General features: G+C 38.3%; 3 protein-coding genes across 3 annotated transcripts in view; 1 reads left to right on the top strand and 2 right to left on the bottom strand.

The window, feature by feature from the left end:
- Positions 1–3,745, bottom strand: part of LOC140230126 (uncharacterized) — an 8,546-nt gene extending 4,801 nt beyond the window's left edge. Inside the window, exons 1-2 of the mRNA XM_072310322.1 lie at positions 3,681–3,745; positions 16–86 (exon numbers count right to left, since the gene is read on the bottom strand). Of these exons, the coding sequence (XP_072166423.1) occupies positions 16–86; positions 3,681–3,745 (136 nt within the window). The remainder of the gene's footprint in view (positions 1–15; positions 87–3,680) is intronic.
- A 28,951-nt stretch (positions 3,746–32,696) lies between these two features.
- On the top strand, positions 32,697–36,104 carry LOC140230125 (uncharacterized). Its single transcript, XM_072310321.1, is given in 3 exon segments — positions 32,697–34,248; positions 34,251–34,614; positions 36,041–36,104. Coding segments are annotated over 3 exon segments (1,980 nt in total).
- Positions 36,105–49,380: 13,276 nt separating this feature from the next.
- On the bottom strand, positions 49,381–70,189 carry LOC140230123 (fasciclin-2-like). Its single transcript, XM_072310320.1, has 17 exons — positions 70,174–70,189; positions 68,661–68,804; positions 67,482–67,640; positions 66,417–66,560; positions 65,665–65,802; positions 65,030–65,306; positions 64,639–64,837; positions 63,879–64,035; positions 62,868–63,061; positions 62,111–62,204; positions 54,508–54,675; positions 53,397–53,549; positions 52,606–52,728; positions 51,507–51,637; positions 50,663–50,870; positions 50,110–50,323; positions 49,381–49,432 (listed from the first exon to the last, which is right to left on the bottom strand). The coding sequence occupies exons 1-17, from the start codon at positions 70,187–70,189 to the stop codon at positions 49,381–49,383; spliced, it is 2,571 nt and encodes an 856-aa protein (XP_072166421.1).
- Positions 70,190–72,089: the final 1,900 nt, after the last annotated feature.

The following is a 72,089-nucleotide window of genomic DNA, read 5'->3' as shown; positions in this document are numbered from 1 at the left end:
AGCACTGATTCCTACCTTGGACGTGTGGAAGGAAAATACCGCAGGTAGCCAGGAGTAGGAACGTTGCAGTTGCCGCCATTCTGAGTCTGACAGAAAGAAAATAATGGGAAAAAAAATGTTGGTGGGAACATGCTTTTTTTTTTGTAAATCAGGGGAGTACGACATTTTTCTTATAGGAATTCACGCATCAAAGCATTTGTTCAAAATATCATTATCAATTGCTGACATTATCATATGCCGGTTGAATAGTTTCATATGCGTAATTCACACCTGATCAGTCAACAGATTGCAGTGTTTCTTGAAGTAGAGCGATATTTTCAGGCTTGAATTTGCCACGTGAAAGACCTGCCCTCGTGTTGTACTTTGGCTCTTCGGTGTAATTCTAAAGTTACAAAATATCAGGAAATGTTCTTATGTATCGCTTGCCCTGATTTGGTGAAAGGCTTCATGTTAGCAGAATGATTATCAATAAGAGTAACAGAATTAATATTAATTCTTGTGGGTTTAAGAATAACAGGTAGAAATTAAGCCTGTAACTGTTATGTTATCAAGGAAGTTAACGGAGGCTGCATTATTGCTCAAACAATAAATACGCCTTTATTGAAATCACCCGCGATAATGCAATAAATACCTAACAAGCAAAACAACCTAAAACGAACCTAAACACACACATACACAATATGCACAAACACAGACACAAACGGCGTAAAGGATACTAAGTTTTAATCTATACATGTACTCAAAATATGTCAACTCATAGTGACAATCATGTCTATGATCTTTTTTGAAAAATGAAATAAAATTGAATTGAATTGATTGAATTGAATTGAATTGTATTGTATTGTATTGTATTGTATTGTATTGTATGGACTTTAATTGAACAGCGACATTATCGTTATAAGGTGTCGCCGGGAAAGGGTAAGCGGGATAGAAAGTCTTAAGTCCTTGCCCTATCAAAGACTGGCAGGAGAACAAAAAAATAAAAAAATACCTATTTTCGGATAGTTTCCTTACCAGTTTGGATGCCGTAGCCCAAATGCGAACGAAAAGTTGGACGTGAAGACTGAGATGTGATCAAAAGAGTTCTGCAAAGTAGAAATACCTCGGAAACAGTCATCAACAGCACTGAATACTATCTCACAGTGCTTTGTGCTCTTATAGCGATTGTGAAGCTGTGCTCCGAGTATAATATTCATTGTGTGAGGAGAGAATAAGGCGCAGAGGAAAAAAAAAAATCAACCAAAGAATTAGAAGAGTGACATGGCTGTGAGAACATACTATGTTCTCACAGCAATGTTCCAGACCCCTCCCTCCTTCCATTTCCATATCTATATTTGCCATTCGTCCAAAATATACATCTTGGGATTCCCCAACAAAGCTCTACGCAGTTGCATATGTGACCGTGCACCTCAAAATGAACATAAAGTCGCACACACTGATTTTGCGTAAGGACTGAAAATAAGTGAAATGGGTCAACCTAGCCGAATTTGACTTTTTCTTATTTTCTGAAAGAGCGGGTCTTCTTTTCCATTATGCTAAAATGTGGTATCATAAAACGGGCAGGAAAGTGTGTTTTTAGAGCAGTTTATCTCGAACATTTTTGGTAGAATAGTGTGATTAGGTGTGTCTTTAGAATCCCTTTTTCATTTCTGAAAAACCTTGTCCACACTCTTCACTTTCAACTCTAATAACTTTTGAAAGGATAGTGCTACTGCTTTGAAAGTTGGCATTAATTATGGACAAAATGTGTTAATGAGGCATGCTTAATTTCAGTTTAATTTGATAATCTCTTCATTGTTGTTACTCTGGTAGTTTACTTCCTGTTTTTTGTCCCATTCATCGCACAGCCAGCACGGTTTGGTAAAGATTAAGCGCTTTAATAGACACTGCATACTTCAGAGCCTCTTTTCTCAGTTCACACTTTTCCTGAGTTTATGCTTTCTTTCCAATATTTAGATAGGTTAGGAGAGTCCATTGGATTTGAGTTATACATCATTTTAAAGCTTGAAGTCTGTTCTTTCAGAACATGGTCTTAACTAAAAATTCATGTCTGGCGACTTTTTGTTAGTTTTGAGGTGGAGGGTCACATATTATACTCTGATGCTTTTTACGTATTAAAACTTCTTTTTTTTTTCTTCTATTTTCTCTATTTTCTTCCTGGAAGAAGAATCGTGGGTTTTTATTATTATTTTACGGTTTGTTATGGTATGTTTGATTTTTTTTTCCTTTTACTCCCGTCCCTCTCTATGTCTTTCTTGTATTTCTTTACCTTCTTTTTCATTATTATTTATCGGAGAGTCGGTTAAAAAAAATAACTATTGACTGTAATATTTTTTTTTTTTGACTGGGATTCCCGAGCAAATCCGACTCAATGTCAAAATATTGTGAGTGGGATTCCCAGCCAGATGACAGAGAGCACGTTTTGCACCACATTGAGCGAACTATACATTCTCCTCATGCATAAAACTATTGTTCAGCTAATGTCAGGAAAACGTTGATGCAGGACGTGTTGGATCATGTTAAGCCAACGTCACGTCCAACGATGTACTCAACCTGTATCGGCCCGACGCTGGGAAGTGACTAAGGAGTTTTAAACACTAATCGTTGATCAATCAATTATCTAATATAATTCCTGTTTACAGTGCACTCCCTTTTCTCGCTACAAAAATGTACAAAATCACTGGTCTCAAAATTATACATACCACTAATGATACAACAAGACCTAAAATAACATTTCAGTTTTTAGGAGATAAGAAAATATCTAGCAAGTACATGTACAATTCATATCGAATAATCAGTGACAAACACATTCTCCTCTTTTGTTGAACCCTTTCTGCATCATAGCTGTTAAGTTATTAAGCGTGTACACCTTATCAGCCATTTGACACGTGCCAAATTTTGAAATGGAAAGCTAACCAGAGTGCCAAAATAAGTGACTGACGTTGAATATTATGACAAATGGCCTTTGAATTCAGAAGTTGAGATCATATACTCATGCTGTCTCGTTCGGGAGCAGCGAAATTTCGATATAACGACAGAAAATTGCCGGTCTTGACGACTTCATTATTACCAAAATCGACGGAATACTCGTCCAGAATAGATCCAGCAAAAATATCTCACATAGTTTCAGAAAGCATACAACAAACATCCAAGCTTGGTCCAACAAATGTGTAGTGACTAAATACCACCTCCAACATTAATCCAGCCAGTTTCCGACATCATTTATGTTGCAAGAGTCCTTTTCATCACCCCGACTCAACATTGATTCAACGTTGGTAAGTGATGTTGGATGAATGGTAAAAAAAACAACAACAACAATAACAAGACGTACACAATGTTCATGATATCGTTTTCAATACGGCGTCTAGTCGAAATTGTTTTGCCCAAAGGTGTCAGCCAACCTTCCCTATTATGCTCGTCTGTAGGCCTATACAGTGCCTATTGTGTCCGTACTGTTCAAGTTTTCAAATTTTAGAATGAAAAGGTGGACTTATACCGCAAAATAGATAATCATAAATCCCAGTATAGGTGTCTGTTCAAAGCTGAATGAAAAAGACGCACACACACGGCCCTAACGTAAAGGCATTGTCACACCTTTCAGGGCAAGCCTTGCATGTGATTTACGGAGAGCAATTTTTGCTAACCGAAGATACCCATAGATGGTCTGCACATGACAATACCTAGCACATATCTCGCCCGTAGTCGGTCGGAGGTGCGCACGCAAACTCTTTTTATCCGCAGCCATGTTAACGCCCTGACACACCTTTCCGGGCAAGCTACGCAAGCTAGTTGCGTGTGGGGATTTTCCAGCATACAGGACAATTTCTGAGGGCGAAGAAGGATTTGACGAGTTTTGAATATATCTTACTTGCTGGACGCGTGCTACTTAAGTTCTACTTGCGGATATTCAGTGTGACCGGCGTGTCAGGCGCGTGGAGGGGGGGGGGGGGGGGCTGACGTAACTCAGTGAAGGGATTCCTCTGAAGGATTATTAATTTGGCAGAGATCCAAGAGAATGTCATAATCATGGCAGCAGGCGACACTCAACTAAGCAGCTGAAAGGCAGTAACTGACCCTCAACATGCACGCGGGTTAACTGACTGTGACTTGCGGCAGCTACGGGCCTCCTACTGGTGTTAGGTACTGCGTGCTAGGTACTGACACTGTTCAAGCCATCTGCGGGATACCTCCGGGTAGCAAATACTGTTCCCCGAAAGTCACAAGCAAGACTTGCCCGGTTTGGTGTGACGGGTCATTCAGCAAGCTTAAACTTGTTCCGGTGAGTCGCGGGAATTGCCCGCAGATGTCCACGCAGAACATCTGTAGAAGGAGCCGTAGCGGTAGCACCTCGCAGGCAACTCCCACACAACTAGTCCCCAACTAGAAAGTGAGTAGAACGTAAGAAGCACACGTCCAGCAGGTTAAACGCACGCCAAATTAGCCCAAATGTTTGTTCTCCGGCAGAGGATTACCCTGCATACTGAAAAATCTATACACGCAACAGGCCCGCGAAGCTTGCCCGGAAAGGTGTAGCAAGGCCTTTACAAAAAAAAAAAAAAAAAAAAAACTATGACTTTCATTTTAAATTGAATGCAGTTATTGGGAACTCGGTTGCCTGTTCATGAAGAGTGACCAACGAGATTCCGTCGCCATCTTGAGATGAATCTGAATGTTTATTGCTGAAATGCGTGCTCCTCTCTTAAATTTGAATGCTCCGACAATGAATTCGATGACCGGATTTTGAATTTGATTGCGGATTCTGTGCTGCGAGCTTGGAATGCCTAAAATTTAATGCTCGGATTAGGAACTTAAATAACAAAAGTATGAATATTAGTATGAAAATCTAAAATATTTCTAGGAGAGTCACGTAGATATTAACTATTGACATAATAAGACCGAGCTGTTCTGACCCAATGTCGAATTCCTTTGACTGGGATTCCCAGCCAAATGACAAAGAGCATGTTTTGCACCACATTTCGCAATCTACAATCTCCTCATGCATGAAACCATAGTTAAGCCAATGTCTGTTTAACATTGATGCAGGACGTGTTGGATCGTGTTAAGCCAACGTCACGTCCAATGAAGTCCTCAACCTGTATTGGCCTGACTCTATTATATGCATTTGTTATATAATAGTTTGATATTGCCACAAATAGATTATTGTATTATTGCTTGGGGTAGAAGTGCACATTTTCATTTGGATAAACTCCAAAAACTTCAAAATCGGTATGCAAGAATAATTGTTCTGAAAACCAGTATACTAACGCCACATAAGAAATTCTCACCAAATTACGGCTGGTGCCGAAAGGGTGGGTTGCATGGTGGCGCGTCGCGTTAATGGGAACACCACCCTTCGTCCAAAGCCCCCCCCCCCCCCCCCGGTTTTGCCGAAAGGGTGCGTTGGTACTTTATCTCATGTAATATTAAAAGACGAGTTTTAAATGTACATTTAACCTTCAAACACCCATTTCAAAGAGGCTATCGTCCGAATCGGTTTACACTCTATTACCACTTGGTCTACATCCAGTTGGTCTAATAACCAGTTGGTCGAGTCATCATTTCGTCCAATTACTGTTTGGTCTAATTGTTATTTGGTTTAATTACTATTTGGTCTACAGTCAATTCGACTAATAATAGCCATTTGGTCTATTTTTGGTCTAAAACCAATTTATATCATCAAATACCGATTTGGTCTGTTATGAGTTGGTCTAATTCCATTTCGTCTAATCATCAAATGGTCTAAAATAAAACCAAATTTGTCCAATATAAATTTGGTGTACACATCAATAATTTTGGTCCATTGCCCAGTTGGTCTAGCCTCTGTCTATCATCATTTAGTCTACACCAATTTAGTCTGATAACCATTGATCTTATTGTCATTTTGTCTAATAGCCAGCCACCTGGTTTAATCAGGTACCATTTGTGACCGTGCACCTCAAAACGAACATAAAGTCGCACACACTGATTTTGCGTGAGGACTGAAAATAAGTGAAATGGGTCAACCTAGCCAAACTTGACTTTTTCATATTCTGAAAGAGCGGGTCTTCTTTTACATTATGCTAAAATTTGGTTTCTTAAAACGGGCAGGAAAGTGTGTTTTTTAGCAGTTTATCTTGAACATATTTGGTAGAATAGTGTGATTAGGTGTGTCTTTAGAATCCCTTTTTCATTTCTGAAAAACCTTGTCCACACTCTTCACTTTCAACTCTAATAACTTTTGAAAGGATAGTGCTAGTGCTTTGAAAGTTGGCATTAATTATGGACAAAATGTGTTAATGAGGCATGCTTAATTTCAATTTAATTTGATAATCTCTTCATTGTTGTTACTCTGGTAGTTTACTTCCTGTTTTTTGTCCCATTCATCGCACAGCCAGCACGGTTTGGTAAAGATTAAGCGCTTTAATAGACACTGTATACTTCAGAGCCTCTTTTCTCAGTTCACACTTTTCCTGAGTTTGTGCTTTCTTTCCAATATTTAGATAGGTTAGGAGAGTCAATTTGATTTGAGTTATACATCATTTTAAAGCTTGAAGTCTGTTCTTTCAGGACATGGTCTTAACTAAAAATTCATGTCTGGCGACTTTTTGTTTGTTTTGAGGTGGAGGGTCACATATTATACTCTGATGCTTTTTACGTATTAAAACTTCTTTTTTTTTTCTATTTTCTCTATTTTCTTCCTGGAAGAAGAATCGTGGTTTTTTATTATTATTTTACGGTTTGTTATGGTATGTTTGAATTTTTTTTTCTTTTACTCCCGTCCCTCTCTATGTCTTTCCTGTATTTCTTTACCTTCTTTTTCATTATTATTTATCGGAGAGTCGATTAAAAAAAAAATAACTATTGACTGTAATATTTTTTTTTTTTGACTGGGATTCCCGAGCAAATCCGACTCAATGTCAAAATATTGTGAGTGGGATTCCCAGCCAGATGACAGAGAGCACGTTTTGCACCACATTGAGCGAACTATACATTCTCCTCATGCATAAAACTATTGTTCAGCTAATGTCAGGAAAACGTTGATGCAGGACGTGTTGGATCATGTTAAGCCAACGTCACGTCCAACGATGTACTCAACCTGTATCGGCCCGACGCTGGGAAGTGACTAAGGAGTTTTAAACACTAATCGTTGATCAATCAATTATGTAATATAATTCCTGTTTACAGTGCACTCCCTTTAAAACGAAAATCTCGCTACAAAAATGTACAAAATCACTGGTCTCAAAATTATACATACCACTAATGATACAACAAGACCTAAAATAACATTTCAGATTGGCTTGTGCCGAAAGGGTGGGTTGGGTGGTGGCGCGTCGCGTTAATGGGAACACCACCCTTCGTCCAAAGCCCCCCCCCCCCCCCCCCGGTTTTGCCGAAAGGGTGCGTTGGGAGCGTTGGGTTGCGTCGCGTTGACTGGAACCCCACCCTTCGTCCAAAGCCCCCCCCCCCCCCCGGTTTTGCCGAAAGGGTACGTTGGTACTTTTTCTCATGTAATATTAAAAGACGAGTTTTTGATTTATATCTAACCTTCAAACAACCATTTCAAAGAGGCTATCGTCCGGATCGGTTTACACTCTATTACCACTTGGTCTACAACCAGTTGATCTAATAGACTGTTTAATATCAGTTGGTCTAATAACCAGTTGGTCTGGTCATCATTTCGTCCAATTACTGTTTGGTCTAATTGTTATTTGGTTTAATTACTATTTGGTCTACAGTCAATTCGTCTAATAATAGCCATTTGGTCTATTTTTGGTCTAGCACCAACTTATATCATCAAATACCGATTTGGTCTATTATGAGTTGGTCTAATTCCATTTCGTCTAATCATCAAATGGTCTGAAATAAAACCAAATTTGTCCAATACAAATTTGGTGTACACATCATTAATTTTGGTCCATTGCCCAGTTGGTCTAGCCTTAGTCTGTCTATGATCATTTAGTCTACACCCATTTAGTCTAATAATTAACCATTGATCTTATTGTCATTTGGTCTAATAGCCAGCCTCCTGGTCTAATCAGGTACCATTTGGTCCAATCAACGTTTGGTCTATATAACCACTGAACTGGGTTATTATTATTATTATTTTTTTATTTTTTTTTTGTGGGGGGGCTTTTTCTACGACTACGGACTACCCTCTGACCCTTCATTGAGGGAGAAAAAAAAATATGTTCATACACATGAAATAAATTAGGGTAAAGTTTAGGGTCCGTCGCCCCTCCCCCGTGGTGCCAGGCCAGCACCCCCAGCAGCTGGACTATAGATAAGCCACTGATTATCCACATGATCCATGCCCTGTAATGTAAAACAGAAACGGATATTAGACCAAATGGATATTGGACCAAATGAACATTGGACGAACTAAATATTAGATCCGGACGATAGCCTCTTAGAAATGGTTGTTTGAAGGTTAAATATAAATTCAAAACTCGTCTTTTAATATTACATGAGAAAAAGTACCAACGCACCCTTTCGGCAAAACCGGGGGGGGGGCTTTGGACGAAGGGTAGGGTTCCAGTCAATAGTCCGGGAGCCAGCGGGGGTCAGCCTAGCTGAAAAGGTTACCAATTTTTATGTGTATAGCAATTTAGTACATATGCCCCTGAGTATGGAAATGCACGTCTGGCTGGTCATCGGTGGTGGGTGTGGCCAGGAGGGCCACAAAAAGGACCCCTCAAAATTAGGCTAGCCTAGCTGGAAAAGTAACCCCAAGGAAACAACTGGAACTTGTTCGTTACACTTACAGGATAAATGAATGACCATTGCCAGACGTTTTAAGTGGTGGGGGGTAGCCGCCAGACGCTCTTAAAGGCCCAACTCCAGCTAGGCTAGCCTAGCTGAAAAAGTAACCTCATGAAAACCACTGGAACTTGTTCGTTACACTTACAGGATAAATGAATGACCATTGCCAGACGTTTTAAGTGGTGGGGGGTAGCCGCCAGACGCCCTTAAAGACCCAAATTTTTCCAGCTAGGCTAGCCCAGCTGAAAAAGTAACCTCATGAAAACCACTGGAACTTGTTCGTTACACTTACAGGATAAATGAATGACCATTGCCAGACGTTTTAAGTGGTGGGGGGTAGCCGCCAGACGCCCTTAAAGACCCAAATTTTTCCAGCTAGGCTAGCCTAGCTGAAAAAGTAACCTTGTGAAACCAACTGGAACTTGTTCGTTACACTTACAGGATAAATGAATGACCATTGCCAGACGTTTTAAGTGGTGGGGGGTAGCCGCCAGACGCCCTCAAAGACCCAACTTTTTCCAGCTAGGCTAGCCTAGCTGAAAAAGTTACCTAATGAAACCCACTGGAACTTGTTATTTACACTTACAGGATAAATGAATGACCATTGCCAGACGTTTTAAGTGGTGGGGGGTGGCCGCCAGACGCCCTCAAAGACCCAACTTTTTCCAGCTAGGCTAGCCTAGCTGAAAAAGTAACCTAATGAAATCCACTGGAACTTGTTCGTTACACTTACAGGATAAATGAATGACCATTGCCAGACGTTTTAAGTGGTGGGGGGTAGCCGCCAGACGCCCTTAAAGACCCAAATTTTTCCAGCTAGGCTAGCCCAGCTGAAAAAGTAACCTCATGAAAACCACTGGAACTTGTTCGTTACACTTACAGGATAAATGAATGACCATTGCCAGACGTTTTAAGTGGTGGGGGGTAGCCGCCAGACGCCCTTAAAGACCCAAATTTTTCCAGCTAGGCTAGCCTAGCTGAAAAAGTAACCTCATGAAACCAACTGGAACTTGTTCGTTACACTCACAGGATAAATGAATGACCATTGCCAGACGTTTTAAGTGGTGGGGGGTAGCCGCCAGACGCCCTCAAAGACCCAACTTTTTCCAGCTAGGCTAGCCTAGCTGAAAAAGTTACCTAATGAAACCCACTGGAACTTGTTATTTACACTTACAGGATGAATGAATGACCATTGCCAGACGTTTTAAGTGGTGGGGGGTGGCCGCCAGACGCCCTCAAAGACCCAACTTTTTCCAGCTAGGCTAGCCTAGCTGAAAAAGTAACCTAATGAAATCCACTGGAACTTGTTATTTACACTTACAGGATATATGCATGGCCGTTGCCAGACGTTTTAAGAAGTGGGGGGGGGGTAGCCGCCAGATGCCCTCAAAGACCCAATTTTACCAGCTAGACTATAGCCCTGGCTGGAAAAGTAACCTCCTAAATCCCACTGGAACTTATTCTATGTTTGTATCTCACCTGATAAACACTGTCGACATAGTATTCTGGTGTTCTTTCAATAACTTTCCACACTTTTGAGCTATATGACCACCAAATTCACTCCTCAGATCATCTAATGATTGCTGTCAAGTGTTAATATTGGTGAAGTCCGACTACGTCAACAGTCAAAAAGTCAATGAACTAGGCCTATGCCATTTGAAAATCTCTGTAATCACAAAGTCGATACGTGGACGAGACATCACTTCGCTTTTGCCTTGTTAGATGGTGAATATTAATTGTAAGCTTCCGTTTCTAATTCATACAGCACCAGCATACATGTCTGAGAATAGCGGTAAAGAAGATTAGAGTCTTTGGCAACAAGTGCAAAATTAAATTCTGTGCCTTATTAGCTAAACAAACGTGGTAGGAGGACAACGACCTGTTAGGCAATATGGCGGACCAATAGCTCTATATTATTAGTGTTATAGAATAAAATGACAATGATGTCGTTCTGAAGCATACTTTTCATTAGATGCTTTTGCAATGACTCAATGTATACTTTTAATCGAACTAAGTATATGTCCATGACTTGCTCATGAATTACGGCAGAACGATTCGGTGAGGAAAGTTTTCTGTCATGTCATTACGGAAGAAGTGAACGTGTCTATATTTTGCTATTTGTTCCATAATTATTTCTGAAGTGGTTAAATGTATTTTCCTAAAACATTTTTCCTTTTATAATACCTACGTTACATCCAAATGCCTATTCGTTGAAAAAATGTATGGCCATGTATTCAAAGGTCAAAGATCATAGGTTAATGGAAGTAGGGCATACATTGTACAACATTTCACTAAGTTGTTGTTGTTGTTGTTGTTGTTGTTTTGTTGTTGTTGTTTGTTTGTTTTTTTTTTTTTTTTTTTTTTTTGGGGGGGGGGGGAGGGGCATGATTCAAAGTGTCCTAAAACCTTGTATAATACATGTAGGCCCTATTTAGTTTTGTAGTCACGACTCTTGCTATGTATGATCAGGGAGGTGATCTCCCTGGTATGATGCCAAACTCTTCCCGCTCATACCAGGGAGGTCACCTCCCTGCTCATACAAATGCAGCCGTTTCAGGGAAATAATGATTGGTAATGGCTGAAGTGGTTCATAACATTCCATTGATACTATGTATAGAACAGAAAGTGAATTTGACAATGGTATATGATATCCGCAATTACTCTTGACAGGTTTCTATCATCCGATTAATAATGTATAAATTGAATATACAGTAGTCCCCTATTCAGTAACTACAGGTTAAGTTAGATAAGCTGCATTCATTTTGCACGCGACCATGGCGTTATAGCCAGAGATGATTGAATTCTGTAAATCTCTGTGTGCCTGCACAGGATTGGAAAACGAAACAACTTTCTGTGTATAGAGCAGCGAAACAGAAACTGGTGCTCGCATTATCCTCAGTCACTTTGTTATGCATAATGATGGTTTGCTCATTGCAGTTCCGGAATCTCAGCTCGAGTGACTCGAATTGATCCCAAATCAGTCGGCATGCGTGTATCACCCAAAACAATATCTGAACACAATTATAACTGCAGTCCTCCATAGTCGGTATTGGTTGCCGATAAGGGCTGGTATCAAGTTTGATTTTCATATTATTTACAGTACCTTGTATTAAATGTTTTCATCGAAATGCCCGTATACGGTATGCGTATCTCAGTTAACTCTTTAAACCATAGTTGTAATCTACGTGCCAAGAATCTCATGTTTTCAATAAGCGTGAACTCCAAGACATGTCGTGATAAGGACTTTAAGACAATTGGCATCGTCATTATAAAACGAATTCCCATTTTACAAGACACGTTTTAGATTTTAGATAGAAATATGGATTCGTTTGAATGCATACAAACAGCTTCTTAAATCCTCTTACATTTTGTTTTTAAGATATGGTGTATACTTTAGAAGTGTAAGAAGCATGCTCTTGTTATAGAGGCTTTGAGTACTGGTAAGAAGCATATGTTATTCTTATAGATTATGTGAATAAGTACGCATTCAAGAACGTTTTGAATAAAACGTATCCAGACAACTGCATATCATATTTTCACCTCTTCCTTCATGCAGATGTATACTCTTGCCGAGAAGGTTAACTGTTTGATAGATATACTAGTAGTGCTCACCTTATTGAAAAGGTAATTCGGTAAATTTTTGGTTTCAGTATATTATTCAAACACAACTTAGTTAACTTTTACATTAACATTTTCACAACTCACAAATTCCACACGCACACACATTTCATGATTCACAAGATCCAAGTTACACTAATCCTATTTACTTTGCAGAGTGCAACAACAACATAAGTTATATACTGAGCAAATATGCTTACATCAGTTCGCACTATTCAAGGTTTAGAGTATAGTTAAGGAACTAAATCGTACCCGATTATGTGATGCTAAGTTGCACCTTGAGATGATGGGCAATATTGTCCCTATAAAGGAGCAGGCAGTGACACTGATTTACTCCTTTAAAGGAGCAATTTTGCAGCAGTCATGGAGCAAATAAGCACCACATAGGTGCAACATCATACCAATAAGGCACAAGAATGCACCCTCAAGAGAGGGTTAATTCTTGCATCCTTCGGGCATAAAGTTGCACCTAAAGGTACGAGGTTGCGCCTTTTTCAAGGGGGCAAAGTTGCTCCCGAGGGTGTAACTTTCACCCTTTCTTGCGGGTACAAAGTAGCACCCAAAGTTCCAAGATTGCACCCTCAAAACAAGGCACAATCTTGGAACTTTGGGTGTTTCTTTGCACCCTCATGAAAGGATGTAAAGTTGCACCAAGATGTAAAGGCTACACGGGGTGCAAAGGTGCGCCGAAAGGTAAAGGGTGCAAGATCGCACCCTCAAGAAAGGTGCAACTTAGCACCACTTAGTGTGGGTGGAAAGATGCACCCTCAAGAAGAGGTGCAATCTAGCACCACTTAATGTGGGTGGAAAGATGTACCCAAGGAAACATTTTTCGCACCCTCAATAAAGGGTTCAACTTTGCACCCTCTCTGCAGTACTATTTTATACACACGTGAATTCCTTGTTCCTGTGAGCTACGTTTAATACGAGCGTGACCCAGTATTAGACACGTGTCAAGCCTTTGCAGACACAGAATTTTTTTTTCTTCATATTGTTTAAAGGTCATTTAAAACAAATTTAAATATATATTTATTTCTTTTAAGTTAAGAGGAGCAAATGTGGAGATCATGACCTGTGATACATGTTACGGGAAGTCTATATTTTTATGTGTACTCATTTTTTTTTTCAACTACAAGGAATTACCTATGAGCTAATTGGATAAAGAAGCTGAGCATTCCTTTTTTTTTCATCAGTTAATGTCAGTGCTGGTGTATTATTCTAGAAAAGTTGGCATCTAAATGTCCTCCAAACCAAGTACTTACTGTATAAAATTATATTCCTGTGAGTTACGTTTCTTATGAGGATGACAGATCTGTATGTATAGACACGTGTCATAGTGGTTACAAACACTAAGTTTCCTTTGCTTTCATCGTTATCAAGAAGCGATTTTGAACAATTTCAGATGTTCTGGTTTTTTTCAATTTCGTTACGAGAAGGCAATAATGATTTCATGTAAAACATGTTAAGGAAAGTTGATAGTTTGGTTATTTTATCATTACTCATCTTCGTCTTCTCAACAAGAAGATGATACACATGAGCTCATTTGCTAAAGAAGTTGAAGGATGTCTAATTGCAGGTAGCCACGTACCAGGGGCTTTTGTCATAACATTTCGCATCATAAGGGGGCCCTGAAATCCAAATGCATGTTGATCTGCGTTGATTTATAATACCCTCAACATCACTTTTGCGGTGAAACGAATATCTAGAAACATTTCATATATTCTTAATGATTTTTTATTTTATTTTTCTTCAGATTACTTGGGAACGCCACAAAAAATCCTTCCAAACCAATCAATATTCATATTCTTGAGATGACATCATCTGTCAATCATTGCTAAAGTGCTGAAATGTTTTAACAAAAGACGTTGGAATGCACCTTCCCCTCGATTCAGCATAACTTGCATGTTTCCGTCATATTAATGTGACTAACAAAAGACATGGCGAGGGAACATGCAATGTTATGCTGAGTCGAGGGGAAGGTGCATTCCAATGTCTTTTGTTAAACATTTCAGCACTTCAGCAATGATTGACAGATGATGTCATCTCAAGAATATGAATATTGATTGGTTTGGAAGGATTTTTTTGTGGGCGTTCCCAAGTAATCTGAAGAAAAATAAAAGAAAAAATCATTAGAAATATATGAAATGTTTCTAGATATTCTTTTCACCGCAAAAGTGATGTTGAGGGTATTATAAATCAACACAGATTAACATGCATTTGGATTTCAAGGCCCCTTTAATCCCTCGAAACTAAGTACATGCAGTATTAGTTTATAGATAACATAATATTTTTGTTGTTGCTGTGAGCTTATTCATATGAAATTTAGACATGTTTCTCATATGTTTCTGTCATATGCTTTACTGAAGAACAGCAAATGTTGAGTTGGCAATGTTGGCAATGTTGGTATTGGCAAGAGAGGTTGATCATTACTTTACATTTAAGTTCATGCGAAGTGCTGGAGCATAAACTTGTCTTGAAATATTAGCATCCAAAACCCTCCAAACCAAAAACGTGCAATACTAGACACGACAGGAATTCCTTGTTGTTGTGAGTTACGTTTCTTAAAAACACTATTTTTTCTGTTTTTGCAATGTACTATGTTCAAAAACACTCTTGAACAATTTTCATATTTCGTTTCTTTCTTAAGAGAAGAAAACGGTGAGGTCATGTGAAACATGTTCCTATAAGTTTTATTTCGTTAATAATTTTTCTTTACCCATCTCCTCAACCATAAGGTGATACGGTACCTAAAAAGTCATAGGCCAAAGGTGTTGAGCTTTACTTCCCCTTTTTAAAGTAAATTTAAGAGCTGGGGAATTATTTTTAAAAAGTTGGCATTTTAAGCTACGTACACCGAGGACGAGTCTTACTGAATGGATTTCTTGTTGCAGTAGAATTGTATTTTTTATGAGCTTGATGGAGTATTAGACAATTGTATAAAGTGTTTGCAAAAGCTGTTAATGTATTCCCTTTTGCTACTGTCCAAAGAGTTCATTTGCCAAGTTTTGATTGTCTTTTGTCTTAATCATTAGGGGTTGTTTTATCATGGTCATAGAGGAAAGAAACTTAATTATAAAAAAAAAAGCCTTCATATAAGAAGAGATACTGACAATTTCATCAAAAGTTGTGATTTTCAACATTTCCAAAATGCAATTGATGAATATTTCTCCCCAGGGCACAGAAAGAAAGTAGTTTTCACGCACGTCAGTATGTTATAATACCCGCGGGTTCACGCCCATCCCACCAATTTCCATCCGGATACTGTACCCGGCCCTGTTTTTTTTTTTTTTTTTTTCTTTTTTTTTTATACTGCAAAGAAAATGAGAACACTGATGTTTGAGAAAAATCCCGACATGTTTGATTGGGCAATTCTTTTTTGATGTCTATTATTCTTTCCAAATAAGTATTTTGGTTATCACTGAAGACAAATACAGATACCCTATTTCTTCTACCAAAACCACAGCACTGTATATTCTCATATTTCTACAGTATTTCGTCTCAACACTTGCCCTATTGATATTTCAAAGCATGTTTCCCTGTGCGCTCAAGAAACTCCCCCATTAAAGGAGACCTCCGGGTGATTCTCAGATTTTTACATTTGTACAACTATAAATTAGTTATACTGAGGACAGAGTTTCAGAATTTGTGATAATTGGGATGAAGAATAAGAATATTTTCAAAAAATAGAACAAATTGCAATGAACAAGGATGATGACATGGGAGAGTCACCATAAGAATGCATGAGTTGGGGCTCAAGGAAGCAGAACAAAAGAAAAAGGCATGCATAGATTATACACAGGTGAACTCGCAAGCAAGCGGTATTGTTATGGAATTACACTGCTATCATTTCTGAAATAATATGTGAACCTTATAGCTGGTTGGGTCTTTGAGAGCGTCTGGGGGGTACGCCCCACCACTTTTGTGCGTCTGGCAACGGTCATGCATTTATTCTGTAAGTGTAAGAACAAGTTCCAGTGGGTTTCATGGGGTTACTTTCCTAATTTTCAGCTAGGCTAGCCTAGCTGGTAAGAGTTTGGTCTTTGGGGCGTCTGGCGGCTATTGTCTGGCAACAATCATTCAATTATCCTTTGAGTGTATCACAAGAACAAGTTCCAGTGGGTTTCAGGAGGTTATTTTTCCAGCTATATATAGGCTATAAGTCTAGCTGGTAAAATTGAGTCTTTGAGGGCGTCTGGCGGCTACCCCCCCCCCCCCCCCACCACCACCACCACCATTTAAAACGTCTGGCAACGGTCATGCATATATCCTGTAAGTGTAAAGAACAGGTTCCAGTGGGATTCACAAGGTTACTTGTTCAGCTAGGCAAGCCTAGCTGGAAAAGGTTTGGTCTTTAAGGGCGTCTGGCGGCTACCCCCCACCACTTAAAACGTCTGGCAATGGCCATTCATTTATCCTGTAAGTGTGACGAACAAGTTCCAGTGGGTTACATTAGGTTACTTTTTCAGCTAGGCTAGCCTAGCTGGAAAAAATTGGGTCTTTAAGGGCGTCTGGCGGCTACCCCCCACCACTTAAAACGTCTGGCAATGGTCATTCATTTATCCTGTAAGTGTAACGAACAAGTTCCAGTGGTTTTCATGAGGTTACTTTTTCAGCTAGGCTAGCCTAGCTGGAGTTGGGCCTTTAAGAGCGTCTGGCGGCTACCCCCCACCACTTAAAACGTCTGGCAATGGTCATTCATTTATCCTGTAAGTGTAACGAACAAGTTCCAGTTGTTTTCATGGGGTTACTTTTCCAGCTAGGCTAGCCTAGTTTTGGGGGGTCCTTTTTGTGGCCCTCCTGGCCACACCCACCACCGATGACCAGCCAAACGTGCATTTCCATACTCAGGGGCATATGTACTAAATTGCTATACACATAAAAATTGGTAACCTTTTCAGCTAGGCTGACCCCCGCTGGCTCCCGGACTACAACGCGACGCGACCCAACGCTCCCAACGCACCCTTTCGGCAAAACCGGGGGGGGGGGGGCTTTGGACGAAGGGTGGTGTTCCCATTAACGCGACGCGCCACCACCCAACCCACCCTTTCGGCACAAGCCTTTCAGATTTTAGGAGATAAGAAAATATCCAGCAAGTACATGTACAATTCATATCGAATAATCAGTGACAAACACATTCTCCTCTTTTGTTGAACCCTTTCTGCATCATAGCTGTTAAGTTATTAAGCGTGTACACCTTATCAGCCATTTGACACGTGCCAAATTTTGAAATGGAAAGCTAACCAGAGTGCCAAAATAAGTGACTGACGTTGAATATTATGACAAATGGCCTTTGAATTCAGAAGTTGAAATCATATACTCATGCTGTCTCGTTCGGGAGCAGCGAAATTTCGATATAACGACAGAAAATTGCCGGTCTTGACGACTTCATTATTACCGGAATCGACGGAATACTCGTCCAGAATAGATCCAGCAAAAATATCTCACATAGTTTCAGAAAGCATACAACAAACATCCAAGCTTGGTCCAACAAATGTGTAGTGACTAAATACCACCTCCAACATTAATCCAGCCAATTTCCGACATCATTTATGTTGCAAGAGTCCTTTTCATCACCCCGACTCAACATTGATTCAACGTTGGTAAGTGATGTTGGATGAATGGTAAAAAAAAAAAACAAACAACAACAACAAGACGTACACAATGTTCATGATATCGTTTTCAATACGGCGTCTAGTCGAAATTGTTTTGCCCAAAGGTGTCAGCCAACCTTCCCTATTATGCTCGTCTGTAGGCCTATACAGTGCCTATTGTGTCCGTACTGTTCAAGTTTTCAAATTTTAGAATGAAAAGGTGGACTTATACCGCAAAATAGATAATCATAAATCCCAGTATAGGTGTCTGTTCAAAGCTGAATGAAAAAGACGCACACACACGGCCCTAACGTAAAGGCATTGTCACACCTTTCAGGGCAAGCCTTGCATGTGATTTACGGAGAGCAATTTTTGCTAACCGGAGATACCCATAGATGGTCTGCACATGACAGTACCTAGCACATATCTCGCCCGTAGTCGGTCGGAGGTGCGCACGCAAACTCTTTTTATCCGCAGCCATGTTAACGCCCTGACACACCTTTCCGGGCAAGCTACGCAAGCTAGTTACGTGTGGGGTTTTTCCAGCATACAGGACAATTTCTGAGGGCGAAGAAGGATTTGACGAGTTTTGAATATATCTTATTTGCTGGACGCGTGCTACTTAAGTTCTACTTGCGGATATTCAGTGTGACCGGCGTGTCAGGCGCGTGGAGGGGGGTGGGGGCTGACGTAACTCAGTGACGGGATTCCTCTGAAGGATTATTAATTTGGCAGAGGTCCAAGAGAATGTCATAATCATGGCAGCAGGCGACACTCAACTAAGCAGCTGAAAGGCAGTAAATGACCCTCAACATGCACGCGGGTTAACTGAATGTGACTTGCGGCAGCTACGGGCCTCCTACTGGTGTTAGGTACTGCGTGCTAGGTACTGACACTGTTCAAGCCATCTGCGGGATACCTCCGGGTAGCAAATACTGTTCCCCGAAAGTCACAAGCAAGACTTGCCCTGTTTGGTGTGACGGGTCATTCAGCAAGCTTAAACTCGTTCCGGGTGAGTCGCGTTAATTGCCCGCAGATGTCCACGCAGAACATCTGTAGAAGGAGCCGTAGCGGTAGCACCTCGCAGGCAACTCCCACACAACTAGTCCCCAACTAGAAAGTGAGTAGAACGTAAGTATCACACGTCCAGCAGGTTAAACGCACGCCAAACTAGCCCAAATGTTTGTTCTCCGGGAAAGGGTTACCCTGCATGCTGAAAAATCTATACACGCAACAGGCCCGCGAAGCTTGCCCGGAAAGGTGTAGCAAGGCCTTTACTAAAAAAAAAAAAAATATGACTTTCATTTTAAATTGAATGCAGTTATTGGGAACTCGATTGCCTAGCTGTTCATGAAGAGTGACCAACGAGATTCCGTCGCCATCTTGAGATGAATCTGAATGTTTATTGCTGAAATGCGTGCTACTCTCTTAAATTTGAATGCTCCGACAATGAATTCGATGACCGGATTTTGAATTTGATTGCGGATTCTGTGCTGCGAGCTTGGAATGCCTAAAATTTAATGCTCGGATTAGTAACGTAAATAACAAAAGTATGAATATTACTATGAAAACATAAAATATTTCTAGAAGAGTCACGTAGATATTAACTATTGACAGTAATAAGACCGAGCTGTTCTAACCCAATGTCGAATTCCTTTGACTGGGATTCCCAGCCAAATGACAAAGAGCATGTTTTGCACCACATTTCGCAATCTACAATCTCCTCATGCATGAAACCATAGTTAAGCCAATGTCTGTTTAACATTGATGCAGGACGTGTTGGATCGTGTTAAGCCAACGTCACGTCCAATGAAGTCCTCAACCTGTATTGGCCTGACTCTACTATATGCATTTGTTATATAATAGTTTGATATTGCCACAAATAGATTATTGTATTATTGCTTGGGGTAGAAGTGCACATTTTCATTTGGATAAACTCCAAAAACTTCAAAATCGGTATGCAAGAATAATTGTTCTGAAAACCAGTATACTAACGCCACATAAGAAATTCTCACCAAATTACGGCTGGTGCCGAAAGGGTGGGTTGCATGGTGGCGCGTCGCGTTAATGGGAACACCACCCTTCGTCCAAAGCCCCCCCCCCCCGGTTTTTCCGAAAGGGTGCGTTGGGAGCGCTGGGTCGCGTCGCGTTGACTGGAACCCCACCCTTCGTCCAAAGCCCCCCCCCCCCCGGTTTTGCCGAAAGGGTGCGTTGGTACTTTATCTCATGTAATATTAAAAGACGAGTTTTAAATTTACATTTAACCTTCAAACACCCATTTCAAAGAGGCTATCGTCCGAATCGGTTTACACTCTATTACCACTTGGTCTACATCCAGTTGGTCTAATAACCAGTTGGTCGAGTCATCATTTCGTCCAATTACTGTTTGGTCTAATTGTTATTTGGTTTAATTACTATTTGGTCTACAGTCAATTCGACTAATAATAGCCATTTGGTCTATTTTTGGTCTAAAACCAATTTATATCATCAAATACCGATTTGGTCTGTTATGAGTTGGTCTAATTCCATTTCGTCTAATCATCAAATGGTCTAAAATAAAACCAAATTTGTCCAATATAAATTTGGTGTACACATCAATAATTTTGGTCCATTGCCCAGTTGGTCTAGCCTCTGTCTATCATCATTTAGTCTACACCAATTTAGTCTGATAACCATTGATCTTATTGTCATTTTGTCTAATAGCCAGCCACCTGGTTTAATCAGGTACCATTTGTGACCGTGCACCTCAAAACGAACATAAAGTCGCACACACTGATTTTGCGTGAGGACTGAAAATAAGTGAAATGGGTCAACCTAGCCAAACTTGACTTTTTCATATTCTGAAAGAGCGGGTCTTCTTTTACATTATGCTAAAATTTGGTTTCTTAAAACGGGCAGGAAAATGTGTTTTTTTAGCAGTTTATCTTGAACATATTTGGTAGAATAGTGTGATTAGGTGTGTCTTTAGAATCCCTTTTTCATTTCTGAAAAACCTTGTCCACACTCTTCACTTTCAACTCTGATAACTTTTGAAAGGATAGTGCTACTGCTTTGAAAGTTGGCATTAATTATGGACAGAATGTGTTAATGAGGCATGCTTCAACCATGCCGTCAATCCCTCGTTTGAGGCGAGACCCCACTTTAACGAAACTAACTGGGGTGCTACACCCCCCTAACGATTCTTCGTTCGAGAGTTGGGAGTCGAAGTAGTTGTCCATTGCAAATTAACTTTCTGCTCAGGCGTGACAAATTGAAAAAGACGCTAAAATTCACGAGAAATTTCTTTGTTGGTGTTGTTGTTGTTGTTTTTAAATAGAGGGATACACACTGTATCATAAGCTTTGGATATTCCCTTCGCCGTCTTGAATATTAGACTAAGCGTTGTGGACATCATAACCCTTGGATATTCCCTTCGCTGCCTTGAATAAAGACTAAGCGCACCGCGTTTACAACAGAACACCTGTGAACATACAGAAGACAGTGCTCTTCTTTGTATAGCGGTTGGTCTCGATTCACAAGTACAGGGATATAACAACGAAATCGAATTGGTTTAAAATTCATTTACTATGACTAAGCTACTCATTTGGAAATGCTATCATAGCTTGATAAGCATATCCATGCCCGACAAAGGTATTGCCACCTCAGATGGTACCAACATCTGGCCTGGCCCATGGACTAAAGCCAGGGTTTAATGACTACAGCATCTGTCGTATTACGCAAGAGCATGATAAGGATATCTGCCTGTGGCACACCATTCAAAGTGAACTCAATTTTCTCTATCAATAGGCCCATTTACACTTGCTTGGAAAAATCGCGATTTTTCTAAAATCGCGACATTTGGGTGCAAGTTGCTAAGCAACTACACCCAAACGCCCTCGAAACATCGCCAGAAAAATCGCCAGCAGGAGTGCGATTTTTTGAAACATCGCGAAGTTTGAGGCGAAGTTAGCGAGTGTAAACCCCAGCTGCAGAAATATCGCGATTTTTCATCACATGACTTTCGGTATTGGATTGCACCGGGGGTTTACGCGCGCTCTGATCTCTCTGTGGAACGTGTAGAGAGTACGTCGGTCATTGGCCAGAGTACTGGTACACGGTACATGCTGTACAGGTCTAAACGGCCGATCCTTGATCGGCTCGTGATCTCTCACCTCCCTCTCCCTGATGAAACAACAGGGTGTAGAACATGAAGACTAGTAGCAGACCTGAAGTTCGAAGTTTTGTTAAGTCATCATCACCCCATGATGACTTAACAAAATAATGTTCTCCCAGGAATGCGTTGATTTGGGAGTGCCCATACTTCTCTCGGTATTATTTACATTGTCTGTGCATACATGAGTACTAACAAGTGTCGGTAAAACAATGGTGAGTTCTTGCTGTCGCCTGATAAAATATCAGTCCTAAAAAAAAAAAAACGAGCCTGCTTCTCACTTTCGTCATAATATCGGTGAAATTTCATGATCCTCTTGAATGCCGCTTTCATCAGCTTTCTCATACTTAGATGACGTTTACACACCTACTACGTATGTGATTTAATAGCAAGCTATGTAGTTTTACCGCAAGTTTACACTCGAGAGAAACACAAATTTATGTGTGCATTGTACTGGTGATAACAAGCCCTGGCTCAACGTTCCAACCAGCTAGCTGTAAACAGGGAGGTGAGAGGAAACCTCCCTGCTGTAAACAAAATATACTGCACTGCAATGAAAACGAACAGAATAGCGCGCGCTTCCACTCAGCTACCGTGTTGAAAAGAGGTAAATTACACATGCGCACTCCCGACCAAAAAATCGCGATGTTTCGTGAAGCTCAAACTTCGCATACTTTTGCGCAAGTGTAAACAGTGGAACCAAAAATCGCGATTTTAAAAATCGCGATGTTAGTAGGTGTAAATGCGGCTCTTTCTGAAGTTTTCAATTTTATATTCTATTGAGAAATTCTATGGTCATTCATTTTACATTTCGAACGAAAAAAAATTGACCCGTAAATAACGAAAATACAGGAATAAGAAGGAGAGCATTGCCAGTTTGCCGGTGCTGACAATGTGTAATGCATGCGTACACGTACACAGATACATCGACCACCAGCTGCATGCTGTCATGCGCAATATGCCCTTACTCGCGCATTGATATGATAATCATTGCGATCGGCAATAGATTTTATGTTGATGTACAGTTTAAAAAGTATGAGGATTAATTCTGTGACGATTATCCTAAGAGATATATATAAGCCATCGATATTATACACAAAAAGGCCCAATATTAACACAACTACAAAATTTGTGAAAGAACTTCTTTTTTGTATCGCGAACGTATGGCGTTATGCCGGCGGTATTTTGGTAACCCGTCCCGTACTACACATACCGTACCGGTACACACGTGCGTGCATGCAAATACATGTACCGACCGTCTGTAATGCAGTGAAGTGACACCGTGCCTTTGGAGTCTTCTCGTTCTTTTCCTAGACTGACTACTTAATATTTAGTATGCATTGCTAATTTTGTAAGGAAGCACAAAAAATGCTCACTGTTGGGGATAAAGTACAAACCGTGGATGAGTTGGGGAGGTGGGCTGCAGTACAGGCATGCTCTGTCTGCATACGCTGAGTGTCTACACTCTCACACACACACACGTACACACATACGCACCATGGAGCTACATATAGCCCATGCCAAACCAAAACAATCTCCTCCTCTCGCGGTGCCCCTCCCCCCTCCTGTGGCGCAGTGCTGCCCCGGTGTGGCGATGACTGATGCTTAGATTAGGCCAGGGTCAAGAAACAGGTGTTTATATCTTTGGTTTTTAAGTCATTGATTGCCAAGATATACACTGGCATTATTTACGGGGGTGTAGCCTCTTCAAACGAGAGATTTGCGTCATGTAATTTCAGTTTAATCTGATAATCCATTCATTGTTGTTACTCTGGTGGTTTACTTCCTGTTTTTTTGTCCCATTCATCGCACAGCCAGTACGGTTTGGTAAAGATTAACAGTCAGTCGTCACGCCGTATGCAAATTAGGCATAATGAGGTTCCGCGTGCCAGTGTTGACTCGATGCGCATGACCGTCTCGCGAATTTGAGATTTCACGGGTTTTTGCGAGACTCTGTACAAGCTCCATTACAGTTGCCATGCAATTCGCGCTGGTGTCTACGATGTCGCCATGGTGGGGTGAGTCCAATTACCCGTTTCGTACTCTTCATTTCGATATAAAATTTGTCCATATTCAAAAATATTTTCAATGTTTAATCTCTCGTTGAATTTACCTTATATTTTGCTCGTAGTTTTGATGCATTCGAAACATAAAGCTCTATTTTGCTGGATCCTGGCTGGTATAAAACTTTTCATACTCTATTTTTTCTGTAATTCGGCAGAGGAAGCATGTACCTACACTTGTTTTAAAAATCGAAAAGATGCAAAATCTGTAAATTACTTAAAAGTTCGTTTAAAAACTGACTAAAAAGAGACTTGCACCGGAAGTTGCGATCGCCGAAGTCAAGATTTTTCTGCAGATGGCGCGAAGCTTGGCGCGCGCCCTTGAAAGTATTTTCTCACGACGTCAAGAATGTGTAGTCCCATACGTTGCAAATTTTGTAGTAAATGTTACTAACATGAACAAGACTAGTGCAGTAGTAGAAGAGTAACGTCTAACATTTTTAACAAAACTCAAAAGAAGTAAGAGTACGACAGTCGATTGCCAAAGACTTTTTAGTGATATTTTAACTGATGAATAGTCCTCATGGCCTCAAGAGTGGTATTGTAAAATCAAATGTAGATAGTTCTATAGACTGTAGTCTGTAGATCTGGACTCTCTAAAACCATATAGACGTCTAGACTCTAGAGATAGATTTAAGAACATGCTATGATGATCGGACATAGACGTCTAGATCTAGAGTCTATTGATGATGATTCTAAATCTAATCTTGAGCTGAAAAACTAATGGTTTATTTTTTAAACTCATTTTCACCCCAGGTTTTCCCCACCAGTGCAGAAGATTGTATACTTTGGTGACTCGATTCTCAGAAATGTAAGCCAACATTTTTCATCGGATTTCCCAGTAGAAGTTCATTGTCTTCCCGGAGCAACTTCTCAAGTTTTGCAATCCTATGTTCGGTCTTTGAAGGATCCTCATGCTGATATTGTCGAAACAGTCATCATCCACGTTGGAACAAATAATCTTGACAACAGTGTTTGGCAAAAGGATCGCGTACATTTTGTGAATTTAGTGTGTTCTCTGAAAGAGAAATATTTGTCTGCAGATTTATTTACTTGTGATATCCTCCCGCGTTGGGACTGCGATTTATTATATGAACAATCTCTGCATTACAACAGAAAAATTAATGAACTCTCAGGTCAACTAAACTTCCAGACCCTGAAATGGAGCAGAGACTTCAATGATTGTGACAACCTCTTTGCCCCAGATGGGCTGCATCTCAACAAAATTGGGAAAGCCTTTCTCGCACAGGAAGTAGAAATTGGAATCAACCAATATTATCAATCCAAGACAGTCAAGTCATGTGCACGTGAGCAGCCTCCGATATGGATTCCAAAGGAACTGAAAATCTTGCATCGGAAAAAAAAAACAAAAAAAGAACCTTCTTCCATGGACAGAAACTGACTTAGACCTTGTACTCTACATTAGACGTGAAAAATATGGGTCACAAACAAGGACTAACCGATCGGAAAGATCTTCAAAAAAGAAAAAGAACAGGAAACACAAGAATCACAATGGCAACAGCTTCAAGTATCCAAGAAAAACTTACCTTCCCCCTCCACCTGTGCAACTGCCACCCAACCGACATCGCTCTGCACCACTACCTGCTACGATAAGTTACATCAATCTGGACTCTCCAAACCATAAACTGTCATCATCAAATTCAGCCAACATTCCATCACAGCCTTCATCATACATCCAAAGGAAGAAACGGGGTCAACGGAAGCAAAAGAGACGCCAGAGGGAAAAAGCTAGGCGAAGAAGAAAATGCAAAAAGGTAAAATTGATTTGTTTTGTGTTGTGGGGACGTAACCATAATTTGTGTGCAATTTCATTTTACGTGTATTTATCTTTTGATGGAAGTGAGTTCCTTCACTTCATTTATTGGGAGGTAATTGAATTACATACAAGTGTTAATGTAATTCTACACAACCAGGAAATGGGGGGGGGAGCTATTGGCTTATTTTGGATACATGTATCCTTTTTAAATAAGTTCTTTGTATAGGCTTTTCAATTATGCATTCCCTTTTATTTCTTCATTAGATTTGAACCGTATTTATTTTTTTTTTTTGTAGAAGCAATGTGTTATGTTTTATCATTGTAGTGGATGGCTTTAAATGAAATTTATTTTATGTCAGTTGCATTTTTGTGTAAGTTGTTATTATGTCAAGCTTTTGTACCTAAATTGAAAGAGGATGCATGATAAGTTTATTAGTTCAAATTTGTTAGCATTTATCGAATTATGCATGTATAAAATTAATGAAATATTTTCATTTTATCTGTATTTGCAAAAAAAAAAAGAGGTCTCCAGAAGTGCCCATATGACTAAGAGTACAAGAAGCATCTTTTCGTGAAAGCCCTTCATGTACATCTGATCAACATGCTTCCACAGAAGTGCGTTGAACACCACAGCCCAAATCTGCAGATGGACATCTGACAAATATGGGTAATTATTAACAATTGCAGAACTGAAGTTTCATGTTGTGTTACTAATGTACTGTATACAGTTGGTGGCTTGATGATGATGAAAAATACAACCCCCCCCCCAAAAAAAAAAAGAAGAAATCATATTGATTGGATAGTTGAAGACATCATAAATCTTAAGAGTTAAAGCCACTGATTAACCTTGTGGTTGACTGATTTAATTTCTTTTTTAAACTAAGCTGCATGACCTGTCTAATAATGTTCAGATGTATGAAAAAAACAAGAATGCAAAAATAATGAAAGGTACATATTCAGTATCGAAATATCTATGAAAATTGTATTTATTATCGCCTAGGACAATAATTCCGTTGCAGTAGTCTATGGGTTGAAGTTCACTCTTTTGATGTACTAAATGATAACCTTGAAGCGTAATTTTTCACAGGTTCATATTTATATCATATCAGATATTCAGATAACAAGTACGGACATGCAGCTCATATTTTTTTAACTGAGCACAATGTTAAATGCCTTTAAGGGTTCACTATGTTTTGAAATTAAGACAGAGCTTTTTTGTTACCAGATCATCCCAGTCAGCCTCTTGCAGAGCTTCATCCTGGTTTGGCAGTTCCTAAACCTATGGACAAGTATGCACCTGAGCTGCCTCCAGAGGAGCTTCATGTACCCACTCCAGTCCACTGTCCTGATCTGCCCCTACCGGAGAGGTTTGAAGAGCCCCCATCAGAGCCTCTTCCAGCCGTGTCATTGTTTGTTTGTTTGTTTGTTTGATTTATTTTTCTTCCAACACAATTTCATACATAAATCAAAATTATTTTCCGTAATATCACATGGAATATCAGTAAGCAGATTACAAGTACATGATTCAAAGAAGGAAAATCGATGTGTAAATTAATTTCATTAACAAATTATAAATCGTATTACCAATTTTCCAAATAATTATCTGAGAAATTATGCGGAAGAAGGACTGCCACTATAAGCAAAAGCTTGAGCACGTGGCAGCCCAGGGACCTATCTACATAATACACAAAAAATTATATTGTTTGCGGAATGGAGAAATACTACAAAATATAAAACACTGTAAATACATAGTTTTTTACATATGTATAGTGCATAGGTACGAATAAGAGTAACGTGAAATATGATGATGATGATGGTGATGTATGATGATGTTGACAGGTTAATGATGAAGAAAAATGTGATAATGAAGATGAAAGTGATAGTGGTGATGCTGAAGATAATGAGAATGAAATGAAATGATAGACACAGAAACATTGCGTATATTTATTGTAGTTTTAAATCCAATTTACAGGAAAAGAAATGTGATCATACAAAAATATATATATATTCAAATGCTATATTCATAGATTGTAATCTGACAGTAATGTAGTTTTCAATCTAGCCTTGAAAGAATATAAAGTTTTACATGATTTAACATAATCTGGGAGTGTATTCCAAAGATTTGGTCCATTGTGTCTTATAGATTTTTGTGCAATTAATAATCTGGGATTTACTAAATGAAAATTTTGCGAATTACGAGTGGGATATGAATGAACGGTATAATTCAGTTTAAAGAAATCGTGAAAAATGTTTGGAAGTAAGTTGTTCAAATACTTATACATAAAAAGCAAAGAATGTAATGTATTTATATCAAATATATTCAGTGTTTTTAACTGATAAAAAAAGTGAACTGGTGTGGGCTAAGTATTGTGATCCAGTACAGATGCGAATGGCTTTCTTTTGTAGTAAATAAATAGGGTTGAGTTTAGTTTTTGAACTTGTAGCCCACACTAGATTACAATACATAATATATGGTAGGATTAAAGAATTGTAAAGCATAAAAAGAGTATGTTCAGGAAGATAACTTTTCATCTTTGAAAGAACACCTATATTTCTAGAAATACAGGTTGTAACATAACGTATATGATCATTCCAGGTTAGGTTTTCATCAATAAAAATACCTAAAAACTTAATAGAACTTTTACGTTCAAGAAATACATTATCAATTCTTATATTATTTACAAGATCATCTGTGTGAATTTTCATATGCTTAAAATAGATATGATTTGTTTTATCAATATTAAGTGATAATTTATTATTCTTAAACCAGTTGGAAACATTTGGTAACTCTGCATTAAGTGTAGATACCAACGTTTCTATATTATCGTGGGAATAAAGAATATTCGTGTCATCGGCATATAATATAAATGATAATATAGACGACGAATTAACAATATCATTGACAGGTGTGATGTGATGATTTTGTTTTGTTTTGTTTTTATTTTTGTATTTGATAGAAATTTGGGACTCAAATTTGCAAGTTATAGTGGACTCCCTGAAACCAATGACCTTAATGAAAGGAAATATGGGGAATACAATCTCATTGGGGCTCCCATCATGCTCAAAAGAGTTGCAAAATTGAGAAATGGCCCCTAAAAACTTTACACACTGCCATGTTTTATGTTAATGCTCATCCAATTTTGTCAATTTAGGCTGTAGGCTAGCCTAGAATATGTGACCTGTACAATAAAGTAACTTTTTTTTATTCCTGCCTGCTTAGAAGATGAGCATATTTCACTTAAGATCATAGCCCACAGTTTTTTCACCACCCCCCTTTTAAATCAGATCTACCAAGTCATCCTGCGGAGCCCCATCCCGACTTGCCCCTTCCTCGACTTGTGGAAGAGTCTGCACCTGAACTGCCTCCTAATTTACCTCCAGTGGACCTAACCATAGAGACCACTCACGTCCCCTGTCTTGGTCTGCTTTCACTAGTGCTTCATGAAGAGTCTCCTCCAGAGCCATCTCCTGACCTGTCACTCATTGGTGTGTGATAACAGAGATGTTTTTTTTTTTTGTATTTTGTTTATCATTTAGTGTGTTAAAAAAAGTAAAAACTTCTCGTATCATTTACGTATACTCCTGTGCTAGAATTAAGATGGCATACAATAATTTTAGTAAATTCGTATAAGACTTGATAGTGAATGCATGAGTTTTGTTTATGTATGATTTTATTTCTTTCTTTTTTTTCTGCATTGTTGGTTATGCTTTCATATGATCACAAGTCAGAAAGGTCGATTTTACTTTTTTTTTAATTGGTCGACCACAATGTTGAATATTGGCTAGTTCTAAGGTGTAGTAGTAGATGCATTAATAATGAAACAAACAGTAAAATTCATAAGAGGTTGAATCTTTTCCTTCACATCCGTTTTTTCTTTCGTTTTCCAATAAGATCCTCCGAGTCATCCTGCGGAGCCCCATCCCGACTTGCCCCTTCCTCGACTTGTGGAAGAGTCTGCACCTGAGCTGCCCCCTAATCTACCTCCAGTGGACCTGACCATAGAGACCACTCACGTCCCCTGTCTTGGTCTGCCTCCTCTAGTGCTCCATGAAGAGTCTCCTCCAGAGCCATCTCCTGACCTGTCACTCATTGGTGTGTGATGATACCTTTTTTGGTTTTGTCTTGATTTTGTAAGAAATTTATCTCATGAAAGACATAATTTATCATTTTTAACTTAAAAAATCAGAGCGTGATGGCCTGTATGCTATCACAGTATCTGATGGTGCTTAAATATAACCTGTGAAGAAATTACATCCAAGATTATCTTTGAGTGTGTCCAAAAGCGAAAAGTTAGTGATATCATGTCTTTATACTACTGTGCTAGAAATAAGATGGTACACAATTACTTAGGCGAATTCATATAAATCTTGATATTTAATGTATGATTTTAATTTATTTTATTTAATTTATTACTTTGTTTGTTTTTTTGCATTCTTGGTTAGTTTTGCTTTCATATGAACATATTCATGTGAGTCAGGCACCTGAGTTTTATTTCATTTTTTAAAATATGTCAACCACAATGTTCAATAGCAGCTGGCTCTAAGTTGTACAGTGGGGATGTATTGATAATGAAACAAAAACTTAAATCCATAAGAGGTTGAATCTTTCCCGTCACATCAATTCTTTTTTCTTTCGTTTTCCAATTAGATCCACCAAGTGGACTTGCAGAGCCCCATCCTGATTTGCCTCAACTCGTGGAGGGATGTAACACACAAGAAAATGAAAAGTTGGGGTGAAACCTTGTGGGAAAGTTGTATGTGGCCCATGTAGTATATGTGGACAAGCCATGAGTTACCTACGATATACGCACATGTCATCAATAAAAACTGAATCTTTAAAAGAAATCATAAAGAATACATGTCCACATTTAAAAGAGTCAGACTGCATTTGTAATGCATGTAGGCTTAAGTATTCAAAAAAAGTAAAAGATGCTTCATACACCCCTCAGAAAAACAAAGTTATGGTTGCAACTGCTTGTCATCTGTCTTATTATGACTTATGTACAGATAGTGGAGTAGTTCAAACTTCACTCAATATTGCTGATTTCAAGGAAACATTTCATGTAGAATGTGACTCTCTTCCAGATACAATTTCATTATGTAAAAAACACAGAACAACATTGTCAAATTACAAGAGAGTGTTTATTTGTGCCATATGTAAATCAGTTATCAGGGGAAATGAAAAAAAGTACTCGTCAGTGACTCTTCCTCATTACGCTGTTGAGAAATTGCAGCAATTGTCCACAGACTTTGTGACCGGTGATGATTATATATGCACTAGCTGCCATCGATATTCTATGAGGAAAAATGTGAAGGCAACATTGGATGATTTAGGTATGCAATTAAAAAGAGAAATTGAAAATCTTGCAGACGTTGATGTCAAATCTGTGAATTTAACACTACAAGAGCTTTTGGATTTATGTAGAAAAGAATTCGGATTTTTAATTCCACAAGCGTATGATATTTATCTCAGCATGTTGCAAAAGTTGAGCATAAATGAATTACATTATCAACAAACGAAGCGGTCTAAATCATGGCTAAAATGTAAAATATTGGATTTCTTTGGAGATGTTGTTTCAATCAGTAAGTCACTTTCAAGAAAAGGAGATTTCATTTATGTTTCAAATCTGACAAAAGATGAAATTATAAGGGCATGGCATGACTCAAAATCATCAAATAGAAGTAGTACATGTATGAAAAACAGAAATGAAGATGATGAAAATATGTCATATGATACACCTCAAGTACATGCCAGTGTTGAAGGCAAGGATATAAAGTGGGATGAATTTCTCTTTAACATCAATTACTTACTAAGATCCAAAGGAAAAGAAACGGCAGAGTTATTTTCTCATGATCCTTCTTCTGTTCTAAAATTTGATTTTGCCAATATGAAATCTCATCTGAATCCTTTGGTCTGGAATATGATATGTGCCTTAACTGGAAGTAGAGAAGAATTAACCCATTTACAAAACTCTATTGCTAGTTTTGATGAGGATTTCCTTTGTTTCCCTAACGATTCTCAGGGGTGTGTGAAGCGAAATAGGCGGATTGTTGTTGTCTTTTTGCTTCAATATATTTTGAGTGAAAACAATTCTTATCCTTTCCACGTTATCATGGCAAATTGTATAAAGGACCTCTCTCATTCATCAAGATTAATGACTATCATGAACAAACTTGGTTTCTGTTGTTCAGAGCCAACCTTAGAGCGTTTTTTGCAGGGCTTGAAAGATGTTCGTCAACTATCTGGCCCACTTGTTGACCTTTCTCCTTCATCTTTCACGATAGTGTCTATAGATAATATTGACGTTTTAGCTCCATTTGCAGCAGTAACTGCTGACAAGCCAAGGAGCTGGCATGCTACTTCGATCATGGCGCAGCAGCCGAAGCCAAATAGTGAAGTGGTTGCTGACATGCCATCAACATCCGAACCAAGTGTTCCTTCTAAACTCCCTAACATTTCTTTTGACAAGCCAGTGCTGGAGAAGAGACCCAATGTTCGAAAACGTTTAAAACCTTATAGCATAGAGTCCCAAGAAGTGCCATCTAAGTCACATTTTGAACCACCTAAGTATAAGACATTTATAAGAAATCAGATTAAAGAGGAACAATTTTTGGTTTCTGAAAAGGAGCAAGATGACATTACTAAGCTCAATGAAAGTTTGTTCAGCTATGTATGTGAAAGATTTGTGTTTCTCTCTGACCACACAAATATCAATGTGCCGGGAATCAAGCTCAAACTTGCTATGGAAGAAGTTAACATGGATACTGTTAAGTCTAAGTGTTCATATTTGTATATCTTAGATGAGAAAGCTGACTGTCCTGCAACACTGAAGCGATGTTTAGGTATACTATATGACGTATTTCAAGTCAAAAATGAAACTAATCATCTTGTCATTGCGGGGGATGCTGCAACTGTAAAGCTGATGATGAACATCAAAAAAGAATATGGGCAATCACTTGATTGGGTTTTACCCTATTTAGGGGATTGGCATATTCTTAAAAACTATCAAGAGGTTTTGATGAAAATTTACTGGGATTCTGGTTTAAAAGAAATTGCAAAGTTAAGTCACAAACATATTACTTTGAATAGCTTAATGACATGTTCAAACTTCAAAAGAAAACACAGATTCTTCCTTCAAGTATATGAAGCTATTTACATGTTGCAGTATCAAACTTTTCTGGATTACAGGAAAGGACAAGAAACCAGTATGGCCAATGAGAATTTCCTAGATCAAGTTAAAACAGTTGTTTCATGTCTGAAGTATGAAAATGGGGAAATTTCAGGAATGTGTGAATACAGAATAGCTGTAAATCATGTGAAAGCTGGTATATCTCAAATGAGACAAGAATTTGACGAATTTTGTGAAACAATGGCACAGAAGCTTAGCACCTTCAAATTTTGGGATCAGTTTTTGAGAAAAGACTACTTTTGCTACTTATCTTTATGGTTGGCTATCTGCAGTGGCAACTGGGATCTAAGACTAGCTTCCCTGAAAGAGATGGTTTCTTTATTCCATGCCTTCGATAGATACAATTATGCACAACTTATACCATTACATTTAAATATGATTAATGGTTTGCTAGATTATATCATCAGTGATTTTAAGAATGGTGCTTTTGTTAATAGCATAAGGGGAATTCCTTTTTCATCTGTTGCCTTTGACGAGGCACATGAAATGAAAATCAATAAAGACTGTAAAATGTCACTTTCCAGATCTTTGCCTCAGCCACAAAGTATGGATAAAGTTGCAGCTACAATACAGTATAGAGGACAGCTAGTTAGTAATTTAGAAACACAGATTGGAAGCCAGAGAAAAAATATGCTTTATCGTGATATGCAGCCATCTGTGGTGAAATCAGAATTTGCCAATGTTAAATTGTACTATGATAAAGTCAGCCAAACAAGTGTGTTCTCAGTAGATCAGCCAAATAACCTGTTTCACATATTTTCAAAAGAAACGGCGAATCCACAGCAGGAAAAGAGTCTTCTCAATTTTAGACAAATGGGTCAAGAATCATATGAATCATACTACAAAATTCAAATCCTGCATGACACCTCAGTGGATAAGCCAGTAAGCCGAAAATTTAATTTGAAAACTTTTGCAAAAGAGAAAGTCCGTCGTCGTCGAGTTAGTGATCTTGACAAGGAAAAGCGATTGATAACGCTTTGTTACAAGAGGACAATATCAATGTCTGAAGAACGAAAACAACCAATTTCTAGTTTATTACAGTTTGTTCCTGTGCCAAGAGCTATCTGCTCTCCTGATGGGCTTCCACGTAAAGGGTCAAAAGCTGTCATATATGACTTTTTCAAAAGAGATACACTAGTGATTCCCAAATTGTAAGCACTTCATATTCATCTTCTGTTTCTGATACTTGTATGGTTGTGGAAGGTATGAACATTATTTACATGTCTCCATTGAAGCAACAAAAAAAAATTATGGAATACGCTATAAATATGCTGGTTTCAAGGTGGATAACTCCATATTTCTCCAAGGGATTCAAAGAGGTCAGGATTTTATTTGATCAGGTGGGTACACAGGGATTGTCTCCTAAAAGAATTGAAAGGAAGCGTAGGGATAAAACAAATGAAGATACTGAAATATTTGAAAATATTGATGACAACACCCCTTTGCCCAGTCATTGGGGTAATTTCTTGAAAGTAAGAAGAAACAAGTATGCTTTAATTAGATTTTTGTCTCGTCACTTTGTATCCTCTGCCCAATCCCAACTCAAAAACGATAGCCAATTGTTTATTACATCAGGTGGTCTAAACGTAGGTTTAGAAACAAATGTGACCCTGCACCTCAAAACAAACAAAAAGTCGCCAGACATGAATATTTAGTTAAGACCATATTCTGAAAGAGCAGACTTTAAGCTTTAAAATGATGTATAACTCAAATCAAATGGACTCTCCTAACCTATCTAGATATTAGAAAGAAAGCACAAACTCAGGAAAAGTGTGAACTGAGAAAAGAGGCTCTGAAGTACAGTGTCTATTCAAGCGCTTAATCTTTACCAAACCGTGCTGGCAGTGCAATGAATGGGACAAAAAAACAGGAAGTAAACCACCGGAGTAACAACAATGAAGGGATTATCAAATTAAACTGAAATAAAGCGTGCCTCATTAACACATTCTGTCCATAATTAATGCCAACTTTCAAAGCAGTAGCACAATCCTTTCAAAAGTTATTAGAGTTGAAAGTGAAGAGTGTGGACAAGGTTTTTCAGAAATGAAAAAGGGATTCTAAAGACACACCTAATCACACTATTCTACCAAAAATGTTGGAGATAAACTGCTAAAAAAAACACACTTTCCTGCCCGTTTTATGATACCAAATTTTAGCATAATGTAAAAGAAGACCCGCTCTTTCAGAACATATGAAAAAGTCAAGTTCGGCTAGGTTGACCCATTTCACTTATTTTCAGTCCTCACGCAAAATCAGTGTGTGCGACTTTATGTTCGTTTTGAGGTGCACGGTCACAAATGGAGAATATAGCGGTGCAGTTGTCACTAAACAAGGTATAAACAGACATTCAATTAAACATAATCACGAAGAAAGTGATACTCAAATATGGCTACATGTTTTTGATTCACAATGCTCAAATATATTAATTTATTCAGTGGACAGAGATATAACTATGATTGGCCTTGCTTTTGAATTTGGAAAAAAAGAAGTTAGTGTGCAGTACTGTGCAAAGGCAGGAAACAATGAATTCTTGCAACTGAAAAATTTGCAGTCTGCCTTGAAACGAGATTCTGATCTGGCTCAACTTATCACTAAAGGAATTAACATAACTAAATGCATCCAAGTGTTATACATTTGCAGCGGGTGTGATTTTGTATCTTTTTTTGCACACTTTGGAAAGACTTTATTTTTCAAAGTTTTTTTTCAGTATGCACGTTTCATCCCAGGAGATCTAAGTAATTCAGCACCTGGTCATTTAAATCAGACCTCTGTCCCTACAGACTATGAATATGGTTTGCTTTCATTTTATCGTCTGATATTGTGTATATACTTCAATGCAAATCGGGCTTGTTTGAATAAGTTTAGCAATCCCATTGAACTCTTTGACAGGATAAATTCTGATTCTCCATTAGAACATCATCACAAGGCTCTCGATGTGGTGAGAAGAGCTTCATGGAAAGGTACTTACGAGGATGAGCTGATGCCATCCAACAATGCTCTTCAATTTCACTGGAAAAGATCATGCTGGGTCAGCTCTGTGTGGGGTGAAGCCTTAAAGCCAATTTTCATGTATCCCGATATCTCGTTGTATGGTTACAATGTATCAAATCAAAATGGAGAAATCCAAGTTGATGTTGTATGGGATACAGATGAAAATATTGAAAGAGTAAAAAATAATATTTTGTACTTAACTCGAGGATGCTCATGTAAAAAAAAAAAATAAGTGCATCAATCGTCAGTGTAAGTGCAAAAAAGAAAACAATGCTTGCGGACCTGGCTGTAGGTGCAGAAGTTGTGAAAATACACAACATGCAGAAATTTCTGTAAGTTCCTCTATTGACAAAGTATTGTCAGATAGTGAAGACAGTGATATTAGTGATGATGAATACACAGAAGACAGTGATACTGAAGAGACAGGCCTCAAAGTTGATTCAGGCAGTGAAGAGGAATGCGAAGTTTCTTCAGTATTAGGAACAGAGGATTTTGATAATCAAGAAATAGACTGATCATTGTTTTTCTTGCCTTTTTCATGTATTCATGTTTACATAGTTATAGTGCATATATTTTAAAGTGCATTACTTCCTTCAGAGTTAAGATTGAGGTGCATGAACTCAGAGGAGGGCGCTCATTTTCTTGTCCTGTGCACATGTGTTGGATGCAGCCTTTTTGTAAGATTTAGTGTGAACCGCAATATTTGTGCTTGTACAGTATATACTACAGAACAGAGATATTTTACTTTTACAGTATTACATGTACATCATTTACATCATGTTCTTATACTTTGATATTCAGGACTTGATACTCTTTTTTTTTTCTTGCCATGTTTGTTAGTAAGAAAAATATTTATGGCACTGTGGCAATTGTGTGTGTGTGTGTTTTTTGGGTTTTTTTGTAGAACATGACAGTGACTCGCATGTGTTATGTGAAACTCAGTAAGTAAACTGTGTTTGAACCATTATCTTTATATGCTACAGCACAGAGATAATTTTTGTGTACAGTTTTTAAATTATTTTCATGTACCTTATACAGGTCTTGAAACCTACTTTCTCTTGCCCATTGTGTACTGCTGCGATCTCACTGCATGACTGTAGTTCTCTTTTTTTTCTGTGATTGCTTTTGTGCTATCTTTATCTACTTTCCAGAGCTAGCTGTCATTTGTTGCCAGTTTTACAGGTTGTTGTTGTTGTTGTTTTTTTTTTTGAATACCTGTTTTGCTCTTGCCAAAATTATAAAGAAACAGGCCGTGAACGTAGATTTTGACATTCATTTGCTTGAAATATTAAGTTGATACGACTTCTGATAAATATGGGATATACAGTCAACTCTGCGTAAGTCGACGTTAAATATCTCGAATAATCGGCTTAAGTCAATGAGTTTGAAAAAGTCTCAGTATTATTTCTCTCCATGGACTTGCATGTATTAAAACTCTGTATAAGCCGAATTATTGCGCAAGTCGACATATTTCATGCAGTCCCATGAAAATCGACTTACGCGGAGTTGACTGTATTTATAAAGTGTTTTGTATTCCTCACCCTCATTTTCACAATTCATGAACAAGGATCCAATTTTAATCCTTTCCAGTCATGTTTTGCATGTAGCAATTTCATCTTTTGTGATTATCGTGCTATCGTGTGTGTGATTAGTAATAATGGGGTTAACCCATTTATTTTGTTAGTCTATTGGGGGAGAAATGACAAAGCTAAAGCAGCTAACAAGTTTTGAAAAGCCTGTACCCAATGACAGTATTAAGGATAAAGAGGTATCGAGAAAATTCAGGAATAGTAAATTTATGCAAATTGTCTGCTTGCCAAAGACCTTAACTCACGTGTGAAGAAAAGTCAGTACTGTGTGCAGATATACAATCATCTTGCCTCATGCACATGTACCTTCTGAATATTCACATTATTTACACCTTGATGGATGAATTGCACATGGTTTGTGCGCATTGTGTACCTCTTTTACATTCCATGTATTCCTGTGTACTTCTGTGGTAGTATTGTCCACAAATAAAAACTTGTTTTTTTCTAAACTCTGCTTCACAAGTTTATTATCATATATAGGTTTCTTCCTCTTTATCCTGATTGTGTAGTCAAATATATTCACTAATGCTTGTTGCTGTGTGAGGAGAGTGTGTGTTCATGTTCCTTCTCCCTTTCTCCCTCTCTGAGATGTGTGTGTGTGTGTGTTTATTTTGTTTTGTTTTGTTTTTTTTTTTATTATCATTATTTTTTTTTTGGGGGGGGGGTGATGTTTGCATTCATAATATAGAGCTGCCAACGTTGAAATGCAATTATTAGAGAGATTGTTCAATGACATGCTTCTGATTCTATGCTGGTTCATAATTGTTCATTTCCAGAGAGTCTTCTGTAGAAACGGGAGTCCCCCCCCCCCCCAAAAAAAAAGAAAAAAATAATAAATAAAAATAAAAATAAAAAATAAGGGGGGATTAACATTTTAAATAATCACCCTGAAAAGAAAACGAAACTGCTTGCTTCATGAATCCAGGCCTTCGGGCTCTAGAATAATAAAAATGATAATAATAATAATAATAATAATAATAATAATAACAACAACAACATGTGGCATGATTAATAGTTCATCAGATTATTTAAGATTAACATTCATGCAAATCACCAGTAGTCCACAATTTGATGGAAAACTAAGCATGGAAAGAAAATCACAATGAACATTTCAGAAAAGAAAAGGCATGAGAAACATCGTAACACAAATATCAGTATACGGGACTGAACCATGTGGGTTTTTTTTTTACAACGTGTGAAATTGCTGACGTGCTCGTATCTGCAAGTAGTCAAACACATGACAAGTCCATGCGAACACAAAGTGGCGATAACGAATCCTTGAATAATTATCAACGAAATTTTGACAGAATATGACAGAATAAACCTATTATATACACGTTTAAGCCGAGTTTCAGTCTTCGAGACCCGGCACAAGAAGTGAAAAACCACAGTAGCAGACGATGTGATGGCGTCATGCGACCGTCGTTTCTGACCAATCACGATACAGCATTGTACGAAGGCGCTAATGGACGATTTCGAACAAAGTGTGATGTGACATACTGTTGTAACTTGCTGGATCCCATGAGGTATAAAAGATAGAGTGACTTGATTTGCCCATATTTTGAAAATTAGATAATCAAGTATCCTACTTATTCAGTTTGAAAGAGATGCAAGGTGGTTAAGAACGTATTTGACCCACTTCTTTCGGGTTTAAATCTTATATTTTCAACGCGTGGAATTACTCGTATTTTTACCCTTATTTCCCTTTCCAGTATTATCAAATCATTGTCATTAAATTAGACCTTGAGCTTTCTTCTTTCATTTAATGCAAAAATGAGCTGTAAATGTTATGCTGGGGCTGCACAACGATAGTTTAAAAACAACACTGCACAGCTAATTATGTATTCATGACCGCTCCGAGCATGCATACGTCCTCCGCGCTCTGAGCGAGATTCGCACGCCGTGACGACTGACTGTTAAGCGCTTGAATAGACACTACTTCAGAGCCTCTTTTCTGAGTTCACACTTTTCCTGAGTTTGTGCTTTCTTTCCAATATCTAAAGTTAGATAGGTTAGGAGAGTCCATTTGATTTGAGTTATACATCATTTTAAAGCTTAAAGTCTGCTCTTTCAGAATATGGTCTTAACTAACAATTCATGTCTGGCGACTTTTTGTTTGTTTTGAGGTGCAGGGTCACATTTGGTCCGATCATCGTTTGTCTGTACGACCAACTGGGCTATTTTTTTTTTTTTTTTGGGGGGGGAGGGGGCTTTTTATTGATGTGTACACCAAATTTATATTGGACAAATTTGGTTTTATTTTAGACCATTTGATGATTAGACGAAATGGAATTAGACCAGCTCATAATAGACCAAATCGGTATTTGATGATATAAATTGGTGTTAGACCAAAAATAGACCAAATGACTATTATTAGACGAATTGACTGTAGACCAAACAGTAATTAAACCAAATAACAATTGGACAAAACAGTAATTGGACGAAATGATGACTAGACCAACTGGTTATTAGACCAACTGATATTAAACAGTCTATTAGACCAACTGGCTGTAGACCAAGTGGTAATAGAGTGTAAACCGATCCGGATGATAGTCTCTTTGAAATGGTTGTTTGAAGGTTAAATATAAATTCAAAACTCGTCTTTTAATATTACATGAGAAAAAGTACCCATACATCCTTTCGGCAAAACCGGGGAGCTTTGGACGAAGGGTGGTGTTCCCATTAACGCGACGCACCACCACCCAACCCACCCTTTCGGCACAAGCCCCAAATTACAATGGCAATCAATACATTATAGAGTTCAGTACCAGAGTTGCATGTAATTGTACAAGATTATCAATGGGATGAGCCTGTATCTCAGACAAGTAATAACTGTAAGACACACATAATTTCATACACGATATGCCGTCAATTATCCCTTGTTTATAAAAGCCCCCAAAACAGATTATCTTAAGAACTCTTTTCATTATCAAGCTTCAAATATAGGGAATAATTTGCCAATTTTTTTTTTTTGAAATGTGCAGTTATTGTTTGTTAAAGAAAACAAACATACATGCAGGGTGGGGCATGAATTTAACTCAATTCAATTCAATGGTTTTATTTCGATCGCATTGCAGTCAGAGACTGAATTGCACGATGTTACAAAAGTATAACACATACACGATATAGATAAAATAATGATAAAATTACAAAGAGCATTTCCTTTATGAATACATCATATTATATTCAGTCGGATATGGACTCGAGAGGAAGTGAGGAAGGGAAGAAAGACAGACAGACTGATAGGGATTATGGAGGCAGAAATGAGGGTGGGAGAAAAAGAGAAACGGGAGTCCGCGTAAGAAAAAAAAAACATAAACATCATCAGTTAAGATACATTTATAAGTTCAATCATCTGTATGCAACTGTTCATTACTTCAAAATGCTGGAGCATTAAAAAATAAATTAACAATTATATAAAATGAATCATATCATAATAAAGATATAAACAGTCCGCGGAAGAAAGAATGGAATTGATGAAATTATCAAATGTACAAAGACTAGAACAATTAACAGAATTACAAATATACATATTTTCATAAAATAAATCAAATTCCTCTATAAAATTTACACTCTTTCATATCAAATAAAATATTTCGCATTATCTCGAAATCATCGTAAATATAATATATGATATGATTATGAAGCATGATTGATTGGGTATGAAAGCATGCATAGAGGTATGAATAATGGAAAAGGTATTGAATCAACTGAGATATGTGTGTTAATGTCATTTAGTGTTCTATATCATTAAATTCATGAAGTTTTTTTTTTTGAAGAAATTATAGTGAACTCCGAAAACCAACTGAAAGGGCTACACTGCTAAAGGAATATTCAAATAAATAAATAAATAAATAAATAAATAAATAAATAAATGACAAAATAAGTACAGCTAAGTTAGTGATGTGAAGTCATTAATGAATGCAATTTCATGTTTGATCATGGCGGATCCAGGGATTTCCTTATCGGGGGGGGGGGGGGGGCATGAGTGAGGGGAAGGAGGGGTATTTCCACATTTTCGGCATCTTCTTGAGAAATCTTTGACGGATTTTCTCCAAACGACGAATGTGGGAGGTAGCATTTCCAGAGTAAAATAATCCCACTTTATTCGAAGGGGCATCAAGTCTAATCTGGTCCCCTTTCCAAAAGCGACTGGGTCCGCCTTAATTAAACATGAATTTTCAGTCATTAATGTCTTCAAAGCACTAAGCTTTATTTCTTTCGGTTCGACGGAAGAAGGTAAAAAAAAAAACAGAGTTTTGAGACTTTGAGGCTTCAACTCCCCAACCCCATTTGGTGGTGGGGGTGGGGTGGAGTTAATTTTAACAAATACGGATTATATCACGGTAGGGGAGTTAAAGCCGCCCCCCCCCCCCCCCCCGGACTCCTTGCCTACCACCCTTGAATTGAATTACTGTAATCACTGTCTTCATAGCACCAACATAGCACTACCTTTATAGAATATAAGAAGAATTTCGATAAAACCGTAGTTGTGGGACTTTGAGGTCCTCCTCCATTTTTCCGTAGAGGAGAGGGGTTGCTAATTTGAAACAAATTGAGGTCTATTGCCATAATAGTGCTTCCTGCCAATTTTTTTTTTTGAAAATCTGAAAATTTCTGAATCTAGAAAAAATCTGAATTTTGAAAGTTTTATTTAAAAAATATAAATGGTGGAAGTTCATGCACAGTTCTGACATGGAGTCGGGTCTAGGGCAATTACCCCCTGGGCAATTACCCCGCGACATTCCCCTGGCCCGAATCCTAATCCTAATCCTAATCCTAACCCTAACCAGAACTCCTAACCCTAAACCTAACCCTAACCCTAATCTTTACTCTACTCTTACCACCAACCAGTATTTGGCCGGGGAGGAATTGCCCTCAGGGAGTAATTGCCCGGATACGATGGAGTCATCTACCATCTTTATGCACAATAATAATATGGCTAAAGTAAATGTTTCGCACGTTTCCCGGCAAAATTGAACATTTGCACATTTTCTCGTTGATTAAATTTGATATGTATGTATACATATATGAAGAGTTTGTTTGCAAAAACCGATAAGTCATAAAGTACATAAAGTACAAAATAATACCTTTAAATGATATATTGGTCACTTCATATAAAGGTACATTTTTGAAGAAGCAATTTTTTTTATTATTCTCTTTATTTTTCTTGAGCTTTAATCGCAAATATCCCCATTTGTCAAAAATGGACTTATCGGTTGTTGCAAACAAACCCTTCATATATATATATATATATATATATATATATATATATATATATGTATAATCCTTATATAATATGTATAGACACTTATGTAATAGGTCTTTTATGCATACATGTATATCAGCCATATTATACGGTACACGATTCAGTAATTCCCTGAAAACAACAGACATATTTTATGAACATTCCATCAGAAAAACAATAGATAACTGAAGATTACTTCTTCCACTCTATCATGTTTACTTTCTTTATCTTTCTTTATTTCTTTCCTTCTCTCTTCCTGTCTCTCCCTCTCTCATAGCTACCTCCCACTGACCACCCCCCCCCCTTTCTCTCTCCATCTCTCTCCCTGCCCACATACCTTTTTAGATAAACCATAAAAGAATCAATAAAGACTGCGATCTTGCTTACATCAAGGTCGCAATCCTATGAAGTGGGAATTCCCATCAGCACATGACACACTGACTTGTCATTCGGTTGTAAAAGTTCCGGAATTCATTAAATATTTGCGTACGGAATGGTGCTTCACAATAAATTAGCAAGATTTAAAGGACAAGTGTACCTTCATATACATTTGTATTAGGTAAAGGCAACAATATTAGTAGAATACGTCAATGAAAATATGTGGAAAATCGGACAATCTGTTCAGAAGTTATGAATTTTTAAAGTATCTACGCAGTTGATTAAATTTGATATGTATGTATATACATATATAATCCTTATATATATCTTCATGTATAGACACTTATGTAATAGGTCTTTTATGCATACATGTATATCAGCCATGATATTCGGTACACGATTCAGTAATTCCCTGAAAACAACAGACATCTTTTATGAACATTCCATCAGAAAAACAATAGATAACTGAAGATTACTTCTTCCACTCTATCATGTTTGCTTTCTTTCTCTTTCTTTATTTCTTTCCTTCTCTCTTCCTGTCTCTCCCTCTCTCATAGCGACCTCACACTGACCCCCTCTCCATCTCTCTCTCCCTCTCTCTCTCTCTCACACACATACCTTTTTAGATCAACCATAAAAGAATCAATAAGACTGCGATCTTGCTTCCATCATGATCGCAATCCTATGAAGTGGGAATTCCCATCAGCACATGACACACTGACTTGTCATTCGGTTGTAAAAGTTCAGGAATTCATGAAATATTTGCGTAGGAAATGGTCCTGCACTATGAATTAGCAAGATTTAAGAATAAACAAAGCAAAATTCAAAACCATCTTCAGAAGAATGATACAACTTTGTGATTATTTTTCTCGTATGAAAATTGTCCATTTCAGAACCAAGTTTCCAGCTTGGAGCACACTAGTGCTTGTGAATAAAATTACGCTACGATTTCTTTCTCTCTCTCCTTTTTTTTTTTTTTGTACTTCATTCGCGCGATATAAAGGAACCTATTTTGTGAGAAAAAATGAGACAGAAAGAAAGACAACGTCTGCTGAGATTTAACATCTATCAGTAACAATAATTTTAAACGTTTTAAGTGGAAAATTGTGGATGATCATCCTCACGTCAGTTATATTATGAACATCTGCTGTCACCCCAAGTTGGCTCTCAGTAGCAGTTCGTTTATCTAGTATCATTTCAACCTTATGCATTCAAGATAAAACAAGACAAATTTTGTAACACTTATCCTATAACGAAACATTAATCAGTAATTAATTAAACTTTAAGTGTGAGACCAGAACGTTAGAAGGTAATCATTCCGAAAAAAAAAAAAAAAAAACAAGCAAACAAGAGGCACCATTCCGACTATTGCAGCGTTTGGGTTTGTACAATGACATAGGAAAAACAGCAAATGATGCACAGGACAGAGTGGATCGGTGAGAATTGGATGCGCGAGTTTTACTATTTAAACCCACGAGCGCAGCGAGTGGGTTTTTGGTTGTTCCAGAGAGGATCCAATTCTCACTGATCCACGAAAATGGCCTGTGCATCATTTGTGTTATAACATGGGCCCATAAATCATGAAATACAGCTGTACAACCATTTCCCCCATCATGCGCTCGGTACAACTAAAACACTGTACAAGACTTGAGACATGCGTTCGGATTTTACCGGATGTATGGCCTAGTGTTGATAAATATCAATTAATGACAATTGACCAATCAGATTGCAGAGATTCTAAAGCCTATTTGATAACTGATAATAGTGCTGCCAGAGAGAGAGAGAGAAGGAGAGATTAATGTGTTTTCCTCGCAGAGACCGGCATCAGGTCCACCAGTACCCGTTTGGTGATAACGAATATACGTGGCGCTTGATTAAAATAGGCGATGTGAATAGGTCCATTGTGAAAAGTCGAATGGTTTCTGTAGCGCTAAAATCATAACGCACCTTGCATCCTAGTTAAGACAAGTATGCTTTGCAAACCTCATTTTAAATTGAACATGAAACCGACTCACTTATAGAGAGGCAGTGAAATCAAGGCAGGTTTTGAAACGGGAAATTGGAAAAGAACTGATCGTGCTTTAACACCAGCTGAATCAGTGTAGTGTGATTACACAGTGTTGGATTTTAATTAAAAGTTTTCAAAGTTGTTAAAAAGGAGAATTCGATGTAGGGTCTACATTGCTTCCCTACTACTTTCTTAGTTATGTCTTTGAGTTACCTAGTTCAGTTCAACATAGCTCTGATTTTAAGTAAATTATTACATGTACTGCGATTTTAGTTGTCTAATGATTCTGTGTAAAGCTGTTTTGTTGTTTCTTTGGTTTGTCACTTCGTATTGATAATACAGCTGTATTATATGTTTAGAACATGTATTGTTAACTGAACTTGTAGTCCTGTTTGTATCACTCCATGTTTATTGCGTGAATTCTTAAAAACCCTTAAGCCTATGTACAATACAAAAAAAAAAAATCTTTCTTTCTTTCAAGAAACGTGTGGTAAAATGTGCCTAATTGCCTTAAGAAAACTATCGTGTCCAGTTTTGGGCACTTGTCGAGAATAATTTGTGTTTAAAAGAAAACTACTTTCGATTTTGCTCTGAAGAGTCATAATGTCAGATCTGTACGATTGACATATATCTGTACAAAGTTTGTGTATAATGTTGTTTGTCTTCGTACAATGTTTTGTTTTGATTTTGTGGCACTGAACGAAATTCGATTGAAAGAAAAAAAAATCATTTATCGCAACGTTCTTCTTATATCAATGCATCCAAGCATGTCAAGTGAAATACACTGTAAATTGCCCAGTACAATAACCTCCAGATACTGCATGGTTGTTGGACATCGTAAAGGAAATTCAGCCTTTTAATAAACAGAATGACATGAGCACAGGAACAACAGTATACATTCCAAGTAAAATTTGCATGACTTAACAGCACGGGGTAAGATCTCTTAACATCATATCAAACACAAGAGTGAACATCTGGGACTGCTTGAAATCATGTACAAATGCTGTGTGCTTTGTGCTGACAAAACTACAAACGGCGGATCCAGGGGAAGGGCACTGGACGCGCCCTTCCTGTTAAAACAAAAGAAATAAAAAGAAAAAAAAAGGGGGAGTGGTGTTGTGCCCCCCCCCCCCCTTTGATTTTGCAAAGTTGCCCCCTCGTTTCGGAATGCCTGGATCGGCCCCTGAACTGCTCACATGAAATGAACAGTTGTTTATCTATAAGAGCGCGAGCTTTCCTCTCTACAAATAGACGCATAAAAAATCGCACAAGTCACAGACGTACACTACGGTTTGGCAACACCTACGTGCTGTTTTGTCTTACAAATGAATGTCATAACGCGGAAACAAATGCATGAATGCGTATGTATTACGTGTATTCGCCTGAATGCGATCCAAAGGTACATTGTACCAGGAAGCGCCATGTTTGTAATTCTACACTAACGTGTCGTATTCAGGGACTGAAGTCCGTAACTCCAGCTGTATAAGTAATCTAACAGTATTCCAATCTATACGGTATTTCATTATGATCAAAGGGAGTACCGCTTCCAGAACGGTCATAAACATTGATATGAAACAATGCTAACACAATATTCCTGCGGTAGTTTGCTTACATACATTTTGTATATCATACACTTTCATGCACAAGCACGCAATACAATTATTTTCGTGAATGTATTACGTAAGTTATATCACTCCATATTGTCCAATGGACAGTAACCAAGGAAGCAATGTTTGTAACACAGCACATCTAATCTTGATGTAGCACGACTTAACTATAAAACAAGTGAGAAGAAAAAAAAAATAAAAGTTTCTTGAAAGTTACACGCATTTAGGATTTTGCGAGCCCCTCATATAAGAGACCGTTGTAAACGAGAAAGACCTTATAAGACTCAGCGTTGGAGATACAATTAAAAGAAAAAAATGTGACAAGAAAATTAGAAATTAGCCAATCTAAGACATATACTCTTTTGATCAAGGTTATATCTTGGCGTCTAAGATAGTAAACATAAGTGTGATATCAGCTCAACGATCTTAACATGCATAATACAGCGCATTCATGCTTATACTTGCAAAAATAATATTACATACTCCCGTTAGAGTTCCATTTTTTTGCCCCAAAGCTCAAATTTTATATCAAAGTTAGTGATTCTCAGAACTTGACGTCACGCAATAAAACAAATTGAGTTTGCTACAATAAGTCATAACGGCACCTGTGCATTTTTTCGTATTAGTACATAATGTAATTACATCACAATGACTTGTATAAAAGATGAAATATCAAATATACCACTTTGGCAGAAAAGTATGTACATAATCACCATAATAATCATCTTATAAAATCGATAGTACTGTTTGATTATGATTACATATCTACAAAATTACCTCCCAAAAGAATCAATCTTCGGCGGAAGAAACATTGTGTCCAAAAAAGCATACATTCAAACAAACAAACCAACAAACAAACGCAAATCCAACAAGGAACAAACTGAAGAAAATAAACGACTGGAAATATTTCTACAGTATTCCTACCATAAAGACTGTTCAACATTCTAGAACGTGCTTGAAAGTCTCTTGTTTGTTGCAGGAATTTTCGCACGAGCAGGAATGCGATTAACGTAGTCTCATGATGAATCCTGGTCCATTTTTTTGACAGCAAAATATCACTCAATGCGAAATTTTAATTGTATACATTGATTTCATTTAAATATATATATATATATACATACATATATATATATACATATATATATATATATATATATATATATATATATATATATATATATATATATATATAAAGATAAGTAATACAGCTGCTGCAACAATGTTCATGCTGATACTGATATATTATTGATACTGAGAGAACAATGTTATTGTTCTCTCAGTATCAACACTTGAGAAAGGGCGGCGAGACGCTCGAAAATTTGTGTGAAGAAATAAACCGTTGGTGAATACAGCATGAACATTGTTGCAGCAGCTTTGTTACTTATCTTTTTATCTTGCCAACACGTGGACTACCTTATCAACATATATATATATATATATATATATATATATATATATATATATATATATATATATCACTCATTGAATTTTACAGCAGCTTGCACTCTTTTTTTCTAATTCTTTCTCTCTCCCACTTAGTGGAGTGAAAGCTGTGATGATAAATTAGGGTTGAGGGAATATACAGTTAACGTCGCCTATGAGTTAAATCCAAAGCAGTGGCAGATCCAAGGGGGGAGCACCAAGCGCCCCCCCCCCTTATTTTTTTTAATCAAAATAAAAGAAATAAAAAGAAAAAGTGAAATGAAACCCGGAAGTAGCACCAGAAATATTTTTTTTGCATCCCCCTCCCCCCCCCCTTTTTTTGACGAAATTCCTGAATTTGCCCCTGCAAATGGTTCTTAGAAAAATCCTCAGACTTTACGTGAATTTCGACTTACACAACAGGAGACAAAGCACATGTTTACAATATAACCATCCAACTGAAAATTACTCGGCATAGCAAATTTTTTGACCAGTTCTGTATGAGGTCGACTTAGACGATGTAGACTGTAATTGTTACGTCATCGACAACATACAATCTTGATTTTGCTTTAGCTGTTGCTGTATTCTTTCAGTGGCGATCATATTACAGACATTACTGATCTGCAAATGTCATCGCAAGCTATTAAAGGTTAAACTTCGGATAATATTTCAACCATGTGACAGTCACATGTTTCACTGTTAGTGTTTGTATGTTGTTTTATGTTTTTTATTTACTTCAGGTATGATGTGAGGAAAGTACCACCACTTTGTATGTTTGATCTTCTTCATAAAATTTTAAATGCACCTGGACCTAGAGACAGAGGAAAGTTAGTTGCCATGGTAACGGCTCACAGTCGTTGCTTTGTAAACGAAATTAGGTTTTTGGGGGGTACATGATCGTGACCTCGTCCGACCATTCATGAAGAGATCCTCTCGACGTCCTCTCCACTACTCGCTCCTTTATATTCACAGTAAATAGTTTGTTGGCTTTGGTCCTAACTTTGATCGTTCACGGCCTTCCATCAAAACTCTCCCAGTCCTTTAGATCGTCTTGGACGGTGCTGGGGACAAAAAGTATAGGGGGAAAATATTATCAAACACAAACAAACACAAAATTAAAGAAAATACCCTTTTATTAATAATTTAAAAAAAACACACATTACAAGCAACAATATACAATATAATAAAGAATATCAGATTTAAGAAACAGGGGTTATCAGCTGTACATTTTACACAGTTCTCTATAAATATACAAAAGTTGATTTCTAGGTCGTTATAGAACTGTGGCATGCCTTTACCCTCATCTCACTAGATATGCACTCTGTGATTGTAATAAAGAGAAATAAAATAGACTGGATGCGTTTTAATTTTATCGACAGGAATGATAATAATGATGAAATGGTACTTAACACAATAATCATCATCATTACCATTATCATCATCGTTATCGTCATCACCATCATCATTATCAATAACGTCACATCATTAAGAACGTCATCATTACCATTATCACCATTTCATCGTCAACATCAATATAATCATCATCAACATCGTGATCATTAAGCATTCTCCTTAACATCATCGCCTTCAACATCATCATCATTACCAGCAGGAGTAGAAGGCTCCTCCTTCTGCTGCTGCTGATAATGCCGATGTTCCGAAATTGCTTTTTGTGTTTTGTTTTTTTTTTGTGTGTGTGTGTGTGTTTCTAGAACAAAGACCTTTGGTTTCCATTTACCTGAATTCGTTCTCCATCTCTATCTGTTCTTTCGTCGATGGGGGCGTCTTTCCACAGCAGGTTACGCAGATGAACATTAGCAACCCACAGTCGTTGATACAGAAGCAGCACAGATCAACCACGATCATGAACACCAGGAGGACGACGAATATGATGGCGATGATGATGCGATTTGAGAAGACAAACCTGTCACCAAAGGGACCATCTGGACGAGCTAAAAATGATGTCGAAATAGAGCGAGCAATACTGCAATATAATCAATGTGCACATATAAATTGCAAGAAGAGGAAGTTTGGGTCACTTTTGGTCACATCAATACTAATCTGAAACTTTATCATGCCTTATAATTACTGTTACATATCAGTCAATTTGGAATAGCAGGAGAAGTGCGTAGTTCGAGGACAAGGAAGATGGCGCATCTAAGAATCATGGTATGTGTGAAAATAGGGGCGAAAGGGGGAACAATAAGGATGGATGTTATAGAACAGGAGGGAAAAGGGGCATGCTATTGCTGATGCAATCACTTTATGATGCATGGGAAGGAGGATCTTACTCTTGGGTGTGGTCAGGAAGACAAAGTTTCCAGCCGTTTCCATGGTGATGACGGCCGGATCGCTTTCGTCAATGTCATTCTCGGCCCTCAACTCGATGCGGTAGAACATCCCAGGGTTAAGGTTGTCAAGCACCTGGCTGCGACTGTTACCCTTAGCTGTCATTCGCACAGGCCGCGGCCCGAGAGAATCTACTGATGGCCCGTCCACCTGGAGAATTGAGATCAGTTTAAAAAAATGCAATTCTCCACCAACCAAAAGATAGCATGCTCTAAATTACATTGAATCTCTACCTCCTACTAATACTCCACATAGTGTTATGGCATTTATTGCATTGCATCCAGGATATGCAAGTACAGTGTTATAGCTAAACTGGTGGAAGGCACAACAAAAAACATGAAGATGTCAAAAGGAACAGATCCAAAGAAGAGAAAGTAGAAGAAGAAGAAAAATAAATAAATACAAGGAGGAGTAATGACACTAATGTTGAACACTGATTAAAAAGGGAGAGTAAATGTGAGAAGTTGAACAGAGTCTATGAAACCCGGCAAGAGTAAGAGAAGACGTTAAAGCGTGTGATGTGGGTCTCTTAATGAAGAACAAAAATAACTGACGAGAAGGTAAGAGAGCAAAGTCAGAAAAAGATGGCCGATGGGGGCGTACGTCCCATTCTAACTGACATTACATTGGTCATTAGAGACGAGTGATGGAGTGTCTGCTTAGTGACTGGGAAACAGAAGGAACATGAAGACACACCAACGTACTTCAAACCCTCGAAAGAAACAAACCGAATATGACTGAGTTTCACACTACCACCGTCCATTTCCTAGTTTGTCCATGACATACCTGAGAATATGCTATGAGGTATCGATCGATATCCAATCCTCCATCGTTGATCGGTGGTTCCCATCGCAACGTATACTCGTCACCTTTGTCCGACTCCGGGCGGGAAATTATCGTCGGCATATCGGGTTTACCTATCGGGAGGATAGCGGCAAGAAAATGAATAGTCTTTTGCTTCATAAGTGTATTAAAGAACGCATTAACAAATTAGTTAACTAACTGATTAAGCAAACGTAATATTGAAGAGTTTTTTCGCAAAAACCGATAAGTCCATATTTGCCAAATGGAGATATTTGCGATTAAAGGTCAAGAAAAATAAAGCGGAATAATAAGAAAATTGTTGCTTCTTTTGACCATAACTTCAAAAATGTACCTTTATATGTAGTGACCAATATATCATTTAAAAGGTATTATTTTGTACTTTATGACAGAGACCGTACTTCAAAATCTTCAAAAATGGACTTATCGGTTTTTGCGAACAAACTCTTCATCGATTATGTACATGAATACACAATTGCTGATAAAGTAAAACAAAAAATACATAATACCTAAAGAATGAATAGATTGAGAGATAAAATAATGAAGGACTTCATACCAACATAAACATATCCATATAAAACATGTCTTAACAATACAAATTAATGGAGTTTTTGATAACGGTAAAACATTTATAAATGTACGGTCCCTCGCTTTGGTATAATTGTTTTCCTTCACAGGATTCGCTCTTGCTTCTGTACACGTGTGTTCAAATTCAAATGAGACTTATGCAAACGACAATACAGTCGCTTGATAATACATGTTCAATCATCAACGGTATGTTCTGTGAAATGTGGGTTCAATGCAAGACACTGCACTCCAAAATAATCACTAACTAGTGTTCGGTTTTGTTTTGTTTTTCTCAAAGACTTTTACAATATCAAACTCATGAGTCTCTCCTAGAAGAAAGAACCTCCATTAAAACGCATACCCAGGTACTACGAGCTAGATGATAAATACAGTGATGTTGAAGGATGTGCAGGGCGTTGTAGAACTTGTCAGTGACATGTCTGCATGACCACATTGCAAAATGAGGACATGACTACATGATTACATGATCACTCACTGAAAACATCGGTGTTGACTGTTTTGTTCTCTGTCCACTCCCCTGTACCCAGGTCGTTCATGGCCGCTACACGAACGATATAAATACTTTGTGCGCTTAGTCCAACCAGTAGAATTTCGGTGTCTGGATAGAAAGAAAAAAGTCGGCTTTTCTTTGTAATTTATATATAAAAAAAAATACAGAACACGTATGAAAACAACACTATGAAAAATGACAGGAAAACAGAACCAGCCGTTCTTCTATTTTGATTGTAATTAAGTAACTTAACCTTCGTAGCGTACAACAGAGAGAGCGTTGCTACAATAAATGGTGGCTCGTTTTGTCTTAATCGTCTGCTACTGAAGGCTCGTTTTGTCTTAATCGTCTGCTACTGAAGGTTGTATTGATTAAAAAAAAAAAAATAGATAATGTAGACCAAGTGCACTGCAGCTGCAAGTGAGCGTTGTAGGTGAAAAAGACCCCCCCCAAAAAAAAAAAAACAAACAAACAAAACAAAACAAAACAAACAAACAAAACAAAACAAACAAACAAACGAACGAACAAAACAAAACAAAACATAAAAACAAAAAAAAAAACGGAAAAGAGATGTTTTGGACAGTGAAACTTCACATGGCCATTGGGGCGAGTAAAGAAGTACTTCAGTTTTTATTAGGACAGAATGATCAAAACGGTCACGTTCTCCACAAGCAATGGTAGGAAAAAGAAATACGTGAGAGACTTATGGCATGCAAGGACCAATAAAGACGTCGCGTGCGCCTATTTCTCAGCAGTTATTCACTGCTCATACTTACATTCCTGCGTGACGGGCCTATCCACACACAGTCTCCTTGTTCCAAACGGGCAGCAGATTTGCAGCGTGTTCTCACAGGAATCGAAACACTCTAGCTCGGCTCCGGCGCTAGGGGGCGCCAGTATATCTCGGCAAAGATCAACATCGGAATAGGCTGGAAATGATTAAGTATAAATCAACAAGGAAGAAATGCAACACATGAGATTATTTCACGTAAGTAATAATAAAGTAATTAAAGTAATTAAGTTGATAAATAATAAAGTTTCACATGATGACATATGTCGCGATCTCATACACACTGAAGGCAGAGGCATCAACAACTACTGTGTCAACCTTTCGATTTGTTGGTAGTCAAAACTGGTACAAACTCGTGGACAGCATGCAGTCCCCTTTCCCGTACAAGTCACAGTTGCTAGGGTGTTGCCGGGATACAACTTCTTCACTGATTTTGATCAGATTTTATTGAGGAGTCATGTGATGTGATAACATCATCACTTCTACCACCTCTGTCTGGTGTGCAATTGATTCCGATGTCTTCTGAAGACAGGTGAATCTTCAAATTCCATTGATTTTAGTTTAATTCATTCATTTCCAGTTTAAATAATTGAATTTACAAAAGTTGCATAAAAAATACATAGTAATCAGGTACTATAGTGGCGGAATCAAGAGAGGCATAAATGTTATGATAAAATATACGCTCATTGAAAACGATACTTTCATAAATGACTCACTGTTATAACCTATGATATATTGCTATATTATTACTGAACTTTAGGTTGACACTTTGTAAACACAATTATGTGCAAACCAATACACGCAAAAAAAAAAAAATAATAATTGTAAGAACTATTGAATTCCTAATATTAGATAAGAAGGATATAAGGATAAGAAGGAGAAAGACAAAACTCTACATGGGATGAATTCAATGGAACTGACTTGAACTGAATTGAATTGAATTGAATCGAACTTATCATTTTTTGACTTTTTCATTCTAAGTTCGACTTTTATGAAGGCACCATTCTTTAGGTTTGCCTGCCCTAACTTTATTCAATGTAAATTGTTCATGACTGTTCCTTAAATACTGCGCCGAGTGACGGCATCGATCAACATACGATTATCGTAGATGTAGTTTTCTGCCCGGACGTTGAATCGGATCCAGTAACTGACGACATATCCGGTAATTGGTAGATCGCCATCGTCGGTTGGTGGGTAAAATCGTATCTTGATGGTTGAAGCGGTAACGTCGCGAACCTCCAAAGCCAGCGGTCTGGAGGGCTTAGCTGCAGGGGGAAGAAATGTCGGTAGTCAGGGTACACTGTAATAGTTTATGTCGATACACACCTTGTCTACGACACTTTTGGGGGTTGCACTTTATCTCATATATTTTGTATACATGTGACACTCGATGAATAATTCTCTTCCTGGGTTTTATCTGTGAATGCACAAAGAAGGGTTAAGGTCTGTGCCCAATTTAACTCACTGCTCTTCACATTGAAAGACGTAACTCTTCAAGATAAATTCATTCACAAACAGCATGACATTTAGCTTTCTCTGCTGGGTGTGATTTCTTCCCTCAGTTGAGATTTCGAGATATAAGTTTCTCTAATCTTTATAGGTTTGTAAGTTAGGTGGCAAAAACCTGAAAGTATGACTTCAAATCCCTTACTAGAATCTATCAGAACACCGTTGTGCCTTCACTGGTAAGCCAGTGAGATCAACTTCATAACAGCAATGCTTGTTCATTTTGAACAATAACTATTGGGTCACTATTTTATCATCTTGTGTGGGGTTGCCGTGTGTGGGGGTTTCATTCGCGTTAAAGCTTTAACCCTATTTAGTTGGGGGCCTAAGGGCTCAAAATGGGCTGTTTGGTTCAAATTCTTCCAAAAGCACCAAATTTGGCTCATAGGTCCCTTGCACCATACTCTTTCGATTTTTGATGGGCGCCAAGACTAAAAACACTTGGGGCCGCCATATTGGTGAAATCCAATATGGCCGCCATCTGGTTAAAGGTCAACTGCAGGTACAAATTGAAAAGGTTGATCAAAGTAATGAATCCTATGTGGAAGGGTTTACGGGGTTAGAGAATGTGATTCTAAATGTCACTTCTGCAATTCAAGGTCACTAATCACCTCTCAAGGTCACTTTCAAGGTCAAATAAGGGTCAAATCAGGCATTTCGGGCATTTTGGGAAATGGCGCCTGGAGCATTCAACTGGAATTTACTGGTACACCTATTTTGTCCCATTTGTCATTTCTTCCATACTTCTTCAATGATCAATTAGGGCCAAGAGCGGTTCAATCCCCCTACATATTAATAATGATTATGACAAACAAATGAAAAAATTACATATATAATATATGTATATATATACTTAAACTTTGAGCACAGAAAATGGGTTTCCATCGGTTTATATATATATATATATATATATATAGTATATATATATATATATATGCTTCAATACGGCTGCCATCCTATTCCAAGGTGCTGAATCAGGGTGCAATGGCAAAGAGGGTAGTAAACACACCTAATCTTATTTTGTCTTCATTTTTCCTTCTGACGAGATATCTGGATAGCCCGTATGCAACTAGATGGTCTGTTTGTAAAGCTGGCCAGTTGTATGTGTACTTGGGGTGGACCACTTTACCGGTTTTTATGCACCTTGATTTTTCTGATAACGGAATGCGGATTCGGGATCTTTTCATGTGTCTGGGTTTGTGATTCTTTCACACAAGGGACTTCCACTTTTTATATCCAAGTGATGAGGTGCAAAGTGTTGTGCCTCTACTAGAGGGGACGGTATGACAACGGTTACGCAGCTCGTTATTCCGAAGGTTCGTTATTCCGAAGGCTCTTCAGTCCGAAGATTCCTTATTCCGAAGGTTCGTTTTTACGAATTTCATTTTCGGATGAACAAATCTTCGGAATAACGAACCTTCGGAATAACGCCACAAATGTTCGGATTAACGAACCCTTTTTCATTTTCGGATTAAGAACTTTTAGGTATAGGGAATTTGCGTGTTTCGGATTAACGAACCTTCGGAATGACGAACCTTCGGAATATCGAACCTTCGGAATAACGAACAGCACCCATGACAACACACACCATTGCTTAGCTAGACTTGAGATAAGTGGGATTCGAACCCGCGCCGAAACACAAGTCCCTAGACCGCAAGCCATACCGACTGAGCCACCTCGTCACCTTTCATGGTCAATTATATAACTTTCCAGCTGGCAAGCGATATGATTCTACTCCTGCTGAAATTGGTGTATGCCTGCTCTCCCTTGGCAAGACAGCGTCTGCTTCTTCAGTGAAGGAAGCAATGGCCGAAGCTTCCAGGGAATCGAGTTCCTCAATCCAGGTCAGACCAGTTTTCTAGGGGCATTAAACTAAATTTGATCATTAAAGTCCTTTAATGGCAGTATCTTATCAGAGTGGGTGAAGACAATTCAGCTGAAGGCTTTTTCTTATCTTTTTTTTATTCTCTTTTTATCAAACGAAACCGTTTCTTTACTGAAAGCGCAAATGACTAGGGAAACTGAACACCTATTGATGTTGTATGGGATACTGATCCTGAAGAAAATAATCTTAACATTTTTGCGCAGCAACACTGTGCAGTCCTCTGACAAGAGATGGTGATGGCACCACTCAAATCTCAAATTATGATTGGAAGAGCGTAGCGGCTTGCTGAAAATTAAGACTGAAAAATAAAGAACTGCCCTCATTTATCAGCGCACAGATATCCAAGAATAAATGGGACAGACAACTCATCCTGAGCACCTGATTCGAGACGGAAATATCCAACAGGAATTGTGATCTCACAATCCTTCAGCTTTCCAACAACTTAGATGCGATCTCCGCAAAGATATCCTTACAAAGGATGACATGTTTTCTGAAAGCATTTTCTGAAAACAGTATACAATCGCACGGATGAGCATAACATCACATCTTCGGTAGTTTGCTTTTTTTAATCCCTTTGATCTGAGGGAGTTACGGGTGGGTCGTAGTATTGAAAATATAAAGGCCTTTTCAGCTCTTTCCTGTACACCATACCTCTCTTCCAGAGCCCAACATCAGGCACTGACAGGGTGCGATATTACTTCAGACTTGCTTTGATGTGGCATGCAAAATGCCTAAGTAGTATGGGTCAGCAAACCAGAGCTCACTGACACATTAACTACTTTAATAATCGTGCTCATGTCCAGCAAGGACTGATGAGCAACAAGGTTTATGGGGCAGCCGGCGTCAACGAGGGGAGGCATCATCTCGTCACAACGTGGGAGCAGATCATCAGAAACTACCCTATCTGCTCAAGCGGCGCTGTATCAACATTTCGAAAATGAGTGCTGCTGCAAGTGAGTTTGTACTGGAATCATGACGGCATGGGTCATGATGTGATCCCTGACTTCAGGGAGTGGAGTTGGAGGAAAGATGGCACAGGTACATGGCAATTACTAGTACTATCAGCGACCCTCCGCAATGCTTCAGTCAGTTCCAAATTTCATTCTTCTGCACCACAGCTGTTTCAAGGCATGCATTTGGAGGTGGAAAACATGGAAATGAAAAAAAAAAAATAATGAAATGAATGAATGAATGAATGAATGGATGAAGGTGAAAATGCACAATGTAGAGCAGGTGTCAGACGAGCCATGGTCAGTAGTTTGATATTGCTGCAAAATTAAAGGGGGGGGGGGAGGGGATTGAGGGCCTATCTGACGGGAGGAGACATTGTCGCAATGCCAGCGTCTCGAAGAAATTATTTTCGCTGTCACAACTAATGCAATTTCCAGGGCGACGTCCAAGACGTCTTCAAACAAAGGGACAACTTATTTGCTTGGAAGTCACGGGGATGTTGGCACGGCTTTTGCAGTCGCAGGGACTTATCAGAGACGTCTTTTCTCAGCGGCTTCTCCCTTTCGTCGCCATTATGTTATTACGGTCTCCACAAGATGCGGGGACATCTCGAAGATGTTGCAGACAAATTTAGTTCCCACGACATGGCCACAGTGATGGAGACTTCGCAGAGACGTCTCGGAGACAAGCTGCAAGACGGAAATAGTCTCTTCAAAAATCGAAAATGTTCGATTCTCCTGCGAATCCTGGAGATTGGGCTCGTCTCCAGGAGTTTTTTTAGTGGCAGCGTCAAGGACGCTGGTAATATAGAGAATAGCCCCCCCCCCCCCCTATTGCTAAGCTATTAATATATTCGGTAGCAATAGGTTTCTATTTCTTATATATGTATGTTTTTAATTGCATTCCTTGCAGATGAAGATGAAAATGATAATCCAATAATCAAATCCTGAAAACTCTTTAAAAGGGCATTACCCATAATTCTAACTAGCTCTTTTGGCTGTCATCAAAGCAAATGCAAATATGTTGAATTCCGAAAATATGACCAGTCGGTGAGGACATTTCCTCTTAGCGCCTGTAATGTAAAAATAATATTAATGGAATGATTTTGACATGAACTATGATATTCCATACGGAGACCTTAAAAGAATCTTTTTGGAGACCTTATAAGGAAAAGCTGACATCAGACCATAAAAACAACTTCAGAATCGAATTCCTTGACCCACAAAACCTCTAAAGCTGACTTTTCAAATTATTGTAACACTTTAAAGGTTTTGAATACTGGCCTTTAAACGTAGGTGGCAGCCATATTGGATTTTGCAAATATGCCGCCCCGGAGGGCGCCCTTCACAAGAAATACGCCTTTTTTCAGCCGTCGACAACTGCAATTCTATTACTAAGGCTGGCATTCCTGGAATATTGTCTATGCATGGGCAAGCCATTTTTTTCAATAATCTGTTATGAATACAATGGCTTGACCCCTAAATGACCTTAAGGTGACCTTATAAGGAAAAATTGACTTTAGACCATAAAAACAACTTCAGATTCAAATTCCCTGACCCAGAAAACGTCCTAACCTGACTTTTTAAATGATTGTAACCCTTTCATGTTTTCAAATGCAAGTGACCTTTAAACCTATATGGCGGCCATATTGGATTTTGCCAATATGGCCGCCCCAGAGGGCGCCCTTCTTGGCGCCCATCAAAAATCGAAATAGTATGGTTTGGGCTACATGTGTGCCAAATTTTGGTGCTTTTGGAAAAATTTGAACCAAAAATCCCTTGCGCCCCCCACTAATTCTAACTGGGCTATTTGAGACCAAGTTTTTACTGGGGGGGGGGGGGGTCAATCTGCCCCCCCCCCCCCCTTCAGATCTCGGCCGCCGATCGCGCGATCGCCGCAAAATTTTGCCTAAACATAGAGCTGGATGTCAACTACAAGATTACATGGTCATACAAAAGAAAAATTTTGATTTTCTATCTTTAGTAAATTAATTATGCAAATTTACGCATGAAATAATATTTTCACCTATAACTCCATTAAAACGACTGAATGATTGCTAAATTTTTGTGTAAGAGTTCCTCAAGACACACTGAACAATTTTCTTGTAAAAAAAAATAGCACAATCAAAATTGGTTTCTTTTGTTTTTTATTGTTTTGTTAATTTCTTATGCATTTCACTGTTTGTTTGTTTTTTTACCTTTTGTTTTCTATTGTTTTTTGGCCAAAATTTGTTGCAGGCACTTTTTCCAGCTTATGTACATTAAAACTGATTAATTTCAATGGTTAAACGTTGAAGTAATCCAATTTATATCAATTTAACCAAAAAACACAATTTGCATTGGATTTTGCACCCGATATCATGAATTTGAGCCATTTTCGGGTTGACATGCATACGCAAAACATTACGTAATATCAGAACGGTGTACCCGGACATCGCATATTTGGTCTCAAAATATGCGGGAGACTTCAAAGAAAAAAGTGTTGAAACGACGCGGCAAAATCGTTGTGCGTTGCGGAATCGCGGCGCAAAATGTCGAGGGAGGGTCAAATTGACCCCCCCCCCCCCAGTTAGAATAGGTTAATTCTTTTTCCCCTCCTTTTTCAAATAATATAGCTGTAGAAAGAGGACAATTCATATCACACTGAGAGATGTGTCCTAACAGAAATTGATGAAGGATCTTCTATCCGGCATCCTTATTGAATAGGCCCATCTGCAAGAGCATTCAAAGTATATATATATATATATATATGAAGGGTTTGTTTGCAAAAACCGATAAGTCCATTTTTGAAGATTTTGAAGTACGATCTCTGTCATAAAGTACAAAATAATACCGTTTAAATGATACATTGGTCACTAATGGTATAATTTTGAAGTTATGGTCAAAAGAAGCAAAAATTTTCTTATTATTCTCTTTATTTTTCTTGACCTTTAATCGCAATTATCTCCATTTGGCAAATATGGACTTATCGGTTTTTGCAAACAAACTCTTCATATATATATATATATATATATATATATATATATATATATATATAGTGCGATGATGCTGATACTCGTACCGTACGCCTGTGTCATCTTAGGATTGTATAGTCGAGACAATGTAGATGACAAAAGATGTCACATGAAGCCGGCTGTTACGAAGCTCTCGACCTTGGTCTTCCTCAGCTTTATTATCTGTTTATGAAATGAAATATATGTTTTAAGCATAACAGATCTGGAGTCATGAACATAATACACTAAGTACAAGTTCAGCATGAGTTAACAGCTTCATAGCATACTTGGCAACGTTTTTGGCAATTGTGAAGCATTCAACAATGTATAACTGTAAATAAATACATAATGAGTATAGCATGCAGACATATCATACAATAAAAATATATCAAACACATATCATAAATAAGCTTCAATTCTATTATAGTTACCTGCTAAGCAGACGTGTTAGGTGTCTTGTGGTCAAGTTGTGGCTGTCTTGTGGCGGGATGAGAGTGATCGTGTGATGTATTGGGAGGGAAGGTGTGTGTGCGGTGGTGCATGTCAGGCAGGAGTAGGGTCCGATGATAAAAGAATTAGGATCAGTGCTCATACAAATGTGTCAGGTGAGTGGAGGGTTGTATTTGTTTGTATCCCGCCACAACACAGCCACAAGACACCCAAGTAACTAACACGTCTGCTTATCAGGTAACTATAATAGAATTGAAGCTTATTTATGATATGTGTTTGATATTTTTTATTGTATGATATGTCTGCATGCTACATTTATACTCATTATATATTCATTTACAGTTATACATTGTTGAATGCTTCACAATTGCCAAAAACGTTGCCAAGAATGCTATGAAGTCGTTAACTCATTCTGAACATGTATTTCGTGTATTGTGTTCATGACTCCAGATCTGTTATGCTAAAAACATATATTTCATTTTATAAACAGATAATAAAGCTGAGGAAGACCAAGGTCGAGAGCTTCGTAACAGCCGGCTTCATGCCACATCTTTTGTCATCTACATTGTCTTGACTATTGTATATATAAATTATATATATATATATATATATATATATATATATATATATATATTTCTTTTTCCTCGCAGGACCCAGCTTCGAGCTGTACCATCCATGTACATAATGTACATGTATCTAAATACGCATAATAATCTCTGGAAGCAATTTTGTTATTAGTTCTTGGGTTGGGTAATACTCTACAACCCTCGGGCATTCGCTCTTATTGTTAAGAACGTCTCTGTCGTAAAAATAGTATGGATGGAATTTAAATCAATTATATTTAGTCAACAGGTCTACAGCAGCACGAAGCGAATCAACCATTGGAACCTCCGAGTCACCCTCCCGCCGATCTTACCCGCTTTGATCAGTTCCTGACGATATCTCAGGTATCCCTCGGAGTTTCTCGCCTCACAGAAATAGGCTCCGAAGTCTTCCAGCTGAGGAACAATCTATCAGACATGAGAAAAACGTAAAGAAGAGACTTAGGATAACGACCTTTGTTGTGTTTCCTCCTTTCGAAAAAGACGTAAATCACATACAGACATATTCATTACGAACCCTGGTAAAGAAATAAGTTTAATCTGAGCACAGGTACTGAAAATAGATGCTGTATTTTCCAGAGTGGAGCATGCTGGTGCATCTGCGTCACGAATTAAAAAGAAATTCTCTTCTTTTCTTTTGAAAGACAAAACAACATGAGGAATTAAATATGTAGGCAATACATGTAACGAACAAGCAAGACATAAGGAATAATATCGATCTAATACTTCATACAGACTAATGAATATAAAGACATCTTGTCAATGACCACAGAGTCAGAAGGGAAACAATCTGTCATTGTGAACGAAACTCTGTTGTCATCAACAAGTGAAGGAACAAGTGTTAATTTATTACCCAAATTGAATTTGTTGTTTCTACATTCTTTTCTTTTTTTTACATGGGCATGAAAAACCTAGGAACATCTAATCACGCTAGCATTGATTCCTGCTATCAAGATGGATTTTGTTAAAAGTAAGTGGATTTAAAATAGAATTAAACCAGGTCTGGGGAGGATAAGCAAAATCCGTACTCCGTCATACACTTCTAGTATAAAATCGGCTTGCTGTACTCACGTGAACAATCGTCACGCCAGTGGGGAGATTCGATAGGAAATCAATGTGATCGGTCTCGTTCAACCGATAGTTGTTCCGGAACCATCTGAGCGTAGGATTAGGGTATCCAAGGAAAGCACACGTCAGGTTGGTCGGATTACCTTCCCACGATATCGTCCGATAGGGCGTTCTAGTCTGATCAATGATCGGTGCATCTAAAAATTCAACACGAAAATACGCGTTAGTTAATTTCTTTGAAAGACGAAAATCGATGATATTCGGAAGATATCCCAAGAAATTCTGTTATCCGTTGAGTTAAAGGCAAAACCCGGAAATAACCTCGGCAATAAATGTGAATATAAAATGTTCAGTTTTGTGGTTTGCCTATACTTTGTCATTCTCGTCATCCTCCTAGCAATCACCCTATCTTCATCTTCCGTTGTTCTTATCACTATAAACGTTATCATTTTCCTGCCTCCTCCTCCTCTTCTGTTTCTCCCCTAAGACTGCTACCAACGCTATGACTTCTCATTGTGATCATCCCGGTTTTCTGATCGAACGCTGCCCAGAAGAAGAGGCAGATTACAAATATATGCAACAGAATTATGTTCAAGCAGCAAAAAAAAATAAATAAATAAATAGAATAAAATAACCACAGGTAGATGAGCAATTACGAATGATTACAATGCGATGTCTTTAATTCCGACTCCTATATGATTTCAATTCATCGAAGGCCGAAATGATGTACCAGTAATTATTACATCTTATTTCCTCCAACTAAATGCTTGATTGATTGATTGATTGATTGATTGATTGATTGATTGATTGATTGATTGATTGATTGATTGATTGATTGATTGATTGATTGATTGATCGCCTATTGGACTTGAACTGTTGTAATCAATATGAGAACTCTATTCAATAAAATGGCATGACGGATGACTGATGGATAGATTAAATTTGATCTTAAACTTACTAACACTTCGATTTTTAGATTAAAGAAATTAAGATTCTTCATTATCATATCCTCACATTCTACTCTCAGGATGTGGTGTACATAGAACTCTCCAGCTCGGCTTTCCGCGAAGCAGCTCCATTGGCCCTCGTGGACTCTCTGGGCATTCTCAATGGTCAGTGTGAGGGCGCCAGTCTGGTCATCCCTTGTGACCACCACACGGGAATCATCCGGCTGAAACAGTATGAAAATCAACAAGACAATAATGACAATGACAACAATCATGTTTATACTTATAAAAGTATTTTCTTGGGGGGATTTGTAAGCGCTGTAATCCTCATGAGAAGATGGGGGTGCTGTGGCTTAGGGGATAAGACCCTCGACTCCCGATCGGAGGACCCGAGTTCAAATCCCGCCCAGTGCTGACGTCCTTGGACAAGATGTTTTACCTACCATGTCACTCTCGATCCAGGTGTATAGATGGGTACCTGGCAACGCTAGGGTAATAATAATGGCGGGGTCCCCTGGTAGAGCTGTAGTAACACTGAAGAGGCTACCCCGGGTAAATAAGACCTTAACATTATTGTTATAAGAGCACATCAAGCATTCATTGTATTGCATTGCAGTATCATAATCACAACTATCATGACAGAAGAAGTGACATAAGCCAAAATGGCTCGGTTTGAATGGCCGCTTGTGAGCAACTTGTAAGCAGCATTTTATAGGAATGTAATTCATGTGCTTGACGGACTTTATAGACTTTACATTACTATGCACTTGCAAATAATACTTCGACAAAATTAGATATAGCAGCCTCCTGTATTGCAACGAACGTACCTGTGTCCCGAGGAAAAGTTCGTCCTCACGCTCCAGTCCATCTCGTCGCCATGACAACGTGGCCTCGGAGTTGCTCTGTGTGTTGGCGCACTGGAAGCTGACCGTCTGGGGGCGCTCTTCGGACACGACAATGGTGACGGCTTGGTTGAGTGTGGGTGGGACGAGTACGGTCAAGAGAAACGACTTGCTGATTGATGTCCTGTGGTAATTCGTAGGAGAGGAGGGGAAAAGCAAAAAGTCCAAACTTTTTTTTATTTCTCATCGGAGACAAAATGACAAATGAAATATTTCAAGCCTGAGGGCATGGCAGAAAATGATACTAACAACACTTTCGTCTCTTAAAATCAACGTCGATAAAAAAAAAGTTCAAATAAACAATAACTATTCGTACCTAAATTTTGAGCCCACTGGATCATTGTTGGCCGTACACTCAAAGACGAAGATATTGCCACTTTGCGGGAGTTCTACATTGTTAATCGTGAGGAACTCTCCGTCGTCTGACAGCGAGTACCGCGGGTCGTCGTTTGTGATGTTGCGCTCCACCGCTCCCGTTCGGTCCGTCCAGGTGTAGGTAGGGGGTGGGTTCCCTCGAGCACGGCATTGAATGACCACCGTGGTGCCTACCACTTCCTCCCGATTTCCTGGCGCGACTTCCCAGGTTGGGGGCACTGTGACAATGAGAATGTGGAGATTATCCTGTTACTAATTCATTCCTTTCTGCTCGTTTTATTTAAACATATTAGATTAACCAAAAATAATCATTGTTGGTTGTTTGACTAGGATAATGAACGTTTCACTAGGATCATGAACATTTCACTATACTTGGATAGGGTGGCAGGCACCCTTTATCACTTCAAACGACTGGCAGTCAGTGATATCTATTTATCAGTGACGACTATCAACTCTGTGTATCTTTAGACTTTGCAATATCCCCTTTTCTCCTAAGGGTCTCCTTTCAAGCTAATCTAGCCCCCCCCCCCCCCAACTTCACTTTCCTTGGGACGTACAACAGACATAGCCACCTACCTTGGACCACGACGTTGATGTCGAGAACGGAGGTCGAGCCGCTGTTCGGGTAGTACGCACTACACGTATAGATCCCTTGGTCTGCCTCGATGATGTTGTGTACCGTGAGTTGACCGAACACGATGGAATACTTGATGTCTGTCAAAAAAAAATTCAGAGAGGTACTACAGCGAGTTGAAGGACAAGGGAGTCCGTGCTTTACTTTTGACTAACACAAATTCTTCAGAAACCAGTACATGCTCTTATAAGGTCACTGAATTAGAAGTATTATGCATCATGATTATATTCGTACAAATGTTTGGCAAGTATCCAAAATGAACAAGCATGGGACCTGAAGAGGGACACCTTATCGGTATATCAGGGAATGAGAAAAAATGATAATTGGTAAACTCTTTACAACCTCTAGAACTACAAAATGTATATCTACATTCAGGGAGGTGGGAAGTTCCCACCTCCCTGCTACATTCAAGGACAAACACACGTAACATTTCGTGAAACACAATTATTAAGGAGTCCTTAAGCCCAGAGCACTCTATAAACTAGCTACAGTACGTCTGCCAAGAGTTAAAATTCTCTGTTATACATCAATGATATTATAAAGTTGATTTCCTTTTACGAAGTTACATGGGATCTAGGAGGCATTATTTTGATTCTTAGTTGCTAGGGAGTAGCGTGGCTGCTTGAAAACGCATTTGTATAAAAGCTATTAGCAATGACATAAAAATACTAAGTATAGCACGGCGCAATCGTACCTCTCGGATCGACGGAGTCGCGGTCCTTGGACCAGGCAATTTCCAGCGTGTCGCGGGGCTCGGCCGTGCAGAACAACGTGCCAGTCGTGTTGAAGATGAGTCGCTGGTTTTGCTCCTCTTCTTGGCGCGTGAAACGAATGAGCTCTAGATCGGGTGAAAACAAGTAAAACAAGGCGTTTTGGTGAAAGTGGATTGGCACCTGTTTGACTGGTATGGTATGAGGGGTGGAGACTAGGGTACAGTATGATCCCTTATCCTTCGACCCGTGTATTAATGGGAGAGCTTTACTATAGGATACAGGTATGGAGAGTGGGAAGAATTAAAGATAGACAGGTGGTGGGACGTTAAGATAGATGGGAGATATGGAGAGATAGATAAAACAAATAGATAGATGGAAAGATGTAGATGGATAGATAGATAGACAGATATATATATATATATATATATATATATATATATATATATATATATATATATATATATATTATAGACAGATAGATACACACAGAAAGATCGGCATTTGCAGACAAATAGACAGACAAGCAGATAGATAGAAGGATAGATAGATAGATAGATGGAAAGATGGATAAATAGATCGACTGATAGATAGACACAGATATGACTGTAGATAGGTGGATGGAAAGGTAGGTAGACTGATGCTTTTTTGTGCAACACAGACACATTGAAGAAGAATAATGTATGAACCAAAATATAAAATGGTACATTTTTAATAATGAACAAATATCCTGAATGAGACTGATTGATGATTTCATAGAAATGTGTTCTTCTTTCACAAACAAATATATTTACCATATGGTTGAAGAAAAAAAAATCCTTTTTCAGGTTGCCGTTGTTACCGTCTCCTTATTAAAAACTGTTAAAACAATATGTTTAAACCTAAATCCTTCTGAAATCTCGTAATTCGGGTCTTTTGATACGACTGCTTTGGTAGACATCGCTAGAAGATGACGATAAAAGGAAAGATGATCTGAGCAATGTTGTTGTTGTTGTTGTTTTTTTTTTTTTACTTCTTCTTCTTTCGATCATATCGATATCCTCACTCACCCTGCACGATCACGATCCTCGACTGCGTCTGATGACCTGGAGCCCTGCACGAATAGCCGCCCCCATCGCTGACTATTACATTGGTCAGGTGAAGTCTGGTCACTTTGTGAAAGTCCGTGGGGTCGATGGAGTTTGTGATGTACACACGGTTGCCGGATCCTGTGGATTGTTAACCAGGATAGTAAAGTATATCTCATAATTATTTTGTAAATTCTATCATACACATGTACACTGGAACTGAAAGCGCTCTTCAGTGTTAGCATATTCTAAATCCATTCATAAGATTTCGGGACTGATGCCAAATTTTCACTTTGGCGTGACAGACAAATCTGCGGATATTATGTCGATTAACGTTTTTTTTTTTTCCCTCTCTCTCTCTCTCTCTCTCTCACTGTCTCTCTTCATCTAACCTAAGTTTCGAACATGAGACCTTCTGCCGTTTAGCAGAATTATGAGTGAATACTGTACGAAGAATTACATTGCATGGTCGTTCACTAAAAGCACTAAATAATTTTTACTAAGAATAAACACAATTAAGTAACTGAATACTTACGTACCGGTATATACTACAGAAAACAACCAAAAAAAAAAAAAAAAATGTACAGCATAATAAGCTTTAATCACTCTGACATATCCGTTGACAAACTGATACTATAAGGACATCCTACATCAGTTGAATCCAATAAAAGAGCTAACAATATTCTGCATTCTTCTTTTATGGAAACAGATTACGATATCGGAAGTGAGAAAGTGAAAGGAGTGATACAAATCACTGTTCCAAAGATTTACATGTGAAAATCAAGGAGGACAAAGACTTAAATCAATTGTGATAGTCGTGATTTTTTATGCAGCACAATGGACATAGGGTATATTCCATAATGAATGAGCCTACAAATTCTCCTGTCAAGGCTTGAAAATTATCAAATTTTTCGGGGGGAAGCATCCTGCAGAATGAGCCTCCTTTCAGACCATGTTTATTTGACCAGGTCGAACAAAGTAAATAAACAAACAAACAATAAAATACAAGGGAGTAATTACAACAGTCTATTTCTCTGTTGTCTTCATTCACACACAAAAAACAACAACAAACAAACAAACTTTAGTCTCTACATTCAAACCATTGCGGAAGTGGAGTTCTAATTCTATCCATTATCCATTTAGTATTAAAGTTTGACTGACCTCCGGAACTTGTATAGATGGGGTCACCGTAGGGGTCGTCCCACTCTGGCTGGGGTCCGTCTACATCAAAGTTCTCGCAGGTCAGGATCCCCGATCCGCCGACCTGTAAGGTCAACGACCCCGGTGGATTCACGGTAAGGGCATCTAAGGTTAACATTTAGAGAGAGAGAGGAAGAGAAAGAGGGTGATGGAGAAGGAGAGAGGGGTAGATAGAAGACATGGAGACAGATAATGGAAGTTGGGGAATGTAGAAATAGGAGGAGGATAAGAAAAAAATATATACATGAGAGAAGACAGATTGAGCCAGAGAGGAGTGCAAGAAAGACCGTGAGAGCGGGGTAGGAATGTGTTTATATGGGTAGGAAATATAAAGATGGTAAGAGAGTACGACAGAGAGAGAGAGAGAGAGAGAGAGAGAGAGAGAGAGGAGAATAGAAGATGGCCAGGAGGATGGATAGAAGATGATCCATTGAAGGGGTCCGAGAAAAACAGAAAGAAAAGAGATGATTGAGAAAAGTTAATCAAAGGCGTTTGATATGTAACGTTATAATATCCTTGACTGAATTCCGCAATGGATAATATGATTTCATTATCATGAAGATACATGTAAGTCAACATCTTAATATGTAAATAAGGCTTTCACATCAACTAGAGTACTTACATGTAGACTATCTGAAAAAAAAAACCAACAACATAGTTTTCCGTTTCGTCCTTGGAACTACTTTGATCATTATCCTTCTCTCTCTCTCTCTCTCTCTCTGCCTAATCCGTGAAATCATCTTCGTTTCTTAGTGCTTGTAAACATCTTTCACAGTCTTTTAAAAGAAGCGTGAGTTTGCAAATAATCGCACACAGTGTTCGAAGTCTCCCCAACACGGCAAACATGACTTTTCTGGTTACATTTTTTAAACAAATAGGGTCACAACTTCAACTCTATTAGCTCTCTCGATTTAAGCAAACAAAGAACGTGTTTCTAACTTAAAAAGACCAGACATGGTGAAAATGGTTGGTGCACTTTTTTCAATGGACGCAATGTAAACTTTCCTTGCGAACAAAAGTTGGTGCACTTTTTTTCTTCCTTCTTTTTTTTCTTTTTTTTTTTGCAATCCACTCATATCAAGTATATTTTTTTTTTCAAAATCATTGTGAAAAAAAAAATTATATATATATATATATATATGTATATAAATATATCTTGATATTTACGGAGTCTATGTCTGCATGAAGCCTACAACTATTTTTGTAAGCGCATGTGATTATTTATCTATAAATCAAAATTCTTAGTTGTTCTTGTTGAGGGGAACTAAAGACCAGTGTTTTTATTTGGTGAATTTTTACAATGCCTATCAGTTATACTCTGTGTTTGAATACAATTGTAAGTCACAACTTAAAGATACCACTAAAGAGCAGTGTCTGCACACAGACATAGCTGTAACATTGCAGTGTGTGTATTTCCCTTGTACAGCTGTATAGTAATCAGAAATCAAGCGATGAATAACAGTTGCGCCCACACCAGTGATGGCAGTCATTGTGTCTGGGGTTTAACCTGCATTTAGTGAGTCTTGCAATCAGTATCAGCTTCAAAAATAGAACAGTTTTGCCTTGGTTTCTTGCAGCAAGGACTGCAGTCGACATTATTGTGGTTAATCCTCTAGAAAAGTTCACTCTATGACGAATCTCTCTCCCCCATTTGCATCAACGTGCGAGGTTGTTAAATTCCTTTAATGTCAGACGGTGATCCTTTGTGTAGGATTCTATGACCTTTGACTCCTAAAACGTCATTGACCCGGAATGCCGAAATCTGATGCACAGCTTGATACAGACGGCCATGAATTTAAGAGTTGTCCTGGAAATCGAAGTGTAGTTTGTACTTATAGCCTTTTTCTGTCGCTATTATATTCCCTCTTCTCTCTTTTCTTTTTCTTCCTCCTTTTTATGTGCAGGGGGTGGAGCATTATCATTTATTTCGACTCGACAACCATGAAATAATATCGCACAGTGATGAGTGAAAGTCTGGCCACCGTGAATCCTTTTTTTTTAACTTCTTCTTCTTCAGGATAATCTTCCTCTACTTCAATCGTGTAGTGTAACTTGGTACAGCTAATGTAGCTGTAGGCCTACATTCATCCAGTGTTTGAGGGTCTTATGAGTGTTGATAAATATGTTCGGAGCTTTTTTTACGGTGACATATTGAGTAAAGTGTATATCGGGTTGAATTGAAGGGGTCGGTGCAATATACATTTTTGTGGTGTTAACCCACACAATAGTCATTTTGAGATAATCGCTGTTGAATCTTTGGAAAGGACATTATACTACATACATTGTACATTAATAAAACATGAATACATGCATTTCTTACCATCTTATTGGTTGAATTCAAATATTATATTTTCAAGGAAGTTAGAATGAAGGATAAAGATTATAAAAACGCATGTAACTCAATTTTGACAAATTACAGTGTGGGTTAGCACTATATTGCACCGACCCCTTCAATTACATCATGCCTTCCAACACATTCCTGTCAACCACACATACTGCGGTGTATATACGTACAACATATTGTATACTTGTTATATGCTCAGAGTTGGTCGGATTGAATCAAACGATAACGAATGACTGTTGTTTGTGATATAATCGTGTAGTACAGGGTTCTCCAAACGATGCGATAGCACAACATGAAAACACCGACGTGGGGATGTATTGATCAGTGATGATGATACACGGTCTTTCATACATAGCAATATAGTCCCATGTTTACCAGTTAAAATACAGCTAGAATTGTACTCCGCCTCTCGCTGTTCTTCTCCTCTATGTTCAGTGGATTTCTCTTGTTCAATTCTTGATTTTAGTCAGAAGCCAAACGGCTAAAAAAATCCAAGCATTATCTGATTTGGATTTGCTACCAATCAATATAACAACGCAAAGCAGCGCAACGAGGGCTTTTCATTCATGCATTATGGTCATTGAAAACATTCCGCATTTTTCGACGGATGTCACGCTGTTTCTTCTCATCGTGTATCAATTTTCCGCAATCCTGGATGTAAGTTGCTACATCCAACATGTACCATGACAATGTATTATGGAACTTGGTGAATACATAACTTTACTCGTATTTTGTGGTATTATACAATATATAATTGTGATCATATGTTTCCCTTTCGGTGAATACGTGCACGTATATACAGCTTTTAGTTCAAACAACAGATCCATACATATCACATTCAAGGCTCAAATTGGGTCGAGATACACATGTAGGTACGTCATCTCTACACATTAAACCTTGCTTTCTTTACCTGCTAGGAGGGGTAGTAAAGCCGTTAAAAGCGTTATCCAAACTACCATCTTGGTTCCTGTCTGTAGCACTGTGCTGAGGATGAAATATCGTAGGAATGTCCTCCAGGAAATACACACTACTTCTAGGATGCTGAA

The sequence above is a fragment of the Diadema setosum genome, chromosome 6, assembly GCF_964275005.1.
Source record: "Diadema setosum chromosome 6, eeDiaSeto1, whole genome shotgun sequence".
NCBI lineage: Eukaryota > Metazoa > Echinodermata > Echinoidea > Diadematoida > Diadematidae > Diadema > Diadema setosum.
This window is presented reverse-complemented; position numbering and strand designations above follow the sequence as displayed.

Coding starts and splice junctions, on each gene's coding strand:
- LOC140230123 (XM_072310320.1), bottom strand. Junction 62,205..62,867: donor CTGGCGTGACGATTGTTCAC/GTGAGTACAGCA, acceptor CATGTCTGATAG/ATTGTTCCTCAGCTGGAAGA. Junction 49,433..50,109: donor GAGATGGAGAACGAATTCAG/GTAAATGGAAAC, acceptor TTTTGTCCCCAG/CACCGTCCAAGACGATCTAA.